The 71,371-nt window shown below is 45.2% G+C and overlaps 1 protein-coding gene across 3 annotated transcripts; it reads left to right on the forward strand.

The window, feature by feature from the left end:
• The first annotated feature begins 4,025 nt into the window (after window positions 1–4,025).
• Window positions 4,026–44,126, forward strand: C16H10orf143 (chromosome 16 C10orf143 homolog). 3 transcript variants are annotated; one of them, XR_009005703.1, is made up of 4 exons: window positions 4,026–4,155; window positions 30,942–31,115; window positions 31,196–31,276; window positions 43,646–44,126. XR_009005703.1 is itself a non-coding variant. In XM_057531319.1 (4 exons), the coding sequence occupies exons 1-4, from the start codon at window positions 4,060–4,062 to the stop codon at window positions 43,673–43,675; spliced, it is 363 nt and encodes a 120-aa protein (XP_057387302.1). In that variant the 5' UTR covers window positions 4,032–4,059; the 3' UTR covers window positions 43,676–44,113. The 3 variants fall into 3 exon arrangements, 2 of the variants coding, with proteins under 2 accessions (XP_057387302.1, XP_057387301.1); XM_057531319.1 differs by having other exon boundaries at window positions 4,032–4,155; window positions 31,214–31,276; window positions 43,646–44,113; XM_057531318.1 differs by lacking the exon at window positions 43,646–44,126 and adding an exon at window positions 32,538–32,903 and having other exon boundaries at window positions 4,032–4,155; window positions 31,214–31,276.
• The last annotated feature ends 27,245 nt before the right edge of the window (window positions 44,127–71,371 follow it).

A 71,371-nucleotide genomic window follows, 5' to 3' on the forward strand; every position in this document is an offset into this window, starting at 1 on the left:
AGAAGTCTCTCTCATTTGGTTCTGATTTGCATTTCCCTAATGATTAGTGATGTTGGGCATCTTTTCATGGCCATTTGTCTGTCATCTTTGGAGAAACATCTATTCCAGTCCTTTGTTTTTTAAACAAGTTGTTTGTTTTGTGTTGTTGAGTTGTAGGTGTTCTTTTTTTTAAATTAAAAAAAAATTTATTTATCTATTTTTGGCTGTGCTGGGTCTTCGCTGCTGCACACGGGCTTTCTCTAGCTGTGGCGAGTGGGGGCTATTCTTCATTGCGCTGCGTGGGCTTCTCATTGCGGTGGCTTCTTTTGCTGCAGAGCACAGGCTCTAGGCACGTGGGCGTCAGTAGTTGCGGTGCATGGGCTTAGTTGCTCCGCGGCATGTGGGATCTTCCCAGACCAGGGATCAAACCCGTGTCCCCTGCACTGGCAGGCAAATTCTTATCCACTGCGTCTCCAGGGAAGCCCCTGTAGGTGTTCTTTATGTGTTCTGGATGTTAACTCCTTATCAGATACATAATTTGCAAGTATTTACTCCATTTCTTGGGTTGCCTTTCACTGTGTTAATAGTGTCCTTTGATGCACAAAGGTTTTACATTTTTATATAGTTCAGTTTATCTAATTTTTCTTTTGTTGACTGTGTTTTTGGCATCATATGCAAGAATCCAATGTCATGAAGCTTTCTCCTGTTTTCTTCTGTTAATGTATTTAACATATTAGAATAACAAGTCCTTTAAACTATCACTTTATAGATATTTTGTATTATTTTTAAAGTCTTAAATTTTAAGATACTAAGAATTTAAATATACTAGGTAAATAACAGGAGAGGTTTAGTATACATCTTGTGGTTGGTACCCAAATGACTGATGTTTGGTAAATAGTGTGATAAGCTAAACTGCGTCCTTCTAAATATACCAATTGTGTTAAAGAAAAAAGTAATCATGACACTTGTTAAAGAATGATAAGGCAGACTTTATTCAGGGGGACCATTGTGACAGGTATAGGGACTACTGAAATGGGCTTTTGCAGGACTGGAGAGAGATTGGGCTCAACTCTAAATACAAGGGAAAGTGGGAATTTATAGCCAAGGAGCATGGCGGGGTGGGGGAGTGGGGTCAGGGGATAGAAAATTTCTACGAGGAAACATCAGGGGTAAGGGGAGATTCTAGCTAAACTGACCTAGCAGCATTCTTGCTGAAAGCAGGCCACCATGATCAGACAACCCCTGGGGGATGATGGAGGATGAGGAGCCCAATCAGACACCAAGGGTGATCAGATATCAAGGGTGGGGGCTTCTGGCTAAGCTGACTTGGCAAGATTCTTACTGAAACTGGAAAATGCAGGGATGAACACGGGAGCCCAAAGGTCAGAGCCTAGTTGATAAGAGATTTCAGAGGAACCTGAGTAGAGTTTGGTCAAGGAGACCATCTGTCACTACTTCAGGGACTAAGCGTTTGTACCCCCATTATCCAATGGTTGGCTCAAGCATCTGAAAAAGCAGCCCTAGGTGCAAAGAACAGTGAAATTGAAACTGGACAACAAAGCAGGTCATTTAATCTCAACTGCAAGACGCATACATGCAAAGTTTTTAAAGTAGAGGTAGTAATACAGGTCCGCAATAGTACTTTATTTTCAATTCTGAAATGCAAAAAGTTCTAAAACTTAGAGGTTTCCCCCTAAGTTTGGAGCAAACTCATTGGAACTAACATAAGACTATAGCCTTTATATATCCCACTTCAGGTTAATATTTGTGAATATTCACACATTTTTGCTGCAGAAATACTGTCTTTGATTATATGCTGTTTCAGACCCCACTGAAGGTGGTTCATGCAGTATGCATACGGCCCTTTAACACAGAATCCAAATAATTTTGAATTCCAAAACAACATCTGGGCCCAAGGTCCCCCGCCCCCATCTTTATTGAGCTATAACTGACATTTGTCGTGTAAGTTTACTGTGTACAATGTAATGATCTGATATATGTATATACTGCAAAATGATTACTACAATCAGGTAAGTTAACACATCCATCACCTCACATAGTTACATTTTGTGTGTGTGTGTGTGTTGTGTGAGAACTTTTAAAATCTACTCTCTGAGCATCTTTCAAATATATAAAGAAAACAGGATTGTTAAGTATAATCACCATGCTGTATATTACATGCCCATAACTTAATCACCTTGTAACTGGAAGGTCCCAAGGGTTTTTGATACAGGATTAACTAGTAGTCCTAGAAATACTAGTAGTAGGATTGGGTACTTAGTTTGTGTCAGGCATTGTTCTAAGCACTTTATATTTAATCCTCCCAATACCAGAAGAGTCATCATCTTTTATAAATGAGAAAACTGACGTAATTAGCTACTTAATTTGCTGAATATCCTGCAGAAAGTAGCCCAACTGAGTAGGGATTTATGCTTTTCACCACAACGGGTAAGGACAAGTCTTTGTGACAAAAGATGCCTACAACTGCAGCAAAATGGTAAATTTACAGTGACTCAAATAACAGAGACAAGACAAGACGTCTGGAGATTGGTGGTCAGCTGGTTTGGGGTTGGTTCAGAAGCTCACGTTGTTAGAGCCTGGATGCCTTCCGACTTTTCACTAAGTTTCCAACCAGCTGCCCTCATGGTGATAAGAAGGCTGCAGCAGCTCCAGGGAGCTTCCACTGGCAACAACAGCAGGAAAGAACTAAGCCCCCAACCATCCAGACCCTTTTTTAAACAGTAAGGAACATCTGTCCCAGAGCCAGCCATGCCCCTAACAGACCCACTAGCCAATCACTGTCAAAGGACTGGCTTATACCAATTTTAGTTAACCAGAAAGGATCTCGGGCTCGGCGCTTTGGTGCAGAAGCCGGCGGGGGCTCCGCGGTGGGGTGCGGGGGCCGGCCGAGCCTGAGCACGCTCCAGCCTGGACAGGTTGGCTGACTCCTGACCCTCGGCTCCCTGAGATGAGGGGAGTGCAGCTCGGCACAGCGCTGGGTCGGGGGCGCGATGCCCACGGTTTGGGGACTGCGCACAGAGGGAATCCCACCCCACGACGGCGCGGACAGCAAGGCCTCGGTTTCCCCTTCCGCACAGCCCAAAGGCCCCGGCAGCTCAGGCCTGCAGTCTCAGAGAAGCGGGGTGCTCCCGGGGCCTCCAGACGAGAGGTTACCGTGCACCGAGCAAACCCGGCAGGAGGCCACTGCGCGGCCGCGCAGCAGCCCGCGGTCCGCTCCCGCCCGGAAGTTGAAGCTGCATCCCCGAGACTATATCTCCCAGAGACGCCAGAGCTTCTCCGATGCTGATAAGGCCCGCTGCGCCTTCTATCAGCCAACCAGTCACAGGAAGACAGCCGCAGACGGGGCTCGGAGACCAATCACAAGAAAGGAGGCGGGCGCTCCTCCAGCGGGTCCAGGGTCTGTAGTCGAATCGTGGCGGAACCCTAAGAGTAGGTTCTTTGGAGCCCCACGGCCGACTCAGTGATCGGAGAAGTGACGGCCAGCCCTCTTCCCAAATCAATGACCTGAGGCAAACTTACCCTCGTCTCCTCAAGGCTCTGGCCTCCGCTACTCCTGCCTGCCGCCTGGGCCCGCCAGGTCTCAAGGGTTCCTTGCGGCGCCCCGCCCCCAGCCCCTCATTGGCTCCCTTGGGACACGTGGGCGAAGAGGGCGTGGTCGCGGCGGCGTGGGCCGGCAGCGGCACCTTGCAGCCTGTGGGGATGAGAGGCTGGGCGGACTCGGGCCTGGGCCCGTATGGACCCCCTGGCGCTGGGCCGGTGGCGACGGCGGAGGCCAGAGGAGCTGCAGGTTCTGGGGGACGCGGTGAGTCCCCCGGGGCCTGGGCCTTAGGAACGGGAAGGCGGCGGCTCTCAGCGGGCCCCCACTGGGCCTCGAGTCTCCTGGCGCCCTGCCTGGGAGGAGGCCCGGCGGGAGCGGGGCACGCTCACTTGCTGGGGCGGAGCGTAGTGGGCGGGGCCGCCCCTCAGGCCGCGCCTGCGCAGAGATGCGAACCCGGGCGCTCAGGAGCACTGGAGACGTAGGGTCACTCAGATGTGCGCGGGGCTCCCTGCAAGGTCTCGATGTCTAGGTCAGGGGGGTGTCCCGCGTTCTGCACGCCGCTGTTCCTAAGTCACGCCTCCACGTGCAGGCGCTGGGCTGGGTGGTATGGGTGCCGGGTGAGTAGACACGCCAGTCCTTTGCTGTGAGAGCAGGGTAAGAGGTGATCAGTAAGGGGGGGTCCAGGGCCTAATCAAGCTGGGGTGGGTTGGTAATCGGGTCTATGTGAGGCTTGAAGGGGAAACAGTGTGGGTAGGAAGCGCGTAGGCTTTTAGGGAACTGGAAGAAGTCCTGTGGGATTGGAGCAGGAGGGCAGGGCCTCTGAGCTGCGCTCTTGTCTAACACCTCTGCCTGCGAATTGCTGTTTCTCACTTCATCTCGTTTATTTCCTTCTAAGAGCAGCAAGGATCTGCCACCATACCGAGCTTCTTAATTGTTTGTCTGCTTCTTCTGGACCTACGGGCTCCATAAGCACGGGGTGTGCCTTCTGAGTTAACGCAGGCAACGTTTTTCTCAAACGTTTTGCCCAGCATAGCAGGAGTGACGAGCTTTCTACTCTGCAGCATGTTTCCTCACCACCCACTGCCTGACCACGAGCCAGTATCACTTATGTTCTGTCACAGTGGCGCCCCACTCCCTTGTGCCATATTGCAGGGCATAGGTTAAGCTTCTGTAACAGAGGGACTTCAAACCACATTGGCTCAAACCGGATGGAAGTTTGATTCTCCCGTACATTACAGTATGGAGGTGAGCCCAGGGCCATGGAACACAGAGCCGCTAAATATAAGTATGGGACTGGTGATACCCAGATCAAAGACATCCAGGGACCCAGTTTCCTTTTGTCCGTGGCTTCACCGCACCCTGGGTGTTGTCCTCCAGACAGTGGGAAGTAAATAGTGGAGTGACACGATCATCCTGACATTTAAAGAGCTAACTCTTTCCACAGAGCAGCTTTGTGGGAAATGAAAGGGATAGTGGTCAGAGGGGAGGCCAGGAATAAACAGATCATGAGAGGCGACAGAGGTTCAGACAGAGGGGAGTGAGATGGTGGCAGTACACAGACTTGGCTGTGTAATTTGGAGGAAGAACAGTCAGGTCTTGCTGGTGGAGTGGATGTGGAAGGAAACATCAAGGGAGGAGTCCAGGTGACTCCCAGCGTTGTGACTTGGACACCTGGATATGCAGTGGTGCTGTCATTGAGGAAAGATTGACGTGTGACCGCAGGAGAAGATGAGGAATTCCTGTTGGGCCACACTGAGTTGTGTGTCTTAGAGACATTTAGCAGAGGTGTGGCAGATACTGCCAGTCCTTGAGTGGCTACCACGTGGGTTATCAGTTTCACCACAACCCGTTATTATACCCGTATTACCAATGAGGAAACTCGGGTACAGAGAGGTTAATCAACTGGCCTAAGAGTACACAGCTAGCAAGTGGTGGCAGTAGGTCTTAAACCCCACTGTCTGCCTCCGGAGCCTGTGTTTTTTTTTGTTTGTTTTTTTAAAAAAATTTATTTATTATTATTATTTATTTTTGGCTGTGTTGGGTCTTCGTTTCTGTGCGAGGGCTTTCTCTAGTTGCGGCAAGCGGGGGCCACTCTTCATCGCGATGCGCACGCCTCTCACTATCGCAGCCTCTCTTGTTGCGGAGCACAGGCTCCAGACGCGCAGGCTCAGTAGTTGTGGCTCACGGGCCTAGTTGCTCCGCGACATGTGGGATCTCCCCAAACCAGGGCTCGAATCCGTGTCCCCTGCATTGGCAGGCAGAATCTCAACCACTGCGCCACCAGGGAAGCCCCAGAGCCTGTGTTCTTAACCACTGGGCTATACAGCTTCCCATGGGGGGCTTGTGGAACTAAAACATGAGACTTCAAAACGAAGTCCTAAATTGGCCGTAAAATGATGAAAAGTGTGATGCCATGGGCTGTCAGGGATGGGGAGCCGGAGGTCACTATTGATGAGAGAGAACAGGAAAGGCTTAATGGAAGAAACCTTGAGTGATCTTTCAGGTTGGAATTGCTGAAATTAAATTCCCAGGTTGAGGCTACAACACTTCCTGATTGTGACCAAAGAAGGATGAGGTGGTATCTTATTGCTGTGGTGTATATTGCCTCCTAATTTGATGAAGTTTTTGTTTATGTTGTATTGTGTCCCAGTCTTTGATATAATAATCCAGACTGAGTTCAATTAAGTAGCCAAGTTCTTGTCCCAATTTTTCCATTCTCTCTCACACACAAATCCCCCTTCAGAATTTGGTTACTCAGGAAGTGCAGCTCCTTTCCTACCTCTGTGACAGCCTAGTGGCCCTACACCCTGTGCGTTAAAACCAGCCGTGGAGTTAGGAGCTACAGCCACCAGGACCCATCTCTGGAATGAGTGAGTCTCATGAACCAGAGTCAGGTGCCTCTCCTATAATCTTTTATTTATTTATTTTTGGCTGTGTTGGGTCTTCGTTTCTGTGCGAGGGCTTTCTCTAGTCGCGGCAAGTTAGGGCCACTCTTCATCGCGGTGCGCGGGCCTCTCATTATTGTGGCCTCTCGTTGTGGAGCACAGGCTCCAGACGCGCAGGCTCAGTAGTTGTGGCTCACAGGCCCAGTTGCTCTGTGGCATGTGGGATCTTCCCAGACCAGGGCTCAAACCCATGTCCCCTGCATTGGCAGGCGGATTCTCAACCACTGCGCCACCAGGGAAGCCCTCTCCTGTAATCTTGTTAGTGTCCTGATCATGGTAAGGTTAGCTAATGTGGTAACACGTGTAGCAGTTAAATATCAGTAGTGTTTATCATTTCCGTTGGGTAGCTGTTTTTTGAGCATCTGTTGTGTATCAGGAACTGTCCTAGGCTCTGGAAGAAGAGACGTGAGGTTCTTGCTTAGGTTGACCCTGTGACTCGGGGCGTCCAGTGCCTGGCTCCTTTAAGTCCCTGCCCACCACACTCACCATTCCTTTAAGAATAGAAGTTTCTGGGCTTCCCTGGTGGCGCAGTGGTTGAGAATCTGCCTGCTAATGCAGGGGACACGGGTTCGAGCCCTGGTCTGGGAAGATCCCACATGCCGCGGAGCGGCTGGGCCCGTGAGCCACAATTGCTGAGCCTGCGCGTCTGGAGCCTGTGCCCCGCAACGGGAGGGGCCGCGATAGTGAAAGGCCCGCGCACCGCGATGAAGAGCGGTCCCCGCACCGCGATGAAGAGTGGCCCCCGCTTGCCGCAACTGGAGAAAGCCCTCGCACGAACCGAAGACCCAACACAGCCAAAAATAAAAATAAATAAATAAATAAATAAGAAAATCCTTTTGAAAAAAAAAAAAAAAAAAAAAAGAATAGAAGTTTCTGCCTAGAACACCTGAAGATTCATGTCTACTCAGCCTTTCATCTCCCTGAAGACTCTCCTTCCAAAAAAGCTCTGTGAAGAGCGAGTTCTCTAGGCAGAGCCTACCTGAGATGCCTGGGTTCACGTCGAATTGATATTTTTTTCTGGTTTCATCTGAGTTGATCCAAGATCCCTTTTTCCAGCTTTTGATTCCTAGGGATAAGTGGCCATTTCCTGTGTTGTAATTTCTTTCCATTCTTTGTCGATGTCCTTTAGAAATGAAATAGAAGAATATGTTAATTCATTGGCTATTACAGGGTTTTTTGCCTATCATTTTTCTTTCTTTTTATTTATTTTTTAACATTATTGGGGTATAACAAACTACAAGTATTTAAAGTGTACAATTTGGCTTTTTGGCTGTTATAAATAATGCTTTTATGAACATTCATGTTCAAGTTTTTGTATGGACATATTTTCATTTCTCTTGGGTATATACCTAGTGGTGGAATTTCTGGGTCATATGGTAACTCTCTAACCATTTGATTAACTGCTAAATTGTTTTCCAAAGTGGCTGCTGCATTTTACATTCCCACCGGCAGTGTATGAGGGTTTCAATTTCTCTGCATCATCACCAATACTTAATCTGCTTTCTAAATTGTAACCATTCTAAGTGGATGTGAAGTAATACCTCTTTGTAGTTTTGATTTGCATCTTCTTGATAACTAATGATGTTGAGCATCTTTTCATGTGCTTCTTTGGCTATTTGTATATCTTCTTTGGAGAAATGTCTGTCAGATCCTTTGCCCATTTTTAAATTGGGTTGTTGTCTTTTGATTATTAAGTTATAATAGTTCTTTGTATATTTTAATACCAGTCCCTTATTGGATACATGATTTTCAAAATTATTCTCCTATTTCATACCCCTGTTTTTTTCCTAAAAGTCATAGTTTTAGCTTTTACATTTAGAGCTACATTCCATTTCAAGTTAATTTTTATATATAGTGTGGGGTAAGGTTCCAACTTCATTCTTTTGCCTGTAGGTATTAAGCTGTCCAAGCACCATTTGTTGAAAAGACTATTCTTTCCCACCATTTAGTTGTCTTGGCACCTTTGCTGAAAACCAATCCACTGTAAATGTGAGGGTTTTTTCCTGGATTCTCAGTTCTGTTCCATTGATCAGTATGTCTGTCCTTATATCAGTACCATACTGTCTTGATTACTGTAGCTTTAGAGTAAGTTTTGAAACCTGGAAGTGAGCGTCCCCCAACTTTGTTCTTTTTCAGCATCGTTTTTGCTATTCTGGGTTCCTTGAATTTCCATAGGAATTTTAGGATCAGCTTGTCAATTTCTGCAAAGAAGTCAGTTGGAATTCTGATAGGGATTGTATTGAATCTATAGATTAATTTGAGGAATATTGCCATCTTAACAATATTAAGTCTCTGATCTGTGTACATGTGATGTCTTTCTAAGTTTCATTGATTTTTCTCTTGCTTTTCTATTTACTGTATCAATAATTTTCACTCTCATCTTCTTTATTTCCCTTTTTCTTCTCATGTTGGGTTCACTGGTTCTTTTGTTTCTTGTGACTGAAGGTGGATTCTGAGGTCACTGGGTGGAGGCCTTTCATGTTTTCTAACGTAGGCACCAAGTGCTATACATTTCTTCTTTAATGCATGTTATGTTTTATTTTTTATTTTTTCAGTTCAAAATGCTTTAGAATTTTCCAATTGATTTTTTCTTTGATGCATTTGTTATTTAGAAGTGTGTTATTTAGTTTCCAAATATTTGGGGATTTTCTAGAGATCTTTGTTACTGCTTTCTAGTTTAATTCCACTGTGGTCGAAGAACATACTTGGTGTGACTTGAATCCTTTGAAGTTTACTGACACTTTTTTCTTTTTCTAAAATTTAATTTAATTTAATTTTAAAATTTTATTGTAGTAAGAATGCTTAACATGAGATCTGTCCTCTTAACAAATCATAGGTATACAATCAGTTATTGTTGACTGTAGGTACAGTGTTGTACAGCAGGTCTCTGCTGATGAATAACTCTCCATTTCCTCCTCTCCACAGCCCCTGGTAGTTAGCATTCCAGTCTTCGTTTTGTGAATTTGACCATTTTAGATACCTCGTATAAATGGAATCATGCAGTACTCGTCTTTCATTATCTTGCTTATTTTGCTTAGCATAATGTCCTCAGTGCCCTTCCATGTTGTTGCATATTGTGAAATTTCCTTCTTTTTAAGGGCTGAATGGTATTCATTGTTTGAATATACCACATTTTCTCTATCCATTCATTTGAAATGGACATTTAGGTTGTTTCTACATCTTGGCCATTGTGCATAGTGCTGCAGTGAACATGGACATGCTAAATATCTCTTTGAGATGTTGATTTCAATTCTTTTTGATAAATGTCCAGAAGTAGGGTTGCCAGATCATATGGTATCTTTAATTTTTTTTGAGGAACCTCCATACTGTTTTTCCTATGAGATGACTTCTTTATGACTCAAAATATGGTTAGTCTTGGAAAATGTGTATTCTGCTGTTGAGTGAAGTGTTCTATAAATGTCAGTTAAGTCAAGTTGGTTGATAGTTTGGTGCATATCTTCTGTATCCTTAATTTTTTTCATGTCCTATAATATTTTTAATGTTCTAACAGTTTTTCTGAGATGATATTGAAACCTCTGAATATAATTGTAGATTTGTCTTTTCTCCTTGCACTTCTATAAGTTTTTGTTTCATGTACTGTGAAACTTATATGCATATACATTTATGAATTGTAGGTTGTCTTGATTAAATGACTCCTTTGTCATTATGAAATCACCTTTTATATCCCTGGTAACATTCTCCATTCTGAAATCTATTTTGTCTGATATTAGTGTAGCAACCTTAGCTTTCTTTGGATTAGTGTTAGCATTGTATATCTTATTTCACCTTTTTACTTTTAATCTATTTGTATCTTTGTATTAAAGTGAGTTTCTTGTAGACAGTCTATAATTCGGGTTTTTTTGTTATTCAGTCTGACAATCTCTGCCTTTTCATTAGAGTATTTAGTCTATTTACTTTTAATGTGACTGTTGATATAATTAGATTAAAGTCTATCATCTTGCTTTTTGTTTTTTTATTTGTTTTATTTACTTCTTTTTGGTTTAGTAAGATTTTTCTATGATTTCATGTTATTTCCTTTGTTGACTTATTAGCTGTAACTTTGTTTTTTGCTTTATGATTTAGAATGTGCATCTTCAAATTGTACAGTCTGTCATCAGGTGGTACCATACCACTGTACATGTAAGAATCTTACAATATACACTTCCATCCCTCTCCTCTCTGCTTTTGTGCTCTTGTTGTCCTACAGTTTACCTTGATATATGCTGTAAACCATACTATATTATTACTATTTCTGCTTAAACAGTCAGTCATCTTTTAAAGCAGTTTCAGTAACAATCGCAAAAACTTATTGTTTGCCCACAGAGTTACCATTTCCAGTGCACTTCATCCTTATGTGTAGATTCATATTTCCATCTGGTTTTATATTTTGGTTTTCTTCCTGAAGGAATTCCTTTAACATTTCTTATAGGACAAACCTACTGGTGATAAAAATTTTGACCTTTTGTATGTCTTTATTTCACCCTCATATTTGAAAGATATTTCTACCACATACGGAATTCTAAGTTGGTAGTTTTTTCTTTCAGTACTTTAAAGATGTTGCTCTGCTGTCTTCCTAATTGTTTGTTTCTAATGAGAAATTTGCCGTCATCCCATCTCTGTTCCTCAGAATGTAATATCTTTGGTCTTTGGGTCCTTTTAGTTTTCTCTTTATCAGTGGCTTCGAGCAATTTGTCCATGATGTTCTTTGGTATAATTGTCTCCATGTTTTTGTGTGTTTGGGGTTATTGAAATTCTTGGATCTATGGGTTTATAGTTTTCCTCAAACTTGGGACATTTTCAGCCATTACATCTTCAAATATTTTTTTCTGTTTCCCCTCTTCTCTCTTACTGGGACTCCAATTATACATCATTTAAGCTTCTTGAGGTTATACCACTGATGCTCTGTTCATTTTTTAAAACCTCTTTTCTTTATTTTCAGATAGTTTCTATTGCTGTGCCTTCAAGTTCACTAACCTTTTTTTCTGCAGTGTCTAATCTGCTGTTGATTACATCCATTACTTTTTTTTTTTTTAATCTCAGACATCGTAGATTTCAACTTATAACATTTGATTTGGATTTAAAATATCTTCCATATCTCTGTATAGCATTCCAAACATATAGAATACAGTCAAAATAACTTTCTAAATGTCCTTCTCTGCTAATTCTTACATCTGTGTCAATTTGGGGCCAGCTTTGATAGGTTGTTCTCTTCACTATGCATCATATTTGTCAGATATTGTGAATTTTACCATATGGGGTGCTGGATATTTTTAGATTCCTATAAACATGCTTGAACTTTGTTCTGGGTCACAGATAAGTTACTTGGAAAAAGTTTGAGCCTTTGGATCATGCTTTTAAGATTTGTTAGGTGAGACCAGAATAGGGCTTGATCTAGGGCTAATAATTCCCTATTCCTGAAGCAAGATCTGTGTACTCTGCCCTCTGTGTCATGAGTCATGAGGTTTTCCAGGTTTGGTGGCAGGGTCAGACAGTATTCCTAGCCATGTCTGAGCACCAGGCATTATTGTTTCTAATCCTTCCGTGTGGCTCTTTTCCTGCCCTTGCGTACTTTCTTTACACATGTATGCTGATCAGCACTCAGCTGTATGTGTGTGGATCATCCTGTTTCTCCCTCTAGGCCACTGTCTTTTCTCCAGGGCTCTGTCCTGTGAGCCCCCAACATGCTCAGCAATGTGTTATGAACTCAGGGAATCCCCCAGGCTCTGCCTCGGTTCCCCTTGCCAGGCTGCAGCCTGGAAACTCAAGGCAGTGAGGGAGGGCAGGTATAGGGCTCAGCCCGTTTGTGTCCCTCTCTCAGGGGTCACTGTTCTTTGTTACTTTTTGGTCAGTGTCTTGAAATCTGTTGTTTCATTTATTTTGTCCGTTTTTTGGTTGTTTTCATGCAGGAGGGTAAATCTGGGTCCCTGTTGCTCCATCTTGGCCTGAAGAGCTACTTGCATTATTGATTCAAAGTTTATAGAAAGAAGTTGCCACATACACACATATACTCAGTAAAGTTAAGTTTGAGGCACTCCTTAAACAGTGCAAGAATGTCAATTGTGAATGCTTTCTATTTGTTTTGACTTAGAATATTTTAAAGTTTGTGTAGGTTGTGCACTGCAGCAGCAAAGTCACTGCTGGCTAAAACCACTAACAATGTGAGTGTTTTCTGCACAGAATTTAGCTTGTCAGCCCTGGTGTGACTTTATTTAGCTGTGCTGTGTGGGTTCTTCTGCAGGTTGGAAGGTGTTCAGGTGCACATTCTGTTGGCAGACATGTTTTTCCTTCTGGGTACACCTGCACACAGGTCATGTCTTCAGTCCAGGGATGAACAAGCTTGAGCTTTGTGAGAGGGCAGGTAATTTTGAGTTGCAATCTGGAATGTTTTTGATGTAGCTGTTGAAATTTAGATGTGAGTAAATTGTAAAATTCCAATCTGCCATTTTCACCAATTCTTGGTATTATGAATAGCTGCCCCTAAATTAGAGGACTGAGGATATTTTATATCCACTCTTTCTCTGGATAACTTTTAGATCTACCTTTGCTAACACTTGAAAAGTTATCCAGTAAAGCTAGTAGTCCTTGTAGGCAAAACCACTTAGACATATTGACGGCTTTAACTCCATCCAAGTTATCCTATGGGGTTGAACTTACAAAGTGAGAAAATTCCGAGTTAAATTTGCTTGTTTCGTCCTGTAGGATGTAGGTTTTATAGCTCATCTGCTGAATGAGATCCCCACTGTGAAAATCTAATGAACAGGGACTTCCCTGGTGGCGCAGTGGTTAAGAATCTGCCTGCCAATGCAGGGGACATGGGTTTGAGCCCTGGTCCGGGAAGATCCCACATGCCACGGCGCAACTAAGCCCGTGCGCCACAACTACTAAGCCTGTGCTCTAGAGCCCACGAGCCACAACTACTGAGCCCATGTACCACAACTACTGAATCCCACGTGCCTAGAGCCCATGCTCTGCAACAAGAAAAGCCACTGCAATGAGAAGCCCGCACACTGCAACGAAGAATAGACCCCGCTCACCGCAACTAGAGAAAGCCCACGTGCAGCAACGAAGGCCCAACCCAGCCAAAAATAAATTAAAAAACAAAACAAAACAAAAAATCCTAATGAATAGTAGCTGATGATGTGGACCCCTGACAAAGCCCTTTTGCTTTGCCTTTCTGTGGCCACTCTTTTCATTCTAAATAATTGTAACCCACTCCTCAAGAAACAAGTTATTTATTTCTCTCACCTGTCTTTTAGTTTAGAAATCATCTGTTGAGCTACTTCGTATTGTCTGGTCTACTCAGTTTAATTGTATTCAGCTATCCTCCCATCTTGAGAAAGGAAATTTATCAATCATAATTCACCTTCAGTTATAACTCTAATACAAATACTCATACTGCTAGCTACACATAGCCTCAATCATTTCTAGTTTTCAGCAGATTTCTTTGTACATGACACAGAAAAGTCAGAATGAGGTTAGGTCAGTCAGGAGGTAGTTTTCCATGGTTTGGGCCCTTTTAGGTGTCTGTTGTGTTCAGCAGCGACCCATGGAGGACCATGACCTGGTGTCTGCTTCTCTAATTGCCAGGTGCCCAGAACCAAGCGAGGCACCCAGTAGGTGTTCAGGACCTACTCTGTGACTGCTTAATGTGGAAGAGCGTGTGTGTGTGTTTAACTGCAAAGAAATGAAGGGAGGATTACATTGATGCATAAAATTGTTGATATTTTCAAAGTATCATTTATTTAGGGAAAATTATAAATCAACTGAGTGCAGTGTGCCCCTTCAGGACCATGCCCGTGGCCCATGACTTCTTGGATTTCCCTTTTCCGCTTATCATCAAGACCACATTGATTAGTGTTTTTAAAAGTGTACAATGAAGTGATTTTTCGTCAATTTAGTTGTGCAACCATCACCACCCAGTTTTAGACTGTTTGCTTCACCTCAGAAAGAACTCTTGTGCCCGTTTGCAATCACTCCCGTTCCCACCCCCAGGTCCAGTCAAGTGCTGATCTACTTTCTGTTTCTCTAGATTTGCCTTTTCTGGACATTTCATGTAAACAGAATCATACAGTGTGTGGTTTTGCAGCTGACTTCTTTCACTTTCATAATGTTTTTTGAGGTTCATCCATGATGAAGCATGTATTAGTAGCTTGTTTTTTTATTGCTAAATAATATTCCATTGTATAGATATACCACATTTTGTTTATTCATCAGCAGATGGACATTGGGGCTGTTCTTCCTTTTTGGCTATTATGCATAGTGCTGAGAACTCAGAAGGGCCACATAGAGATCATTGTGTGGACATAACTTTTCATTTCTGCTAGATAGATGTCCCTGACTAGAATGGCTGGTTCCAATGGTAAATTTATGTTTAACTTCCTAGAAACTGCCAAACTGTTTCCCAAAGTGGCAGTAGCATTTTGCACCTCCACTGGCATCCTGTGAGTGTTCTGGTTTGTCCACATCCTCATGGTGTCTGTCGTTTTGATTATAGTTATCCTTGTAGGTGTGAAGTTAGGTATTCACAGCAATATAAATTTGCATTTCCCTAACGACGAACGATGTTGAAGATCTTTTTATGTGTTTATTAATCATTTATATCTTTCTTGGTGGATTGTCTATTCAGGCTTTTTGCCCATTAAAAAAAAAGCTTTATTTATGTATAATTTTAAATGGGTTCCCGGACCCAGTTCCAGTGTGTGTGTGTGTTGGGGGAGAGGCTTGCCCACAGCAGTTCTTGGACACCAGTAGGATGTCCAAGGATTCAGCTCAATCCTGACACTTAACTACCCAGGGACAGCATCAGATCCCACAGGTAAAGGGCTCAGTCCCCCAAGGCTGCCCTGCACTTCAGATGCCCGTTGAAAGCTCAGGTTGTTACCAACTGGCTATAAATCAGAGCTTCCCACGACACCCTCTTTAGATTCAATTAACTTCCTAAAACAGCTCACAGAACTCAGGAAGCCCGTTTACTCACTGGATTACCGATTTATTGTAAAAGGACATTGAAGGATACGAATCAACAGCCAGATGGAGAAACACATAGGACGAGTTCCTGAACAAAGGAGGTTCTGTCTTCCTGGAGCTTGGGGCCTGGCACACTGGTTGTGGAAGCGTCTGGTTGCCCATCCTGGAAGCTCTCCGAACCCCCTCCTTCTGGGTTTTGTGGCGGCTTTGCTATGTACGCATGATTGAACACTGCCTCTGCCCCTCTCCCCTCCCCGGAAATCAGGGGGTGGGACTGAAAGTTCCATCCATCTAGTTCTCTACCTTGTTCCTCAGGCAGCAAGTCCCCCCACCCCCCAGGTGCTTTTCAAAAGTCACTTCATTAGCATAAACCCAGTCGAGGTGGAAAGGGGCTTGTTATGAATAACGAGACACCCACTTCACCTTTATGGCTGTGAAGTGGTTTCAGGAATTGAGGACTAGAGACCACATATTATGACAGAGAACACTCACATTGCTCTAATCGCTTGGGAAATTCCAAGGGTTTGGGGAGCTGTGATCCAGGAACCACGGACAAAGGCCCAGGTATATCTGAAAAATACATTTTGGTCACCTGAATGACCATATATATATTTCTTATAAATCACAATATTGCGAATTTATATACCATTAAGTCCACTCTGTTAAAGTGCACGGATCCGTGGTTTTAGTGTACGTACAGGGTTGTGTAGACATCATCATAATCTAAGTTCAGAACATTTTCATCACCCCAAAAGAAACCTGGTACTCATTAGCAGCTACCCCTCCCCCAGCTCTGTCTCTTGATTTGCCTGCTCTGGCCAATTCATATACATGGAATCACGTAATATTTGGTCTCTTGTGACTGGCTTCTTTCACTTAGCGTAATAATGTTTTTAAGGTTCATCCATTTTGAAGCATATATCAGTATTTTATTCCATCTTGTTTCTAAATAATATTACATTGTATGGATAATATCACATTCTATTTAACCATTTCTGTTGATGGACATTCAGGTTGTTTGCACTTTTGGGATTTTATAAGTAATGCTGCTGTGAACATTCATGACCGAGTTTTTGTGTGGACATATGTTTTCATCTCTCTTGGGTGGGTACCTAGCTGTGGAATTGCTGGGTTGTCAGCTAACTCTGCGCTCAACATTTTGAGGAATCACCAAACTGCTTTGTAAAGCAGCTGCACCGTTTAAATTCCCACTAGCAACAAATGAGTATCCCATTTTCTCCACATCCTTGCCAACACTTGTTTGGATTATAACCATTCTAAGTGGGTGGGGAGTGGTATCCCATTGCGGTTTTGATTTGCCTTTTTCTAATGACTAATGATGTTGAACATCTTTTCATGTACTTATTGACCATATGTATATCTTTGTTGGCAGAATTACTATTCAAATCCTTTGCCCGTTTAAAAAATTGTGTTGTCTTCTTGTTGAGTTGAAAGACTTCTTTATATATTCTGGAGACAAGTCCTTTAACGTGTATATGGTATGTAAACAGTTTCTCCAAGAATGTGGCTTGTCTTTTTACTTTCTTAATGGTGTCTTTTGAAGCCCCAAAGTTTTCGACATTGATCAAATCCAGTTTATCAATTTGTTTCTTTTACGAGTCACGCTTTTGCTGTCATATCTAAAAAAATCTTTGCCTAACCAAAGATCACAGAGATTTTCTCCTATGTTCTCCTCTAAAAATTTAATACTTTTGGTTCTGACATTTAGCTCTCTGATCCATTTTGAGTTCATCTTTGTGTGTGGTGAATGATAGGGCCCTGTGTTCCTCTTTGTGCGTATGGATATAGAATTACACCAGCACCATTTCTTATGAAGACTCTTCCTTCTCCATTGAATAGTCTTGGCACTCTTGGCACAAAAGTTAGTTGACCATAAACAGAAGGGTTTATTCTGGACTCTCAATTCCATTCCATTGATCTGTTATGTGTATCCCTGTGCCATTACCACACTATCTTGATTACTATAGCTTTATATTAAATTTTGAAATATTTTTCATACATTATTGTAAAGTTTTTAGTGTTGCTTTAGTGTATGTTTCAGTCTTGTCTCCCCAGTTAGAATGAATGCACACTGAGCCCCAGCTCTGCCGTCTCAAATCACCAGGCAAGTTACCTGAGGTTTGTGGACTTCATAGAAATAAAATTCCCTATCCTTCCTACGTCGCAGAATTTTTGTTTGTTATTGATGCACGGACTTCCGTGGTGGCACAGTGGTTAAGAATCCGCCTGCCAATGCAGATAGAACCCTTCCTGGACCAGGGTTCTGTCCCACTTGCCGCGGAGCAACTAAGCCCGTGCGCCACTACTACTGAAGCCCATGCGCCTAGAGCCTGTGCTCCGCAACAAGAGAAGCCACAACAATGAGAAGCCCGCGCACCACAACGACCCGCTCGCTGCAACTAGAGAAAGCCCACATGCAGCAATGAAGACCCAAATGCAGCCAAAAAAACCCAAAAAAAACAGAACACATGCAGAAACACTCCAAGCTGTAGTTTTTTATCATTGCAGGGACGGTTACTAGGCTCCACCTGCGGTGAGTAGATTTTTACAATTTAGGGCTATAGTGTCCTTGGTAAACCATGCAAGCAGAATTAATCCTCAGTCTAGAGTGTGCATTTGTCTTTTAACTGGAAGTAAAGAGTAGTTTTTCTTCACTCTCCTCCACTGCCTTCCTCTAGAGAACCAGCTCTCAGTCCTGCCCGAGGCTTACCCTCGTTCATCTCCTCATGAGGAGGTGATGCATTCTCTTCGCCGAACTAGACTCGGTCCAGGGCGTGGATGCAGGCCCGTGCCCGGTAAGGTGAGGAGTCTTCTGGAAAGGGCAGCTGAGGGAAGCAAAGCGCAGCATCTCGATGTTACGGTCCACGTGGCTGAAGGCCTGGGATGCCCTGACAACATGGGGGTGAGAGTAGGGACCCTAGCTTCTGGTGTTTTCTGTAGTTTGCTCTGTGCCGCAGAAAGCAACCCCTCCCCAAGAGCACAAGGTCGTTTCCAAGTGTCACTGAGGGGGAAGCTCTGCTTGACGGAAACACGCTTTCTTTCTCAACGACAGTCTGTAGGCTTTATTAATCCTGTTCGTAAGCACTGACAGTTCTGTATCAGAGCTGATGGACGTCTGCATCAGCTATTTCAGCAAAAGTAAACTTTCTTTACTACGATAGAGTTAAAACTAACCTATAAAAAAAACTCAGCAAATTTTCTAATAACTAGAACTCAGTTAACCAGCATCACACATTTATAATACAAATGATCTCTAGAATAATCTCCATTAGTCAATAAAAATCCTTAAAATACCGTTGAAATGAAAGTTGAGATTATTGTGTGTGTGTGTGTAGAGAATTACCTTTAATTGCATTACCAGCTTCTAATGATTTACACTGGCGTTCTAACTTAAATATGCTTGACATATATTAGCATATGTATTATATATGCTTAACGTAAGGTTCTTAAGAGCGCGCCACTTTCCTGCTGCGCTGACTGAGGAGGATACACGCTGTGCTTCCGTCACGGCTCAGGGAAGTTGGCGCCTTTATCCTCCACCTCCTTCTCGAGCACGGAGTCGAGAAATGGGTTTCCAGAGGTGGCCGCGTGTCTGGCTTCAGTCCAGGGCAGAGGTGGCCCTCGACAGAGCCGGGCTGGGCGGTGCTCTGTGTGCTCCCTGTAGCTGGCTCACCCGCGTGTGCCTGGGCGCATCAGGAGAACAGCCCCCGTCTGGTTTCTACGAGCCAGGGCTGTGCACTCCGTTTCTGCCGGCTCGTGAAAGCTTTACCCCCACCTCCCGTTCACCCCACTCACCAAGCTCGCCAGGGCCCCATCACTTCCAGTAAAGGAAAGAGTCCCGGCAGCAAAGGCATGACCTAACTTCTCAACGGAGGGGAGCTTGTCTTTCCCAGACCTGCCAGCTGTGTGTCCCGTTGTTGTGGGAACATGATACATCTTTTATGTTTTAATGTATGCATCTTATCAAGTGTCTTCTCTTACTCAACCGTGTTCCTGTTTCAGCTCCTCTCTCGCGAGGTTGCTGTTCGGTAGATCTTCTCCAGTTATTAAGTAATGGGGTCTTTGTGTATACTCAGGATTTTAATTTTGTTTATACAGAGCAAGAGTCTTTTATTTGGATGGTACATCTTCATCTGCCTTTATGAAGGCTGACAGAGCCTCTAGCAGGGAGTGGAAGAGAGCAAGCCATGCAGCACAGGCATCCCGGAGTTAAATGCCTCTGCAGCGTTCGTCTTCCTCTGGTCCAGGCCAATCCACGATAACTGGAATATTTCCCGAGTAAATGGTACGGATCAGTATCGTATCCGGCCAGCTTTCAGCAATCCACAGTAAATGGCAGAAAACATGAACAATTTAAGCCACTCAGCTGGCTGAGGGCCACCAAGCAGGTGATCCCCACATTCCCTGGAGGAGCACAGCCCTCGCCGACCACCCCAGTGTCAGTGTGGCTTCCCCTTTCCCCTGCCCCGGGATTGGGGACCCAGCCCCGGCCACCTGAGCGCTGCGAGGAGTGTCAGCTTGTCGCCGGCTGTGGCCCCAGGTCTGCTGACTTACTGTGCCGGATGTTGTTCGACCCCAGAGAGGAAGAGTTTAGAGTGTAGCTCCAGAGTGTGTAGACTCCATCCAGAAAGTATGGCTTGTGGCCGCAGTCACCCACCCACGCCCCTTTGCTTTCCTTTTTGGCAAGCGGTGTTAGGAAGGAGCGAGGGAGACAATGATACTGCAGTTACCAGCCTGTGATGTTACTGACGGGAAAGTCGCAGCCTGTGTGTAAGATGGCACGGGCACACTTAGTATCTCCACTTCTTCCCTTTGCCCTGATGTTTATTCCGCCGTGCCGCCCAGCACACGGTGTCCTGGTTCCCCGACCAGGGATGGAACCCGCACCCCTGCCGTGCAAGCGCGGTGTGTTAATAACCGGACCGCCAGGGAAGCCCTGCGCAGATTATTGGATCTTGACAATAAACCCCTTTTACACATCATGCCTCTTTTTGCAGTGTAAAGATTGAGCAGATCCTGAGTAACCGGAGATCTAGGTCCTTGGTCTTCTCTTCTTCAACACTTTGATCGACTCAGGTGGGACACAGAAGGCGGCGTCATTTCCAATCACGAAGGCAATCCGCATGATTACGGCAGTATTTGGCAGTACTTTGATACACTAGAAAACAACATGGAAATCAAATTACACGTAACAAGGGGACGTAGCAGAGCCTGCAGTTGAATTTAAAGAAGAACAAGGACACTCAGTAGGCACCAGCAACGGGACGGTGCTTCCTGTGGAGGAGACGCGGAGCTGGGGGCGCCGGCCTCGCGTGGACCCGATGCCGTGGTCGCCGGGACCGCTCGGCTGGCGGGGGTTTCTTCCCCGCAGGCTCAGGGCCGAGCCGTGGAGGTGGGGACGCGGCTTTCCTCTGTGGGTGGCGACAGGGCATTGCAAGTGTTTTGCATGGTTTGTTTTAAGAGGGATCTTGACGGTTTAGGAACTCCAGGGCAGCGTGTCTAGGATGGGAAGATTGTGGAAAACCTCAGATACGGGATAGTGAAAGGCAGTAGGAAAGTTTGGCTGGAGACAATAGCCTCAAAAGTACCTGAGAGCTGTCTTCACACATCGGAAAGGATTTTTATCTTATACACCTGTCACTGTTTATTTTATGTTGCTCAAGAGGGAAAAATTAGAATTAGCGGGCTGTGGGAAGGCAATTTGGCTTGCATCCGTATTTCTAGAAGTGTGGCATACATGCCACAGCGGGTTCAAGAGACTTTGTTAGCTTCATTTTTAAAATTTTATTTCCGGATAGTTTCAGACTTACAGAAAGGTTGGGGGAAAAAAACACAAAAACCCAAATATAGAGGATTCATGAACACCCTTCACCTAAACAGCGTACCTAATCGTAGTACAATTAGCAAACCATGAAGTTCACGTTGGTGCAGGATGATTAACCAAATTACAGACCTTATTCCAGTTTCACCTGTTTTCCCACTAACATCCTTTTTCTGTTCCTGGATCTAATCCAGGACCCCACATTGCACTTACTCCTGGTGTTTGCTTAGACTCTTCCAGTCTATGAGGCTTCCTTAGTCTTTCCTGACCTTGGCACTTTTTTTTTTTTTTAGTAAATTTATTTATTTTTGGCTGTGTTGGGCCTTTGTTGCTGTGCGCAGGCTTTCTCTAGTTGTGGCGAGTGGGGCTACTCTTCCTTGCAGTGCGTGGGCTTCTCATTGCAGTGGCTTCTCTTGTTGTGGGACATGGGCTCTAGGCACATGGGCTTCAGTAGTTGTGGCACGTGGGCTCAGTAGTTGTGGCACGCAGGCTCAGTAGTTGTGGCTCACGGGCTCTAGAGCTCAGCCTCAGTAGTTGTGGTGCACGGGCTTAGTTGCTCCACAGCATGTGGGATCTTCCCGGACCAGGGCTTGAACCTGTGTCCTCTGCATTGGCAGGCGGGTTCTTAACCACTGTGCCACCAGGGAAGTCCCGACCTTGGCACTTTTAAGGAGCAGTGGTCAATTATTTTGCAGAAGAATGTCACTCAATTTGGGTTGTCCAGCATTTTCTGTCATGAGGTTGAGGCCGTGCATTTTTGGGCACGAATATCACAGAGGTGATGTTATGCTTTCTTAGCACGTCCCATCGGGGGTCCATGATGTCAGGATGTCTCATTACTGGTGATATTAACCTTTGTTCTATCTCTGGATGGAGGTGGTTTCATCCCCTGTAAAATTACTGGTTTTCTCTTCGTAATTAATACATACCTTGGGGGAGATACTTTGAGACTGTGCCGTATCCTACTTCTCCTTAAACCTTTGCCTACTGATTTAGCATCTATTAGTAAATCTTGCCTGAAATATTTTTCACTGTGGTATAATTTAATGATGATTTTGTCTTTCCCTCATTCATTTTACACTTATTAATTAGAATTCATCTGCAAGGAAGAACTATCCTTTCTCCCCCAGTTATTCAATTATTTATGTTTTGGTTAGCCTCACGGGTATTTATTCTGTGGATTACAACCCACTGCTATTGTTGTTTATTTTATCGCTTGAGCTCTTTCAGCTTTGGCCATTAGGAACTCCTTCAGGTTGGTGCTATTTTTTTTGATGTGCCCTTGTCCTTTAAAAAAACCCAACTCTTTCTTATTTTGGGTGCCAGAAAATGTTTAAGGCTCAGCTTATATTTTCCTTGCTCCATCCCTGAATCAGCCACTTTCCATGGAGCCCAGATTCCTTTAACGGGAGAATGATATTTAGAAACCAGTATCTAGGGGCTTAGGTGTAGTCTTGCTGCTAGGATGCCATTGTCCTCAGCAGACATAGCTAGGAAATGTATATGTTATATACATATTTATAATGTATACATTATAAAATACATATTTTATATGTGTGTGTAAATGTATATATATTTGTATTTACATATATATACACACATCTATGTATATTTCTGTATCTCTATCTGGATATGTATTAAAAACCGTGCATTCATACTAATAATTCCATTTCTAATCCAGCACCCCTGGGTTCATTGTAGCCTTCTCCCTTTCTTTATTTGTAATTTTTCTTCAATAGTAGAAACCTGGCTCTCATTATTGACAATATATTTACTTATTTATTCAATCCTAGTATGCCAATAAAGCTTCAAAACTGGTAACCCTGCGAGAAACAGATTTACTAACTAGAGTCAGTAATTGCATACAGTCTCTTTACTTTGAAGGAGGTACTTTTAAAGAGGTGGCCTCTTTGCTTTTCTCTTTATCCTTGATGTTCTGCAGTTGCATTGTGATATGTCTGGATATGGGTTCTTTTTCTGTCAGTCCTGCGTGGTGTTTGGTTGGATTTTCAAATCTAATTCATTTCATGCCTTGGTTCTGAAAAATTCTGTCATTAGTTCAAATATTACCCCACTATCATTTATTTATTTTAACCCTCCAAATCTGGAGGATGTATGTGTGTTGGATCTTCTCAATCTACCTTCATTCTCCTTTACTGGTTTTCATAGTTTTTTGTGTCTCTGACTCTGTGCTGTGGTCCAGGTAATTTTTTTGGTTCTGTCTCATAGTTGATTAGTTATTTTTCATCAGTGACTCACTGTTTAGTGATCTACTGAGTTTTTCCATAACTATACTTTTCATTTCCATAATTTCTAATGGGCTCTTTTTGTCTGTCATTAGCCTTTTAAGTTTCTAGCCAGAATAGTATTTTCCAGGCTTACTCAGGATGGTTCTGTCCTTCAGTGGCTATGTTATTCTTTTGTAATACAGTTCTGTTCATTTGTTATTGTTTGTGTTCCATTTGGGTCCCCTCTCCCTGACATGCTGGTTGATTTAAATTTCAAACTTATTATTTGGGCACATGAAATGTTACTACAGTTCTAAGACTCAGAGCTACCCAAGAACAAGCTCAGCAGGGTGGGGCTCCCGCCTCATCCCCAGTGCCAGCCCCCTTCTGGCCAGCCCTTTCCCACCCACTCTCTTCAGCTTCTGATATATCCTCCCAGTATTTCTTTTGCACAGATGAGCAGAGAGGTGTATAATGTCTTATATCCCCTTCTTTCTTACAGGCAGGATAGCAGATTATAGATATTCTTTTGCAGTTTGTCTTTTTACTTCACGATATATCATGGAAATCACTGCAAGCCAGGGACCCTCCTCCTTTTTACCGCTGCATGGCGCTCCACTGCCTGGAGAGTACCATGTTTGTCCAGCCACTCTCCATCTAGGTTGTTTCCAATACCTTGTGCTTTAACCAGTGCTGCCATGAATAACCCTGTGCAGTGTTTACTTTTCACACCGTTGTTGCTGTGCCTGGAGGGTAGATTCCTAGAGGTGTAGTTTCTGAGTTAAAAAGTGTGGACGGGCTTTGTTACATACATGCCAAATTTCCCTGCAGAGTTTGCATTCCCATCAGCAATGTGCCTGTTTCCTACAGCCTCACCAACAGAGGCTGCATCACACTTTAAAAATTTTGCCAGCCTGATGGATGACAGTGGTATCTTGATATTGTCTTAATTTTCACTTTTGTAAATATAAGTGAGTTTGAGCTTTTCCCATGTTTGGAGGCCATTTTTATAACTTTGTTCATCAGTTGTCTGTTCATGTCTTTTTTTCCCATTTTTCTCTTGGGTTTCTGGTTCTTTGTCCCTCAATTTTTATGAGAGTTTCATGTATTAGGGTTATTAGCTCTTCTCTTGTGGTGTGTGCTGCAAATATTTCCCTCCAACTTGTAGTTTCTCTTTACTTTGTTTAGGGTTTTGTTTTGTTTTGCCCTGCAGACATTTTTATTTTTATATAGTCAAATTTATCAAGTTTTGTTTTGTTCCTCTGGATTTTGAGTCATAGTTAGAAGGTCTTTCCCTACACCAAGGTTCAAGAAGCATCTATTCGCATTTTCTTCTAGGAATTATAGTTTCTTTTCTTTTTTACATTTAGCGCCCTAATCCATTTGAGGTTTATTTTTGTATATGGTATGAGATACAGATTGTATTTTATCTTTTTCCAAATGGCTGCCTGGTTGTCCCAGCACCATGTATTAAAGAGTCCATCTTAATCCCACTGGCTTGAGATGCCAGATTTTCATACACATTCAGGTTTCTTTCTGAACTTCTGTCCCATTGGTCTGTTTGTCTGTTTATCACCAGTACTACCCCCCCCCTTTTTCTCGTTGAAGTATAGTTGATTTACAATATCGTGTTAGTTTCAGGTGTACTTGTGAATTTTTTTTTTCAGATTGTATTCTTTTATAGGTTATTATAAGATATTGGGTATAATATCTTGTGCTATACAGTAAATCCTTGTTGCTTATCTATTTTAAGCACAGTAGTGTGTGTCTGTTAATCCAGTACTCCTACTTCCCCCCCGCCTTTGGTAATTTGTTTTCTATATCTGGTGGGTCTGTTTCTGTTTTGTATATAGATTCATTTGTAATATTTTTTTAGATTCCACATATAAGTGAGGTCATACAGTATCTGTCTTTCTCTGTCTGACTTACTTTACTAAGCATAATATTCTCTAGGTCCATCCGTGTTCCTACAAATGGCAATATTTTGATATTTTTATGGCTGAGTAATATTCCATTGTGCATATACACCACATCTTCTTACGTCAGTCGTCTGTTGATGGGCACTTGGGTTGCTTGCCATGTCTTGGCTATCATAAATGTGGTGCTGTGACCATTGAGGTGCGTGTATCTTCTTGAATTTGAGTTTTCATTTTTTCCAGATATATACCCATGAGTGGAGTTGCTGGGTCATAGGGTAGTTCTCTTTTTATTTTTTTAAGGTACCTCCATAATGTCTTCCATAGTGGCTGTACCAATTTACATTCCCACCAACAGTGTACAAGGGTTTCCTTTTCTCTACACCCCCTCCAGCATTTGTTATTTGTAGACTTTTTGATGATGGCCATTCTGTAACCCTACTGGGTAACATAATACCTCTAGGACAATGGTGAACCGAAGTGGAGACTTGGCATTCTTGCTTTGTTCCTGATCTTAGTGGAAATGCTTCTAGTCTCTTCCCAATAAATAAGATACTGGCTTTAGGATTAAGCTATGTATATTTTTTTCATGTTAAGAATATAACACTCAATTCCTATTTTCTTTAGTTTTTATAAATGGGTTTTAATTTTGTCACAGGATTTTTCAGCATCCGTGGAGATAATATTATTTTTTCCTTAGCTTTATTAATACAGTGAATGATATTAATGGATTTCCTAATACTGAACCCAACTTTTGTTTTTAGAAAAATATCCTACTTGTTCATGATATGTGATTGCTTAATGTGATATTTAATTCTATTTGTTAATATTTTATGTAATATTTTTGCATTGATATTCATGAGTGATACTGGTCTGCAGTTTTCTTTGTTCTGTTTATCTGATTTACCAGAGTTATACATGCTTCTTAAAAGGAGTTGGAAAGTTTCCTTCCTTCTTGGTGCTCTGGAATAATTTCTGTGTAGTGCACCGGAATGATCTGATCTTTGAAAGTTTAGTGGAATTCCCCTGTGGAACCGGCTGGTCCTGGTGCTTCTTGTGGGGTACTTGCTCATAACCCTTTCTGGTTTTTTTTCTACAGCAGTCATCTGTTTAAGCTTCCTATCTCTGATGGGGTCAGGTTTTGTCATCTGAATTTTCTTAGGAAGTTATCCATTTTGTCTACATTTTCAAATTCATTTGCATAGAGATCTGCAAAATAGTGTCTTACGATTTTTAAAATTTCTTGTGTTTCATTTTATTTCCCTTGTGTCATTTCTTATTTTCTGTATTTGTGCTTTCTCCCTTTTTTTTCTTGGTTAAGTTAGCCAGTGGATTGTCTGTTTTGTTAATTCCTCTCTCCCCACCCCCAAATCCCCAGGATTTAGATCTACTATTTTTCGATGGAAAAACCTCTACTTCATTAATCAGCTTTTCCCTCCATTATTTCCTTCCTTGTGTTTTCTTTTGGTTTACTGTGTTGTTCTTTTTCTAGTTTTTATGAGCTGAGATTTTATTAATTCATTAATTTTATTCTTTCATTTTTATTGGTAACATGTTAGTATAATGAATTTTTCTCTGATAACTGCTTTAAATCCATTGCATAGATTCTGATAGGTAGTGTTTTCCTTGTAATTATTTTTTTAATTCTGTGCTTTCAGGTTATATTTCCTCTTTCATCTGGGAGTCAATAATCAGGTTTTAAAATATCCAGGTGGATGTGCGTTTCTATTTTTTGTTTTTGTTAATAATGTATAGCTTTATTGCATTGTGATCAGAAAGTGTTGTTTTCAATATTTCTACCTCATGGAAATTATTGATGTTTCCTTTGTGACCTAATATATGATCAGTTGTTGTGAATGTGCTGTAGGTTCTTGAGAAGAATGTGATTCTGTGTTATCAGGGTATGAAGTTCAGTACATATCCATAAGATCTACCTTGATTGAGAACGCCATTTAGATCTTCTGTCTTCTTCTTACTTTCTGGAACCCTTGCTCTGCCTTGTCCTGAGGATGGTGTATTAAGTCTCCTATGATTAGCATGATTTTGTCTCCTTGTATCTCTGTATAGTCTTTGCTTCGTAAAGGTGGTGGTTATATTGTTTGGTGCATAGATGTTCATGAGCATTAAGTCTTCATTGTGAACTATGGCTTTTAGCATTAAATATGTCCTCTGTTGTATTTAATGCTTTGTGGCTTGAAATCTACTTGGTCTATTCCTTCTTTCTGTTTTCATTTGCCGGTATATGTTTGTCCATTCTTTTTATTTTTAGCCTTTCAAAATCATTTTATTTTAGGTGTGCCTCTTGTATACAGCATATAATTGGGTCTTGTTCTGTGAACCAAATTTAAAACCTTTCTTTAAAAATAGGTGAGTTAAGCTCATTAATATTTGACGTGACTGATTTATTTGCGTGCAACTCTATCATAATATTCCATAATTATGTATATTTTCTTATATTTGCTATTTCTTTATGCAATCTGTATTCTTTGCCTTTTTATTGAGATTTTTTATTTTGGATTTAGGAGAATTTGTATTTTCTAGTGATTACTTTTGTATTTAAACCTATTTTAATGTCCTTAGTAATCGGTTTTATCATTTAACTCTTTACTGTCTGATTTATCAATTTTTTCCCAGTATCGTTTAATATGCTCCTGTCACTTATACAATATTGGCCTATACACAGTCAGAATTTTTCCTCTTTCCCTCCCCCTTTGTTTCTCATATTTTAGTTGAATTATTTCTGCTTTGTCAGAGTATGTAATATTTGCACATTAGTCTTTTGACCTAATCCCACCTTTATTTTAAATTTAGTCTTAGATGTACATCTAAATACTTTCAAATGCTTACAAAAAATGCTTATGCTGGAATTTTCCCAGTCATCACTTGGTGAGATAAAGCTTACCTTCACATAGAATCCTCAGGAAGGGCTGATGGGTGTAGTATTCTCTAAATTCATCTATGTTGAAACTCTTTTTCTGTAATCTTGATATTTGAAGGACAGCTTGCTGGATTTAAAATTCTTATTTCATATTTTCTTTCATTGAGATTGAAAAGAATGTTTCTCCATTGTCGTCTTACTTGTATGTTGGTTTTGAAAAACCTGATGCCAGTCCAGTTCCTTTGCACTTTCATTGATCTGCATGCCCAGGGGCCTTGAGGATTTTATCTTTATCTTTGAAATCTCCTAGTTTTATTAGGATATATCTCAGCGTTGATCATTCTGGGATAATTTTCCCAGGTGCCCTGTGAGCCTTTTCATTTTAAGATTCAGTCATTTTTTTTGTTTTGGGCAAGTTTTCTTAGGTTACAGTTTTAAACATTAGCTTTGCTCCATTATTTTGCTTTCCTCTTTTCGGAACTCTGATTTATGAACGTTATTCCTTCTTTGTCTTCCATTTCCACTGCCTCCTTTCCTCCCTTTTTTTTTTTTTTTTCTTTATGTTCTTTTCCTTCTCTTGGTTGTGCTGCTGTCCTTCTTTGGTGCCTTTTATTAATTTTTACTTGAATTTAATCTCTTTAGTGCATTTTATAATTTATTCCTCATTTCTGAGATAATTGTGCTTTTTCCTTCCATTACTTTCCTGAACTCATTCAAGTCTCTCTTGGTTTCTCCCTGCTTTTGTCCCTTTCTGTTTTTACATTTTACATTTCTAATTCAAGGTGGTTTTTCTTATCCTCAAATGTTTGTTTGAGCGTTTAAGTATGTTTTTAGATTGTTTGAATTACAATCTTCTTTTGATTCCTGGTTGTTTTTCAGGAGGAATTTTTATGTTATTGGGTGTTTTGTAAAGATTGCTGGTCTAATGGCAGTTCTTCTGTTAATTTGGCTGAGTCCAGATGTAGCAGGTGTCTGTCTGTCTGTCTGTTTTGGTGATGGACAAGGGAGGGCATGAGGCTCCTGGTATTATGGTCCTCCTTGCTTGCAGGACCCTAACTTCCCCTCTTTCTCCTTCTCATTTTCACCACCCAGCACCCAAGGGGCACTCCCCCAACTCATTTGCCTGTTTCCCTCTCAGGAGCTGTGAGTTTGGAGGAGAGCCTCTTTAAGTGGCGTCTGTCTGTTTCCACGGTGTGGACTTTGGAGGCCCTGCCCCGAGTCTGTGCTCCGGGGCTCCGGCTGCCGTGTCTGGGTGGGCTTTCCGGGGGCAGATCACTCACACCCTCACTGGCGTCCCCACTCCGTCCAGCTCACAGCTTCTGCTTCTGCCCTTGCTCAGCATGGAGCCATGCTGGGGGTGTGGGCTGCAGTAGAGGGGACCCCGCACTGGGGTTTGGTGGCTTTTCATTCTCACTGGCCGTGTTCTCAGGTGTCAGTGTCCTCTGATCTCAGGTTGTGCCCAGGGCGTGGTTCAGTGCAGAAGTGACTGTGGCCTTTCTGTATTTCCCGGTGTTCAGGAAGAACTGTAGGCAGGGGGGTGACTGCCTCTGCCCTTGTCTCAGCCGCCTGGGTCCACACTTTATTGACCCCAGGACGTTGTTCTCAATGGTTTAAGGGGCTCAGGGGTCAGCATTCTCCATTTTCATCCTCAGGTATCTGTTTTAAGGCATGTTAGGGAAGAGTAAAACTAGCACTCTAAACCCATGATAGGCGGTTTCTATCAATACGTTAGATAAATCCATTAAGTAAAACAAGTCAATTTAGAAAACCATAAATAAATAATAGGACAGATAATGAACAGATTTGGCACCACTCATGACGATGGTTTGCCAGTGACCGAAGAGGGTGTGCGGGCCGCCCGGGTACTGGGGTGTTTTCTGACTCAGGTGGGAGCTGTCCACCAGCGGGGCCGCCCTCTGGCCCAGGGACCCAGGACGGAATGCTGGCGCTGGCAAGGGGTGGACCTCCTGACCCTCTGCAGCGGCCTCCTGACCCTCAGCTCTGTGTCACTGAAAACATCGTTACCCCGCAAAGTACACAGTCTTCGCACTTAGAGAGTGAACCGTTTTCCTTTAGCTTTGGAGGATTGCTTTTGTAATTCATCTTTAGTTCGTGGGGAAGCAAGAGCCAAATGCTGACTTTCCCAAAGGTTATCAGTTATGGGCTGTGTGTGCAACTTTTGAAATAAATAAAATTAGTTTACTCTTCAGTGTCAGTAAGACAAAGAATTATCCACATGTGAATTATTCATATTATATTAAGAAAGTATTTGCCTTGATACCAGGTAAAATGTATTGAAGCGTATAACTAGTTTCTTGAACAAAATTTATAGGTTTTGTACATTTTCAATATCAATAAACCAGTCACAATAGTTTATTACAAGAGTTTCGGCCAAAATTGTTTAAAATGACTTTTAAATCCGTAAAGCTAAGTAAATATCAGACAATGCTAGAAATAATGAGGTTAAGTGTAATTGATGGTGTTTAAAGTCATCTCCTCAAATGTCCTATAAACTTTCCCAGCTCCACAGGGGTCTGTCTTTGCAGCTGAGGTTCTCAGAAAGCAAATTCAATTAGAGTGTTGTGTGCTTTACGAGGCCATCTCAAGTGAGATTTTGTTTGTTGCAGAAACGGGCATGCAGGAGATTAGAAGCAGCGGCGCAGGAGTGGGGCTGCCCCCAGGTGAAGGTGCGCGTGCCCGCATCCTGGGGCAGCAAGGAGCCCGAGTCACCAGATGCCCAGCCCAGAGGCCACCTCCCTGCACCGAGGCCAGACGGTGGCCAGGGGCAACCAAGCGTGGGGGTAGGTTTCTGCTCCCACCAAACCGGCCTTTAAATGTCTAATGAAAGGTGTAAATAACCACTGTTCTGATTCACCTGCAGCTGTGATTTGTTAAATAGGTTCCTCAGGACGGTGGAAAGAGCTGGGCCCAGCCTTGCCCAAGATGCATTGCGGGGGAGTCTGTAAGTGCATTAACCTTCTTGCTGCGACATAAAAGCTAGACTTGGCCTTAAATATTAGATCCATAAAACAAAGTTCATAAAAACAGCAGTTACGTTTCTAAGGAATGAAGGATGTGAGTAAAAAGGTGCAGATAAGCTTTTCTTAGCATTCTACCCGGCTGCAAACTAATTTGTTTCCAGCTTCAGACTGGAAATAGAAATTGAATATACATTTTAAATTCTTTCTAAAACACAGGGTTCAGGGAAGGGAACAGGTCTCTGGATATGGTTAAAATAGAGGTTATTTGAGTACATCTTAGAGAGAAGTCCTAACCTCATTTACTTATCAAAATAGGAATCAACGTTGTTTTTTCTCTTTTCCCTCTTTAAGCTTTTCTTTCATGTTTGCATAAACTTCACACAAACCACAGATTTCAGAAGGAGAAACACAGTATTCACACCATTAATTCAAAGTAAAGGGAGGTCTTAACGTGACCAGAGTCAGAGTCTCAGTCTCCTGTGCTGGGCAGAAAATCGTAATGTGCGTTAGCATCATGATACCCTTGTTACTAATTCTGAACTTGTTCTAAAAACAAGTTAATAAGTTTGAAACCACTGTAATTCTTGGTTTTTGTTTTTTGTTTTTAATTTTAAATTTGCAGTCTTCATATTGCAGTAAGATAGAATTGTGTTTAATTTCCACATAGAAACCAGGAGTGTCTGTGTGTGTGTGTGTGTGTCTGTGTGAGTATTTTCAGGATTGCCCCCTAAAGATCTTTAGAGAAACACATTGCTGTTTTTGATAAGCAAAAGACTGAGTCAGTAAACTATAGTCTTCACGTGCTGCATTGCAGGCGACTGTTTTATAGTGAGAGGCAATGACTGTTTTAAACTGAGGCCTAGAACTGTGTCACTTATCACCCACTTGAACCTCTGACTCTGTGACGTCATCAGACAAATATGAAGACAAAGGTTGGTGGCAGACCTGCCCCAATGTGCTTCTCTACTTTTTGTCCTCTATCTTCCGGGAACTTTCCGCAGGTTATATTGTGTTTTGTGGTGTAATCCTGAACAATGGTGAAATCAAAGATACAGCAACTTGAACTTACTGTATTTCGGTTGATTCACTGTAACTGCCAAACATGCCCTGGATTTCGAGTAAATAATACGACCCCATTATGGGTAGATTGCATTAATGCTGGTGACTAACCAGGACCTTCCTTGTTCTTACCCCATTTCCATGGAATGTATCTTTCAAATCCCCCATCTGTTGGGCAAACAGTTGGAACGTAATGTGGATTCTTCATGCTCTGAGAGGTCGTCTTCTGGCACGAACGGCTTAAAGAAAAAAAAATTTGGCCCAAGCACCTGATTGGATCATTTAAGCTAATGTTCTGTTTGAACAACAGTACCTATTTGATTAGGGTTTTCCTTCCTTTGTAATTCCCCAAGCTTGCCTCTGTATGTTTCCTAGGAGATGAATCTGCGCACAGAAAACCTATATTGATATGTAAATATATCATTTTTTCGTTTATGCTCGATATTCTTTTCATCTAAATTTCAGAAACTGACTTTAAAAAATCAGTTTCCCTTTATTTGTAGTTATTCTCAATAAAATTTCACCCAAGCTTGGGTGATTTAATATTTACACCCACTACTTCTAAAAGTCTTATGTAAATAAAGATTGAAATGTGAATTTGAAAAGTCACACCTCTTGATATTTGAACAGACTATAGCTGCATATATCTTCTTTTTCTAATAATATGGCTAGTTTCTCTCTTAAGCTTTTAAAATAATAAGACACTATTTTTGTATTCTAGAACATCAAAAGGCTCAGTGTTAAATAAAAAGCAAATAGTATTTTTTAGAAATGCAAGATCCCAGGGAGAAGTGCTTAACGGTAAATCACCGATGGGCAGCAATTCCAAATTTCAGAAGACTTTATTAAACACACAGCTCCATTCACAAGTGTGCCCCCCACTTCACACGCAAGCCCGCCCCGTCCTGGCCCACAGTTCCCGTAGCTGACCCGGGATGGTGACCTTGGTTCAAAGAGACGCAGAGGTTATGTTGGGGAGTTTGTGTGGAATCCCTAACGGGAAACTTACCTGTGTCTCTCAGCTTGTTTGGTGCTTATGCCTGAAAACCTCCTTTGCATCCCAGTTCTCTGGTGTATTTCTGATCTCAGCGGGGTATCAGCTGACCCGATGGGTTCTGCTCTGGATTCTCACCTGGCTGTGTCTCAGCTGGCTGCCTGAGCTCCTGTTGTCTTTCTCCCGCGAAGCTTTTCCTGATTGCTCACGTACGCAAGGACGTTTTCTGCAGACCTTCTCAAGCCCATTTTCCAGGCGGCACGCGCGTCTCCTGGTTGCTCTGTCCCAGCTCGCCGTCGCGGGGTGACTGATTCAGTCGTTGCTGACGGTGTCGTGGGGTGATCACTGGCCCGCTTCAGCTCCTGGTACAGGTTATTACCTAGAAAGAGCCCCTCTCCACCCTGTCACCCTGCTCACGCCACGGACAACTGGGGTGACGCCATCCCCAACGGAGGCGGTGGGACGGGGTGTTATGTCATGGGAGGTGCCCACCCCCCACCCCGGGGCGGGCCGCCCTCGCTGCTGTGCACCGTGCAGGCTGCAAGGCCAGGAGCAGGGTGATGGTCGCCGTCTCTCGCAGGCTCCTTTCCTTCCACGAGTGGTCCCGAGGCCGGGCTGCGCCTTGCGGCCCGCTTCCTTCCTCGGTCAGCTCAGCCCGCCTGGCACAGGGGTCCGTGGCAGCCAAGTGTGCCGTGGAAATCACGCTCTTCTTGGAGATTCTACCCGTTAAATGAGACCTAGTGAGGCTGTGAGAGGTCTCCGTGATTAGGAAAGGAAGATGCGTGAAAGGGGGTGGGCATTATCAGGCAGGAAACTACAGGAAGAACAGAGTGAAGGTGTTTGCCGGGGGGAAGTGCTGTGTCCTCAGCACCCCGTTTTCTGAATGGTACCTGGCCACTGATGCTCTACAGCTCCTCAGGGAAGGGGCCACCTTCAGACTTTATTGGGTCCGTGTGACGGTCACTTGTCCGTTTTCTCTCAGCTCCGTTCACCATGCTCGTCTCCCCTGCATCTCCCAGGGCATGGCTCCCTCCCCCTGCCCCGCCCGAGGCAGCCTCTCAGCCCCTCCCTCCGCGGTCCCAGCTCCTGCTGGGTGGAGCCAGCCAGCTCCAGGGCTCTGCAGTCAAAACGTCTCCTCCCTTTGTCCTCCCAGCCTGCAGGAGGGTGGGGCTTCTACTGGGGGAATATTTGCCTCCCTTCCCCTGTGTGGCTTCTCTTTTCCTCCATCACTTGTGAAGTTGAATCCCACATCCCTCTGTATGAAATACCTAGATTGATTTCCCTTTTCTGACTGGACCCCACCTGGGCTAATCATCGAAGGAGTGGACAAATCCTCCTGAAAACAAAAGCCTTGCAGTTTTAAATGTAGGCCTGTGGGTCTTGGTTGCCCAGCAGGCTCAGCATTTAGGAGTGCCCACAGAGTAGAGAACCTGGGCGTTAAGTTGAAAAAGATAGGCCTTTTATATTGCACATCACTGGTACTCCTTTGCTTCCATTTATCTCGGGTTATTGGGTTTTTAACCCAGGCTGGTAGTGAATTGCCACATAAAAGCCAACATGCAAAACATGATGTTTTTGGTATTGTGGACCACCCCCCTGCTCCCAATCCCCAACAAATTGATTTTGGATAGCAGCCTGTTCGTCAGTGTTGAGGGCAAATACTAAGGGAGCAGCCTTAATAAGCTTCGATGTTACTCACTTTTTGACGTGGAAATCCTTTGCCGGACAGTGGTGTTGGGGGAGGGGAAGAAGAGAGGCGGGCAACGTGAGAGTAGGCGCGGGGGTGGGGGGTGGGGGGCACGTCCCAGCTGTTGTCTGGGCTCCGTTTTCCCTGTAGGGATGGCAGGAGGAGCCCAGGGATGATGATTCTGATTCTGAATGGATACATTTTTTTCCTTGTACTACTTCTTATCTCCAAATGGGTGACCTTTAAAATATTTTGCCTTATTTTATTTACCTATCTGTCTTATTAGCCACTGCTTCCTACATCTGTAGCATCTGTAAATACTGCACTGAAATGGAATGGACCCAGAAGCTGGTGTAAACAGGATTCTCTCTTTCTCCTGGGCCCGGGTGTCAGGCAGGAGCAAGGGCCAGGGATGAGAATGTAACACTGGGCTGTAGGTGAAGACAGATCTGTGTGCAGTGGGTTGCTCTTTGTGTCCTGTTTCAGCAACAGTTACTCCTCGTGAGTCCTTTACTCTTACGTCCTGAGAGAAGGAAACACAGTCATAGAGGGGTCAACAGGAATTTCATTGATCATTCTGTAGGAATCAAACTGCGCTCTGTGCATTTTCCCCAAGGTCTGTCAGGGACCCCAGAGGCCACCGGTCTAACCCTGTCACCTTACAGGTAAGGAAAATGAGGTCCACAGGGGTTAAGTGACTGGCCCACCATGCACCGTGGCTGATGGGGAGGTGGCGGCCCCAGGACCCACACCGCAGCCCTCTCCTCTTCCCGCTCTCCTGGCTGGTCCTGTGCTCATAGCCCATGTGGCAGCAGCACTCCCGGACTGTGCACAGTGACGACCTGCTCTAACCCCTCGGAGCAGCATGGCGCGAGGTGGAGGGTCTTCGCGGATGTCATTCCCAGACACAGTGAGAGCTTCTTGGTTGAGACGTAGGGCTGAATTATTCAAACGGTGGAAGAACAAGCCAGCCAAGAGGGGAGTTTGGCTGTGTCAGTGTAGCCAGACGTGAATCCCAAAATAGACGAGTTTGAATAGACCTGCTGACAGAATCTTTGGATATAACTTCTGATAGTAAATGCTTTCTCTGAATATGGGTGCCAGAAAAATAGTTAAAAATTTTTTAACTATGTTCTTGAGATCATTTCCAGGCTCTGAAGGAGCAGATAGCCTTCAGGTGACTAGAAGAACAAAACTAAACCTTCTTTCTCTAGGAATAAAATGTTATACTATGAGGAGACGGTGAAATGGATTTTTACAGAAAAGATAGTATTTTAAGAAAAATACAATTTAGATTTCCTACAAGCACGTTAGACTAAGCTAATGCAAATGTATCCCTTCCTGCTACAGATAAAAACATTAGATACATAGTTAATTATATAATAAGTGAAGAGAGAAGCAGAGCAGTGGATACAAACATATTCCTTTGTGGTGCTGTTAGGTCTTGGCCTTTGTTGGGTTTGGGCCTAGAATGGGCCCAGGGCATGGGGGCTAGAATGCTGATGTCCAGAGATAGATGAGACTTTGGCCAGTGGAGGTGTGGGAGCTAGAATTTGGACCCTTGCCTAAAGTTCTTTTCCTTGAAGATCTGCCTATACCATAAAAGGGGATTAGAAATTAAAATACCGGGCCATACGTGGGTGTGGGCTCCAAGTTTATTCTGTCTCAGTGCTACAAAAATCAAAAGTTAAAGCATGAACATAAAAATAGACACAGACTATTAAAGTCCTTAAAGCCTCGGCTAGTGGCAAAGTCAGAATCCGCCTGTAGGGATGCTTCCACCATCCAGAGCGTACAGGATTCAGAGGGAAAACAGCTGGCACTGTGCATGAGACCACAATAGAATGATATAAACTACGTAAACAAATCTACCGTGGTAGGGCTGGGGGTGGAGTAGCGGAGTGGCGTCAGGAACGCTTAACAAACAGGAGAATACAAACCTGTAAGAATCTGAATTAATAGAAGAACCTGAAGTTCACTATAAAGGTAAATATTTTAAGAATTTAAAAAATGATTTTAAAAGAAATAGAGCCATGATGCAGAAAAGGATGGTATGAAAAAGGAATTGGGAGGTTAAAAAAAAAAAGAACTTCTAAAAATGAATGATACAGTCATTGAAGTGAAAAAAAATTCTCAGGTTAGACACAGTTGAAGACAGAATTAGTGAACTAGGAGATTTATCTGGGGAAATCATCCAAAATACAGCAAGAGAGATAAAGAGATAAAAAGTGTGATTAGCAGTCAGAGGAAAGAGTGATAAGGTTCATTAGGAAATCCAGAAGGAAGGAATTTAGAATATGGGAGAGAAAAAGATAATGATAAGATCTGATTTGAAAAGAATAATGGCTGAGAATTTCCCAAAATTGAAAAAAGGCGTTTGTAGCCAAGTAGTTTTGAAGAAGAACAAGGTGAGAGAGATCACCAATCAGATGTCAAGATATATTGCAAAGCTATAGTAATTAAGACAGTGTTACTGGCATAGGGGTAGACAGATAGACAAGTGAATAAAATCGAGAGCTTTAGTTGACCAAGCAATGTAGCTCCAGTGCATATATGGCGGCCGGATATATTACAGACAACGTGTTACAAGTCAGCTGGGAATGACCAGTTACTCTATAAATTGTGCTAGGACAATTGGCTATCCACATATGAGGAAAAATAAAATTGGATCTCTACCCCACACAAAAATCAATTCTGGGAAGTGGGGGAAAGGTAAAGAACCTAAATGTGGAAAAAAAAAAAAAACCCAAAGAAACAAAGAAACCTTTAAAACTTTCAGTAGAAAGTATGGGAGAATATATTTATGACGTTGGGAAGATTTATAATAACTAATAAACCCAAAGGGAAAGGACTAACATATTTGACTACACACATAAGACGTTGCATATCAAAATTCCTCCTTCACTGTTTAAGAAGATACCGTAAAGCAGGGAAGACATTTGCAACACACAAAACAGAGAGTAGCAGATAAATGAGTGAAGTATACGAATTGGCAGTTCAGAGAAGAGGAAACCCAGTCAGCCAATAAATATTAAGTGGAGGTTCAACCTCTCTAATAATTAAGGGCATGCAATTAATTAAAGCACCAAAGTGGCAAAAATAAAAATGTCTGCTGATTTAAGTGTGGGTGAAGATGTGGACCTGAAGGGTCTGTCCACTTTATTGGAGTCAATATAACCTGGCACAGTGACTTGGAGAGCAGATGTCTAGTAAAGGTGATGGTGGGTGTCCCTGTGGCCTGGAAGTTTCAGTACTAGGTACATATTCAGAGTTGCCCAGGGAAATGTGTACCAAATAATTGTAGCGTTGTTTGCTTAGCAGAAAGCCAGAAACCACATAGACGTCCATCAATAGGAGAATGGATAAATGAATTGGCTATATTTATTCAGTGAAATATACACTACAGTGAGAATGGATGAACTTAAAAAAGGAAATTACAGAAGGATAGGTAGGAAATTACAGAAGAAAATGACACCATTTAGGTATAATTTGCAACATGTAAAACGTGGATACATATTAACTAAAAGAAGAAAAACATTCCTGAGAATGATAGACTGAGTTCAGCATGAGAAGGTTATTTCTACGGAGGGAGTGAGGGCTCAGGTATGGCGGGTGTTTCAGTTATATCTGTAATATTTTATCTCTTAAGCTATGTGATGGATCATGGGCGTTTGTTATACTGCTGTCTATCCTTTTTTGTGTTTCTGAGAAGTCCTGGTGAGTGTTGGACGTGACGTATGTGCACGTCCATCATGGTGAAACTGGAGAACATTAAAGACAGAATTCTGGAGAGCTGCTAGAGAGAAAGGACTGGTATCCATGAGGAAACAGTGATTTGAGTGACAACAGACCCCGCCATTAGTAACAGACACCAGAGACCTTGGAATAACGCTCTGAAATGCTAAGGGGACTGTCCTGTGTGAACACGTGGCTGTGCTAGGCTCAGAGCTAGAATGACCAGTGCAGTGGGAATTCTCTTCCCCCCATAGTAGTTCACTTGCCGAAACTGACTCCGGAAGAGAGAACGTAGACCAATCACAATGGAATAATTTGGGAATGTTCTCAAAAGCTACCATCCCAGATGGCTTTATAGGTTTAAAGAACTCCTACATGAAGGAACACATGGATGACTTGCATTAGAAAAATGACTACATTGTTTGGTCAAAGGAGGAGGAAAACAAAAACAAATGATCATCTTAATAGAGACAGAAACAGTGTTCAGTTACTTCAAATCACACTCATGATAAAACCAGAAATAGAAGGGTTTATCCTGGTAAGGTTTAAGGATCCTCACACTTAGTGGGCATTTCTGCTGATGAAGAGAAAAACACATTTGTTTGCTGTCATCACTTCTGCTTACCAGGGTTTCTAACTCAGACAATTAAACAAGGAAAAAGAAACAATGGCAACAAGAATTGGGAAGGAAAAAAGCTAAATTGTTATTTCCTGATGATATTATTATCTACATAGAAAATCCAAGAAAATCTACAGATCAACTACTAGAACTAATATTCAACAAGATTGTTGAATATAAGAAAAACATGCAAAAATAGGATGGATGAGTGGTTAAAGAAATTGTGCTATACATACAATGGAATATTATTCACCCATAAAAAGAAGGAAATCCTGCCATTTACAACAACATGGATGGACTTTGGGGCATTATGCTAAGTGAAATAAGTCAAACAGAAAAATACAAATATTGTATGATCTCTCTTATATGTGGAATCTTAAAAAAAAAAAAAAAAAAAACAAGCTCATAGATACAGAGAGAGAGCAGATTGGTGGTTGCCAGAAGTTGGGGAGAACTTGGTGAAGGGGGTCAAAAGGTAAAAAGAAAACAGCAACAAAAATCTTTTTTAAAAGCAGCAGCAGCGGCGCTGGGTAAGTGGGCTCTTTAAGGTCCTGAGGCTCCTTCCAGGGCAGCCTCTTAAGACGTCAGCGTCCCCTCCAAGGTGCCAGGATGTCCCTTCCTGAGCCCATGACAGTGAATTTGAGATAAAGCAAACTTATGTAAGAGAACAGCCTGTATGTGTTTTGGAGAGTCTGTCCTTAATGCCTGCTTTTGAAGTCCAGGAAAGCTGTGCCTACAGTTTTTTTTGGTCTTAAACTCAAGTCTTTTCCTAGAATATACATTCATCCTTATACCCTATTTCTTTATTTTTGGCTGCGTTGGGTGTTTGTTGCTGTGCGCAGGGTTTCTCTAGTTGTAGCGAGCGGGGGCTGCTCTTCGTTGAGGTGCGCGGGCTTCTCACTGTGGTGGCCTCTCTTGTTGCAGGGCACAGGCTCCAAGTGCGCGGGCTTCAGTAGTTGTGGCACGTGGGCTCAGGAGTTGTGGCTCGCGGGCTCAGGAATTGTGTGTGGGCTCAGGAGTTGTGGCTCACGGTCTCTAGAGCGCAGGCTCAGTAGTTGTGGCTCGTGGGCTCTAGAGCGCAGGCTCAGTAGTTGTGGCTTGCGGTCTCTAGAGCGTGGGCTCAGTAGTTGTGGCGTGCGGGCTCCAGGGTGCGGGCTCAGGAGTTGTGGCACGCAGGCCCCTTATACCCTATTTTTAAAGTTGCCTGTTTGTCTCGCAAGCTCAACAACAGCTCCTCTGCAAAGCTCTTGATCCTGCACATCTGGGGTGAGAGCGCTGCCCGTCGCACTGCCGTGGCTGGTGGAGCTGCGCCCTGCAGAAGCCTGGGTTCAGGCCTGCGTCTTCCTTCCCAGCGTGAGCACCTGACTCAGCCTCAGAGGAGTGGAGAAGGTTATGGGGTGTCATCTCACGCTAGTCCACCTCCCCCGACTTCAGTGCTACCCACTTATCCTTTCCCTGGTCTAAATGGATTGCTTCCCAAACTTGATCCCCTTAAAGATATTCAGTAGGAGACTGCTTATAAACATGGTGTGCCCATTGTTGTTCTGAGCTGCTCACTGGACGCTGTCGCTGGGTACCGATAAGTACTAAGCTTTGTTCGCGTCGGCCATGCCCGCCCCCTAGAAGGGTCCTAGCGGATTAGGCTGGGACACGTTCCATACACGGGAGCTACGGGACAATCTGGAACAGAGGCAAAACGTCACCGCAGGAATCGTCTTCTTTTCCTTGGTTTGTGCTCTGCTCTCCAGCACTACTTCAGACTTATACAGACAAATAATCCTTCCTAACAAGGTGGAAGGCCAGGTTCAAATATAGAATTCTTGAATTTCTCAGAGTGCCACGCCGGGACATGGTGGAATGAGGGAAAGCTGGCCCCTGGCCCACCCCCCTCCTCAGCTCAGGCCCTGTCCTACATGACAAGGGGCCTTGAGCATGTGCACATGGACACGTCTACCCCGTCCACGTTCCTGCTCCCACATCTCCACACCCCTCTCCAACAAGCACCCGCCCCGTGGGCATCTTTCAGGCTTGCAGCAATCACACTAGTGATGTGCTGTGGTCTCAGGAGAATGCACCTGCAGGAGAGGCTGGCCTAGCCAGGGGATAGGCTCTAGAAGGGGACAGGGCCTTTGGGTGGGAACATCCATGGAGAGGTACGGCCAGAGGGGTCCCTCTAAAGCATGAACCCCAATCAGGGGCTCAGTGCCCAGACATCCCCCATCAGACGTGCCTCCCGTGGCTGGTCCCTGCCACCAGGCGTGTCGGAGTCTGAGGACGTCAGACCTCACATCTGTATCAGGGACAGGACAGGTCCTCTGTGGGTGCCCCTGGGGGTCCGAGCTTTGAGAGGGGCTTTGAGAGGGACATTGACAAACTGGACTGTGGGGAGAAGAACATGGTGACGTGGGAACTTGAAGTCGGGTCAGGGAACAGAGATTGGTTGAAGGTTTAAATGAGAGGTTCCTACAGGTTCCTTTGTGTGGGAGATTCTAGATCTCGGTCCTCTTGTTGCTATGTCTCGCGCGTCCGGTTGTCCCAAGTCCTATTTGTTCTGCCTTCAGCATGGCTTCATATACACCGCATCCAACCAGGAGGGTGGGGATGGGGGCAGGAATGAGACATCTCAGTGAAGACGTTTTCAACAAAAAAAATTTTTTTGAGCCGCATGGTGGTGTTGACGACGGTGATGATGAAACTAATTAAAAAGCATTGCTCGTCTTCTCCCCGCCCCTGCCCCCAGCCCCAGTCTCTCTCCCGAGAGGCCCGTCTTCTCTGCAGCCTTGCCTGCTGACCTGTCCCCTCCTCTCCCTCTCCCGCGGCCCCTCTGCAGAGCCTCCACGCTCTGGCCTCTTCCCCACCTCCCCACCGGGGGCCCTGCTGCTCAGGGGCTCCTGACAAGAGTTTCCGGCCAGAGAAGTTCGGGAAATGCTGCATCCTTTCCCCACCTTTGGAGGTTTGATGTACATTAGACTGTTGGTCCCGAGAATCAAGTGAAGAGATGAGTTTGATTTTGCTCGGCCTGGTATCTCTAGAACATCCTTTTGTCAAGGGATGCCTGTTATACATGTGCTTCTGAGACTGTTTTGGGAAACACAGGCCCACTGAACAAATCCAGCCCCTGTATTCATCATGGTCTTCAGGACCTTTTGCAGCCTGGCCCAGCCTGACCTCCCCTGACCTTCCAGGCAGATCTCCCGTCCCTGTCTCTGTGCACCATGAACCCTGGCTTCAGTCACACAGGCAGCTGCTCCGGTGGTTCTGGAACACTCTGACCTGCTGTTCTCACTGCCTGGGGCGCCATCTCCCGTCCTGTAAGGTCGTGCTGTGCCTCTGTGGTCCACGGGGTGAAGCCTTCCCCACCCCTCGTCAGCTTCATCAGCCACAGCGTCCCGTTCCAGTCACCCCAGCGAGCCATCCGTGTGCAACGGGTGTTCACGAGCTTGGGTGCTGCTTCCCTTGCCGACCGCAAGTCCTCAGTCTCTCTTGTTGGGTCCCCGTGGCTCAGGGCAGCACCCGCCTTCCAGGAAACAGGATGCCATCGTGGGCCGGACTGCTCTGTCCCCCCATCGCCTGGCCCGCCACTCCCTTCCTGGCCTCAGCCAGCCCAGCGAGCCTTCTGCCACCAGGGCGCAGCCTTGGAGAGCAGGGGTGCCCTGCCAGCCTCTGCCCAGGGGCCACAGAGCCACACTGCTCTTTGCCGGGACAGTGGCAAGTGCGATAAAGGTCTTTGGATGCTGGACAAGACTCTCATTTCGTGGTGGCACAGGGTCTGGCCACGGGTCTGCCCCAGCCGTCAGGTGCTCCCAGTTACCTCTGCGGGCGAAGGTGAGGAGACAGGAGGTCTGCTCCCGGGGCGGGGAGGGCGGGGGCCCGGGTGGGGATCCTCCCGACGCTGGGTTACTTGCAGACCCTGGCCCCTGCTGCAGTGCTTTTGTGCTGAATCCATATTCCATATTTAGACATCGTTTTTTAAAACTATTTATGAATTTATAAATGATACTTTTATTCTTTTTTTTTTCCCTCTCATAGAACTGTGGGAGAGAAGAGAAGTAACATTTATTGAGAACATTCTGTGTACCAGGCACTGTAGGAAGTGCTTTAAATATCTTAGTTATAATATTTTATATATATTCTGTAAATATGTACTTACCGCAGAAATAAGTGTTAGCTCAGCTGTTTTAAATGCAGTGCTTTGTGTTGGTGAATGAAAAGCCAAGATAAATTAATTCCCATGACACGCTGTTTTATCATTGTAGGGACATTTTAACCATATGGAGAATTGGTAGAAGATGCAAGCTGAAAAAGGAAGATTCCAGTTGTGGTTTCGAACCCCCATGTGCCAGCGAATGTAAAGCTCTCCTGGGTGGATGTGTGTGCCCTCCTGTTCAAACAGCGCCTGGTACCCTCCCGTCAGGAAATGCCACCGTCCTCCGCTCCAGAGCCAGAAGAGCCTCCAAATGTTACTCCTCATGAAGCCTCCTTTCAAATGCATCTTGCTTGAGAAGAAGATCAATTGCATTATTTAAAAGTTTAAAAAATTCAGTATCAAACTTCCTGTGAGGTTTGAGAGCCCTATAGCTTACAGAGCCATATCCAGATGTAGCCCCACTTTATACTTTTCTATTGTTTTGTGGATGTATCCAGAGCTGCTTATGTACTCTTTTTTAATTAAAAGTCTTATTTTTATATTGAAAACTCTCTATAATCTTAAACTGAATTTCAGTAAATGTTAGTATCCAGTCTGTTCTGTGTGATTCCCCAACTGAACTTATGAGGCGCAGGACCACATTTATGTTAAAATGGGAATTTCTCACCTTCTCTTGGGTTTTCAGTGTATGGCCTGCCTGTGGAGACTGGCATTGTTCCCCTGGGTCTGCAGGCACCCTGAGATGCCCTTGTCACCTAGAGACGGGTCCCGGTGAAGCCAGTGGGTCGTAGGCTTGCTCTCGGGTCCTTTGCCCGGGCAGACGCAGCCCCGTGCTCACCGTGTTGCCCTGCGTTAGCCGTGTGGCCGTGTCCTCTGCCGGGGACCGGCCGCAGCATCCACGTCCCGAAGAGCCCGACCCGTAAACCATCGTGTGTAGTCACGGAGGCACCTCATACTGGAAAGACGGGGCAGAAGAAGACACGGGGCAGAAAGGAACTTAGTGCGACCGTCTGTGATATGGATTACCCACAGTCACTGGACGCGCTGCCAGGTTCAGGACAGAAAGCTGACTTTTCTGTCCCCAGCATCTTTGGAGTCACTAGACAGTTAACCCCGAGCAAGATCGCAGAGCTGTGACTTGTTGAGGAAACGCCAGTCAAGGCCGAGAGAGAAAGTATTGACATTTGTGGCCTTAAAAATACATCTTTAAAGAGCTTTAATTTGCTTCTGTCTTTTCCAAATGAGATACACATCTTAGTTTTTATGGAAAACGTGAAAATTCTTAGATGACAACATTTTGTTTTGTGTATAAGCTCTTCCTTTTCCCCCAAATTCATGGGGCGAGGAGGTGACCACATATTCACAGCTACGTGTTTTGGTAATTGAAGCAGCACAGCGGTCGCCCCAGCCCTTTACATGGACTGAAAGCTTTCCTGGCGGGGAAGAGCCCCTGTGCAGCACCCTGCCTGGCGCAGGACGGACGCCCTTGGGTAGCGTCGGGCGGACGTGGGGTCAGGGCTCACCTCCCCACGCTGCCACCAGCGTCTCGGCCGCAGTCCCTCTGTGAAAGGGTCTCGTGACCCATGGGCTGTCGTTAGCGTGAGACCCAGGGGTGAGACCGAGGCCTGGCCACTGCTCACGGTCCGTCCCCTGCCCTGCCACACGGCCCCTCTGAGGCCAGAGCAGGCGACCTTCTCTGGAAAAGCCACGTATGAGGAGGCCTCACAGTGTGGACGTGACAAGAGGGGTGAAGTGGAGCCGGCCAGCGTCCGGGAACCGGCAGTTTTATCCCGAATTCCTACGGTTCTTAGATGGTAAAGAGAAAATGCAGCGTGGAAGAGCTTATGGGGGCCCCTGGGAGGTGTGGCCTCAGCGTTCTCTGTCCCTGTAGAACAGGCCCGCAGTAGAGTGTGCTGGGTTGAGGCTTCCAGAGCCCCCCCTGTGCCCCTCAGAGCCCACCAGCGGGCCCTCTTGCCCAGCAGAGACCCCCTGGCGCTGTAGAGCCTGGCAGCATGTCCTGCAGCCCACCTTGCCCACCTGGCCTTTGACTTCACCCTGGCTCCGGAATCATCCCTTCTGTCCCGCCCAACCCGCCTCCTTTTGGGCCCTGCAGCCTGCAATGAATGAGGGAGATGACATTTGGGTAAAACTTTCTTAATTGGCTTTTTTATGATTATAAAAATAATACTTGTTCATGTAGAAGAAAATAGAGAAAGGAAAACAAAACCCCCTCACCCCGCATGGGCACCCTCAGCCTGCTGGCGGGCCGTCCTCCGGATGTGGACTTCTTTTTTATTTCTAACTGAATGTTACGTAGTGAACATGCTCCCACATCATTGTAGGAAAACGTTGTTTTAAAAGGTGGCACGGTACCCCACCTGGGGACAAGCAGGCCATCGTTTTGATGGCTCTGACACTAGCTGTGCCCTTCGGGGGGGAAGGGCTGGCTTTAAAGTCTGTAGGCAAGTGTGCGGGGAGCCTGTCTGTCTCTGCCGGGATGTTAGGGGATGTGACAGGCAGGAGGTAGGCCCACCGCCCGGAGACCCCGCACAGGGACCACCTCTCCCTGCCACACCAATTTGTCCACACAACAGGTACAAAAACAGACTAGCGACACGCAAAACCTGCACAGATTCCACGAAATGGGGTTTTGACACACCCATGACAAGCATGAAATGTATTATCCCTTTAAGGTGCTTCGTCTTTCTCTTCTTGTCAAAAGAGGAGGAACACTGAGGAAACAGACCAGGCACTTGTGTATGTGTAGTAAATATACATATACATGAATATACATCCATTAAATTTTCCATTTCTTCTTAATCATGATCTGTCATTGTTTGCTTTTTGTGTAGGGACAAAAATATCAACACATACCTTTTATCATTTTACCAAATAAGTTTATAATGGTTTCTAAACCTTGGAACAAATTACAAAACTCTCAGAAAATTCAAAAACATGGTAAATGGTTATCAAAGACTTACTAACATCACTTGAACTGTTTTGCCTGCTTTTAAAATATAGTTTATTTTCAAATTTATTTTTAACGCATTTCAAAATGATACCTCAAATTCATACTTAGTAAAGAAAAATTTTAATTGTAAATAAGTTGAAATGAAATATAAATATAAAAGTCAGGGGGCTTCCGTGGTGGCGCAGTGGTTAAGAATCTGCGCTCCCAATGCAGGGGACACAGGTTCGAACCCTGGTCCGGGAAGATCCCACATGCCATGGAGCAACTAAGCCCGTGCACCACAACTACTGAGCCCGTGAGCCACGACTGCTGAAGCCCACGTGCCTAGAGCCCGTGCTCTGAAACGAAGAGAAGCCACCGCAATGAGAAACCCGCGTGTCGCAAGGAAGAGTAGCCCCTGCTCACTGCAACTAGAGAGAAACGCGCGCAGCGACAAAGACCCAATGCAGCCAAAAATTAATAAATAAAATAAATTTATAAATAAATAAAAGTCAGGGACTTCCCTGGTGGTGCAGTGGATAAGACTGTGCGCCCCCAATGCAGGGGGCCCGGGTTCAATTCCTGGTTGGGGAACTAGATCCCACATGCATGCCACAACTAAGGAGCTGGCGAGCTGAAACTAAGGAGCCCAGGAGCTGCAACTAAGGACCCCGCCTGCTGCAACTAAGACCTGGTGCAACCAAATAAAGAAATAAAATAAATATATTTTTAAAAACTCATCTAGGGCTTCCCTGGTGGCGCAGTGGTTGAGAATCTGCCTGCCAATGCAGGGGACACGGGTTCGGGCCCTGGTCTGGGAAGATCCCACATGCCGCGGAGCGACTGGGCCCGTGAGCCACAATTGATGAGCCTGCGCGTCTGGAGCCTGTGCTCCGCAACAAGAGAGGCCGCGATAGTGAGAGGCCCGCGCACTGCGATGAAGAGTGGCCCCCACTTGCCGCAACTACAGAAAGCCCTCGCACAGAAACGAAGACCCAACACAGCCATAAATAAAATAAAATAAAATAAAAAATTAAAAAAAAAAAAACTCATCTATAATCCCTGCGCAAAGATAACTAATGTTCACATTTCAGCATGTATCCTTATAAAACTTTTTCTGTGTGGACACACACATCTGTAGGCCTGTACTTTTGATGTTAACATCATGTACATCTTCTCATGTCAGCAAGTGTGTATTAGGTTGTCATTCTAAAGGACAGCATCAGGAGTTCCCTGGTGGTTTAGTGGTTAGGATTCAGCACTTTCACTGCCGAGGGCCCAGGTTCAATCCCTGGTGGGGGAGCTGAGATCCCAAAAGCCGCGCGGCATGGCCAAAAAAAAAAAAAAAGACTGCATAGTATTTATTCCATTGACTGAAAATACACAGTGCGTTTGCCCACTCCCTGTCTAATGTGCATTTAGGTTCTTTGCATTCATTCATTCATTCATTCTTTCATCTACTTGCTATCACAAAAATTGCTGGATAAATATTCTTACACATACTTTTTTTTTTTTTTAATTTATCTTTGGCTGCATTGGGTCTTTGTTGCTGTGCGCGGGCTTTCTCTAGTTGCGGCGAGTGGGGGCTCCTCTTCGTTGCGGTGCGCAGGTTTCTCATTGCGGTGGCTTCTCTTGTTGTGGAGCATGGGCTCTAGGCGTGCGGGCTTCAGTAGTTGTGGCACATAGGCTCAGTAGTTGCGGCACGTGGGCTCAGTAGTTGTGGCTCGCGGGCTCTAGAGCGCAGGCTCAGTAGTTGTGGCGCACGGGCTTAGTTGCTCTGTGGCATATGGGATCTTCCTGGACCAGGGCTTGAAACCGTGTCCCCTGCATTGGCAGGTGGATTTGTAACCACTGTGCCACCAGGGACGTCCTACACATACATTTTTATAAAGTTTTTCAATTATATTCATAAGAGAAGATTCTAGAAGTTGCATTGCTAGGTCAGCGGGTACACTGGTTTTCTGTCCTCTGGAAAGATGGTCCCATGTCCCTTCCCTTTCACCAACACCAAATAGAACCCACTCTTATTTTTTCTTTTTAACTTAGCACGTCTTAAACACACACAAAAGTAGGCAGAAGAAATAGTACAAGGACCCCCTTTAGCCTTTGACCTGCTCCGACAAGGGTCACCATGGCCAGTCCTGCCCACCTCCTCTCCCCCTCCCTGTGCACTGGAAGCAGATCCCAGACATAATATTAGTTCAACTATAATTATTTCAGTCTGTCCTCCCAAACAGACAAAGTGAAAAGCATAACCACAATACAATTTTCAGCGCTCAAACAAAATTTACAATAATTCCTTATACTATGAAATCTCTCTCTAGTCTTTGGTCAAATTCCTACACGCCTCTTCGATTTCACAGGTGATTGTTTTTATTTTGTTTGGTTTTTCATGACTTGTTTGAGTTGGATGTAGGACGCAGAAAGAGTCCACGCACCTGACTGGCTGATCTGTCCTGAGTCTCTGACCACGGGTCCCCCACCTCCTGTCCCCCCTTGCAGTGTATTTTCAGGAAACTATTCATAGAGTTTGTGCTGAGATGTTGCTAATTGCATCTCCCGTGTTCTACCTACTCCTCTGACCTCTGTACTTGCTATAAATTGGTGTTGATCCAGAAGCTTGATCAGATTCAATTTTGATTTTTTGGCAAAAGGTCCTTTTTGATCCCTGCCAATCTGTTTGCACCAACTTCGTGGTTTTAATGCACGAGTCCTGCGTTGCGTTTCTGACATGTGTCATCGGCCACGTGGGTGTCCTTTCTGAATGTCCCATCTTTGGCCATTTTCCTGTTGGGGTGCATGTCATGGTCGTTTATTTTTAGGGGTTCTTTAAATAATAAGTCTGTTTTTCTCTCATCTGTTACATGTATTTTTTCCCCATTTACAATTTTTCACATTCTTTTCAGTGAGGTCTACAAAGTCCTTTGCTGGAAGTTTTTAGCTGTCATATCTGTTGGCCTCATTTTAGCCTGTTTCTCTTCTTGGAACCATTCGAGAAAGACCTTCCTTTCCCCAGGATTACATACATTATATGAACTGATATGTAAATTGTGCATCGACATTTTTCATGATTCTGGTTTCATTTTGAACACATAGAACTTTGCTTTAGCTACAAAGTTTGGGGACATAAAGGGTGATATATCTAACTTTGCTTTTCCCCAAATATTTTTTTAAGATTTTTTTTAAATTAATTAATTAATTTATTTATTTTTGGCTGTGTTGGGTCTTCGTTTCTGTGCGAGGGCTTTCTCTAGTTGCGGCAAGCGGGGGCCACTCTTCATCGCCGTGCACGGGCCTCTCACTATCGCGGCCTCTCTTGTTGCGGAGCACAGGCTGCAGACGCGCAGGCTCAGTAGTTGTGGCTCACGGGCCTACTTGCTCCGCGGCATGTGGGATCTTCCCAGACCAGGGCTCGAACCCGTGTCCCCTGCATTGGCAGGCAGATTCTCAACCACTGCGCCACCAGGGAAGCCCCCTTTTCCCCAAATATTAACCAGTTATCCTAACCACATCTTTCTGTACCGATTGTAAATCCCACTTCTATACGTGGGATTGCTTCTGTACTTCTTCTTCTGTTCTTTGATCTGTCTTTCTCATCTGGTGGCTGTAACACGACCCGTGTGTGTGTGATGTGTATGTGCGTGTGGGGGGGGGGCTTTTTGTTAAAATATAACACATGAGCAGAAAAGGGGAAAAAGGAGTGTCCAGGCCCAGCGCACGTGCTTGTGTGGACGGCTGCGTCGGCACCTCCCCCTGTTATTTGTCAGATGTTCCCGGCTTTCCTCACGTGCTCATTCTTCCAGATCAACTTCAGGATCGTTTTGTCAAATATCAAAAGTAAAAACCACGTAAAATATTTATTGGATTTGTGCTGAATTTACCGATTAGTTGTGGGATAAGCAGTGACTTTATGCTGTTGTGACTTGTCACCCGGAGACAGCACATTTTACTCTGATAATACTTCTTATGTGTGTAGCTAAAAGTTTCCTTCTTTCCCCTCATTTTTGGTTTTTGTTTTGTTAGTATCAGTCTTACACTTTAAGCTCAGTCCTAGATAATCTTTTTTCCATCACATTTTCTGATTATAACTGCTATACCAGATCATTTCCCGAAAATTTGCTGCTTAAAACTCAAACAGTTTTTTGGTGCATTTTTTCCCCAAAAGCAAAGGGAAAGAAGCTGCTCTTTAGAGAGTGAACAACACTGTGTGTCAGGTGTTTTACTAAATTATCATTTCTAACCCTCAAAAACCCTTTGGGGGAGAATTATCCTCACTGTACTAATAAGGATAGAGGATCAGTGAGGCCAGGTCACTTATCCACGGCCAGGCCGTGGGTCCAAACTGGGCTCCTTGGACCCCAGCATCTGCCCCTCCAGACCCGCCCGCTCTCCTCAAAGCGCTCCTGGATCCTGGGGGCGGGAGGGGCTGCTTAAAAGGCAGAGTCTCCAGGTCTGGGAGGGGGGGGGCTCCCAGGAGGGTGCCCCAGGAGGTGCCGTTGACCACACTCTGAGAACCGGTGTGTCCCCGAGTCACTTAGGATCCTGTGACATGGGGCCTTCGTGGAGGTGCAGGCAGTCTCCGGGCTCCAGTGTGGAAGGCGTTTCCGTTTTCCTGGAATAACCAGACAGCCTAGGAAGTCCCTAGTCTCGGTGTCCAGCACCTGAAGTGGTGACGTCTGAGGGGTCGGGGGCCCGGGGCTCCTGCCGCATCCTCACTCCAACCCAGCACCCCGGTTTCCTGCCTGTGAAATGGGAACCACAGTGCCCCCCTTGTAATAAGCTGCAGCGGGGCCGATGCGGTGATGTATTTGAGGTGCTGGAACGGGGTCCATTGGCGTGGGGCCTTTGAGCCACCCAGCCCAGTGCGCAGGGTCACAGGCAGCCTCGACAGAGGAGGTTAAATTGGGCTCTCTCTGCCCCGACACGAACCCTGTTGTGAAGCCCCCTCCCTTGCAATCAGAGCCACATGGCGAGTACCATCCCAGACCTCATCACCACGGCCCACGGCCCCTGAGCTCATGATAGTATTCTTGATTTTTGTGCTTATTTTAGAGAGCCTTTAGGAACTTCTGGCCCATCAGTTACTTACAAAATGTGTGCTTATTTAGTGAGGATTCCTGGGTGTCCGTCTCCCGTGATCACTGTCACTTCTGCAGCCCGGTGGGAAGGCAGGGCTGTCTAATGCAAACAGCAGGGCTCAGAGCGGGAGTGGGGACAGACCTTCTGTTGGCGAGGACGGAAAAGTTCTGGAGATGGATTGGGGGGGTGATGGTTGCACAACAATATGAATGTATCGAATGCCGATGCAATGTACACTTAAAAATGGTTAAAATGCTAAGTTCTTTGTCGTGTATTTTACCAGAATAAAAAATCAAATCAAGACTTACAATGACTCAGTCCTTCCCTTTCTTTTTTGTTGGCTGCACCACGGAGCCTGCGGGATTCTAGTTCCCCGACCAGGGATCAAAGCCGAGCCCCCCGCAGTGGAAGCGCGAGTCTTAACCACTGGACCGCCAGGGAAGTTCCACTGCTTCCCTTTCTTTTCCTTGCTTCCTGTAAGTCACTGACTGTGGACAACCCAAATCCAACCACTCATTTTCCACTTCTTCCTCCTCCTCCCGCGACTGGAAACCCTGGGATAACTCAGGAGCTCAGACAAGCCCCCCTGCCCTGGATTCTGTGGGAAAATAGTCACACAGAGCTGGGGATGACCCTTCAGTCCCCAGTTTGGGGACACAGCCCGGACAAGCGTTTGGACGGAGTCCATTCCTCTGGGCCACGCTCAGGTGTCCTGGAGCAGTTGCTGGCGCTGCTGGGCCTCCCGCTGTAATCACTGGAGGGCAGAGGCTGTGGACGGTGACACAGGGTGGCAACTGTCACTTAGTGCTGCAGGGGAGGGTCACAGACAGCGGCACCCGCATGGATCGTGACCTTTCCCTCCATTGCACGCAGGGACAGCCGAGCTGGGCAAGAAAAGAAAGGAGGATGATGAGAAAGAAGCCTCCTCTGTTTGAAGCTCGAGCTGTACAGTACATTTCTGCTCAGAGCCTTGCTCGGCCACCTGACATCTTTCGCCTGGGACCCACCTACCCCACAGCTTCTATGGAGTAGAAGTAACCATCTGTCTCAAGAACTCAGCAATAATCCCTCCAGATGACCTTCCAGTAGGGGCGGGTCAGCGTCAGCCTCAAAATGAGGTTCCTTAGTTTCCAGTCGCTCTGAGGACAAACAGCTTGGTGTGGGTCCAGGATGGCATGTCAGTTTGATCTACTGGGCCGGCTCCGAGCAGGTGGAAGGCTGGGTGGTCCAGTAAAGAGAGGCCACGTGCCTCCCATGGCCGGTGACAGTAACTGGTTCCCACGGTGGCTGAGGGGGACAATGCAGTGTGGGTTTGCGTCTCCTGGCTCTCATGGACTCATCTGGGGTTTCTGTCTGACCATCCGTTTCCTCCGCTGTATTTTGGGGCCTGCGTCTCCTTATAGAGTCATTGTGACACTTGTCAGCCACCTGAGCTGAAACGCCCGGTGTGCCTGTAGTGATGGCTCGGCGTGCGGTAACTGCTACCTCTGCACCCATGTGTGGTTCTCCAGGTACTCTCCTTGGTCTGCAAGAAGCACTCCCACTTCTTGACTCATGGTAAGGGTGAGAGCCAGAGGCTTTGGAGGCCTGGGGGCAGCCCTTCCTTCTGGAACGAGAGCCCAAGCCCTCCCAGTGGCCTGCTCAGGTCAGCAAGGGCTAATTGAGCTTTAACTAAATACATAGTGACTTTTTAGCCCCAATTCAGGACAAACAATATTCCTTTACGGACATCTAAATTTACTTAGGTGAAAATAATTACACTAATCCAAACTTAAATCACATTTAGTTATGACCTTTATTAAGAATAAAATTATATGGAAATATGTTAATATAAATGTTTCAGACATTACATGAAATTTCTAAAAATCTTAAAAAAAAAAGAATAAAATTATAAGATGTAACTGTCAACCACAAATGTATATGACATTTAAAGTGATCTTTTTGGTCGCTCTTCAGGTGAAGCCCACTTATTCATGTTTCAGGAAAGCCAGTTGAATGATGATCTAAATCTCTTAAAGTTTTCAAACATTCTTGACAAGCCTCTTCATAATTAATTTGAATTAGCAGAAGAAATTTAACCTCAGGGGTCATGAATGCTTTTTCCCATCCCTAAAAGTTGCCGATCATCAAAAATGTCCTTTGGTCATTTGTGTGTCATCTTTGGAGAAATGGCTATTCAAGTCCTTAGTCCCTTTTAAAAATGAATTATTTGGTTTTTTGCTGTTGAGTTATAGGAGTTTCTTACATATTTTAGAAATTAATCTTTTATCAGATATATGGTTTGCAAATGTTTTCTTCCATCCCATAGGTTGCCTTTTTACTTTGTTGATTGTTTTCTTTGCTGTGCAGAAGCTTTTTAGTCTGATGTAGTCCAGCTTGTCTATTTTTGCTTTTGTTGCCTATGCTTTTGGTGTTACATCATGTCATTGCTGAGATCAATGTTATGAAGCTTTTTCTCTACGTTTTCTTCTAGAAGTTTTACAGTTTCAGATCTTTAATCCATTTTGAGTTGATTTGTATGTATAGTATGAGATAAAGGTCCAATTTCATTATTTTGTGTGTGGATGTCCAGTTTTCCCAGCACCATCTGTAGAAGAGACTATCTTTTCCCCATTGTGTATTCTTGGCACACTTGTTGAAGATCACTTGACCATATATGCATGGATTTACTTCTGAGCCCTTTATTCTGTTCCATTGGTCTATATGTCCGTCTTTATACTGTTAACATATTTTATTGATTAGTATAGCTTTGCAGTATATTTTGAAATCAGGAAATATGATGCCTTCAACAGGCATATGAAGAGACACTCAACATCCCTAATCATTATAGAGATGCAAATCAAAACCACATTGAGACAACACCTCACTCCCGTTAGGATGGCTGTTGCCAAAAAAGCAAAAGATAAGTGTTCATGAAGATGTGGAGAAGTCGGAACCCTTGTCTACTCTTGGTAGGAATGCAAAATGGTGCAGCTGTTATGGAAAATAGTATCATGGAGGTTCATCAGAAAATTAAAAATAGAGCCACCAGATCCAGCAATTCCACTTCTGGGAATATAGCCAAAGGAATCGAAATCAGGATCTTGAAGTGATATTAGCACTCCCATGGTCATTGCAGCACTATTCACAATAGCCAAGATATGGAAACTATCTAAATGGCCGTTGACTGATAAATGGATAAAGAAAATGTGGTATATGCACACCATGGAATATTATTCAGCCTTTAAAGATAAGGAAATCCTACATTATGTGAAAACATGGATGAACCTGGAGGACATTATGCTAAGTGAAATAAGCCATTCAGAGAAGAATAAATATTGCATGATTCCACTTATGTGGGGAATCTAAAAGAGTCAGACTCATAGAAGCAAGGGACAGAACCATAGTTGCCAGGCTGGGGGGAGGGGCACACGGGGGGGGTGTTGCTGGGTGGGTGGAGTTTCAGATGTGCGGGGAGACAGTGCCTGTGTCAGCAACACTGTGTGTGTTGCATGCACACTTGAAAACCCAAGAGAGGCTGGATCCTGTGTTAAGTGTTCTTACCACAGTAAAATTAAGAAGACTGCAGTGGCACTTGGGAGGGAGGGCTGCACTTACTCTTGGACTTTGCACTTGGGTTCGGGTGCTGCTCCTCCCCTAGAGGGTCACCGCTGAAGGACCTCTCCTCCCCCTCCCCGTGGTCAGCAGTTTCTCCTCGACCAGAGCAGGAGGAGACTTTTCACAAAGCCTCTTTGTCCCTCCAGATGGTTCCACTTAGGCCGCAGTTTCACTGGCATCCGGGGTAATTGACAGATGCGCTCAAGACCCCGTGTCCGCAAGTCCAGGCTCTGGAGCAGCCCGCGCTGGCCGCTGTGCCCACCCGGACTGCAGAACATCCCACAGCCGGCCAGCTGTCCCTCCGCGGTCAAGTTCGATACCAGAACCCTGACACAGGTGGACACGGTCCAGTGAGGGCCCTACATGCTCTGGGCCCTATTCTGGGAAACGCCACCTCAGACACAGAGGCACAGAGGCTTGTCCCAGAAGATCTGACTCTGTCCCCAAAAACCATGTGAGCGACAGTGACGGGCCGAGCAGATTACAGAGGTCCTGCGGCAGCTCAGCTTTGTTTACATTCTCCCAAGCTCTGCGTCACTCTTAGGAAGTGTGGGTCTTAACAAAAAAGACGTATTGGCACAATTGGTATAAATGCGTAAGATGGTCCATTGTACCCTCAGTGTGGCATTCAGGTTTGGTGTTTCTTTGCTGCTTTTGTGAAATGAATTCACACGACTCTGTCTTATGTGAGGTAGAAAACGTCATGCAGATTTTCACATTTCTTTTAGAAATCTTATACGTTAAAGTCTTACTGTGATTACACCTTATTTTCTCTTCCAGCTTGCCTGGATTCTGTAGATTAGTGATGTTTGTATGTCATGGATGATGCCAGGTCCCTGTGCCATTGTCCCCCATCCAGGTGCGCTGGCTCGGCCGTCAGCTGCCGGCCCAGGGCGCCCCTCCATCCCTGTCTACTCGGCGCCCCTCCCAGAGCCCTGAGGGAGACTGGCCTTGGAGGGCAAGGGTGCAAGGTTTCCTCGGGCCCGAGTGGAGTCGAGGACGGTGCTTCTTCACTCGGCGGTGCCCCAGAGCTGGGCAGGGTTCCCTGGCACCCAGGCGGGTTCAGTGAGTGTTCACAGAGTCGATTGGAACCGATTTTTAATGAACTTAAGGAGCCCAGCCACCACCAGGCCAGCAGTGTGCTCAGCCAGCGGGGCTGGGAGGGCTGGGAGGGGCCCAGCGAGGACCCTCGGCTTCTGGTCCCGCTCCTGCAGCCTGCAGGGCTCCGGCCTCCCAGCTGAGTCCACCACCCGCTTCCCGTTCCAGACCCTGCCCTCAGCCCTACGTGTCTCCCCTGTTGCTGGTGATTCTCTCCTGGGTAGAAAAGCCACGCGTGTGCGCTGCAGGAAGGCTGAAAAGAGGACACGTGGCGATGAGGTGAAAATCACTCTTAGTGTATCACCGAGGGGCAGTCCCTTTCGAAATGTGACAGGATTTCCTCTTTCTCTGCTTTGATTCCCAACAATACGCAATAGAATATCTTTTTTTTTTTTTTTTTTTTTTTTTTTTTTTCCACACACACACACTGTATTTTATTTTTACAAGAGATAGATAGACTGACACCAAGCATTGTACATGGATGACCACAACAAAAGCAACAATGATTGCAATTACCAAACATGAAACACACTTATACTATGTCATAATATTGACATTCAGTCCAGTAATCCTCCACTGTAACAGCTCCTTTACTTTGCAGTGAAAATTGATTTGTATATTCTTTTCCTCTGAGTCCTTGTGGGATTTTTTTTTTTAATTCAGACAGAAAGTCACAAAAATTATACTCATCCTCATCAGTTCACTCAGTCCCATGTAATTAATTTCTTTTTTTTCATCTTGATCTTTTGTTAGCACTTTTATGAGTTCATCAGTTTTTCATTAGAGTTCTGAAAATGCTTATTCATTCAGTTCAGCAGTACAGTCAGTTACCAGAAACCTGTACTTATCAGAGTCTTTTCCATGAATTTCTTGAAGATGAAACTCTTTTATAGGAACATATTTGCAAAATCATCAGAGTACACCCAGAACTGTCTGTAAATGACAAAAGACTTAAAAATGACCATGGTTAAAGATTTGATGAAAGTTCATAATAATGCAGTTGACAAGAAAATTAGTTATTTCTGAGATATACATTTTAAAGTAATAACTAGGATTATTACTTATAACATTATACCAGAACATATAAGATTTTTAGACGTTTCCTGTAATGTCTGAAACATTTATATTAACATATTTCCATACATATTTCCATACAAATACAAATATAAGATTTTTAGAAATTTCATGTAATGTCTGAAACATTTATATTAACATATTTCCATACATATTTCCATACAAATACAAATATAAGATTTTTAGAAATTTCATGTAATGTCTGAAACATTTATATTAACATATTTCCATACATATTTCCATACAAATACAAATATAAGATTTTTAGAAATTTCATGTAATGTCTGAAACATTTATATTAACATATTTCCATACATATTTCCATACAAATACAAATATAAGATTTTTAGAAATTTCATGTAATGTCTGAAACATTTATATTAACATATTTCCATACATATTTCCATACAAATACAAATATAAGATTTTTAGAAATTTCATGTAATGTCTGAAACATTTATATTAACATATTTCCATACAAATAACCCAATGAAAGTTTAGTATTAGTTGTTTTGTTTGTTTTTTTATACTGCAGGTTCTTATTAGGCATCAGTTTTATACACATCAGTGTATACATGTCAATCCCAATCGCCCAATTCAGCACATCACCATCCCCACCTCATCGCAGTTTTCCCCCCTTGGTGTCCATATGTCCATTCTCTACATCTGTGTCTCAACTTCTGCCCTGCAAACTGGCTCATCTGTACCATTTTTCTACGTTCCACATACATGCATTAACATACGATATTTGTTTTTCTCTTTCTGACTTACTTCACTCTGTATGACAGTCTCTAGATCCATCCACTTCTCAACAAATGACTCAATTTCGTTCCTTTTTATGGCTGAATAATATTCCATCGTATATATGTACCACAACTTCTTTATCCATTCGTCTGTTGATGGGCATTTAGGTTGCTTCCATGACCTGGCTATTGTAAATAGTGCTGCAATGAACATTTGGGTGCACGTGTCTTTTTGAATTACGGTTTTCTCTGGGTATATGCCCAGTAGTGGGATTGCTGGGTCATATGGTAATTCTATTTTTAGTTTTTTAAGGAACCTCCATATTGTTCTCCATAGTGGCTGTATCAATTTACATTCCCACCAACAGTGCAAGAGGGTTCCCTTTTCTCCACACCCTCTCCAGCATTTGTTGTTTGTAGATTTTCTGATGATGCCCATTCTAACAGGAGTGAGGTGATACCTCATTGTAGTTTTGATTTGCATTTCTCTAATAATTAGTGATGTTGAGCATCTTTTCATGTGCTTCGTGGCCGTCTGTATGTCTTCTTTGGAGAAATGTCTATTTAGGTCTTCTGCCCATTTTTGGATTGGGGTGTTTGTTTCTTTGATATTGAGCTGAATGAGCTGTTTATATATTTTGGAGATTAATCCTTTGTCCGTTGATTCATTTGCAAATATTTTCTCCCATTCTGAGGGTTGTCTTTTTGTCTTGTTTATGGTTTCCTTTGCTGTGCAAAAGCTCTGAAGTTTCATTAGGTCCCACTTGTTTATTTTTGTTTTTATTTCCATTACTCTAGGAGGTGGATCGAAAAAGATCTTGCTGTGATTTATGTCAAAGAGTGTTCTTCCTATGTTTTCCTCTAAGAGTTTTATAGTGTCCAGTCTTATATTTAGGTCTCTAATCCATTTTGAGTTTATTTTTGTGTATGGTGTTAGGGAGTATTCTAATTTCATTCTTTTACATGTGGCTGTCCAGTTTTCCCAGCACCACTTATTGAAGAGACTGTCTTTTCTCCATTGTATATCTTTGCCTCCTTTGTCATAGATTAGTTGACCATAGGTGCGTGGGTTAATCTCTGGGCTTTCTATCTTGTTCCATTGATCTATGTTTCTGTTTTTGTGCCAGTACCATATTGTCTTGATTACTGTAGCTTTGTAGTATAGTCTGAAGTCAGGGAGTCTGATTCCTCCAGCTCCATTTTTTTGCCTCAAGACTGCTTTGGCTATTCGGGGTCTTTTGTGTCTCCATACAAATTTTAAGATGATTTGTTCTAGCTCCGTAAAAAATGCCATTGGTAATTTGATAGGGATTGCATTGAATCTGTAGATTGCTTTGGGTAGTATACTCATTTTCACAATGTTGATTCTTCCAATCCAAGAACATGGTATATCTCTCCATCTGTTGGTATCATCTTTAATTTCTTTCATCAGTGTCTTATAGTTTTCTGCATACAGGTCTTTTGTCTCCCTAGGTAGGTTTATTCCTAGGTATTTTATTCTTTTTGTTGCAATGGTAAATGGGAGTGTTTCCATAATTTCTCTTTCAGATTTTTCATCATTAGTGTATAGGAATGCAAGAGATTTCTGTGCATTAATTTTGTAACCTGCAACTTTACCATATTCATTAATTAGCTCTAGCAGTTTTCTGGTGGCAGTTTTAGGATTCTCTATGTATAGTATCATGTCATCCGCAAACAGTGACAGTTTTACTTCTTCTTTTCCAATTTGTATTCCTTTTATTTCTTTTTCTTCTCTGATTGCCGTGGCTAGGACTTCCAGAACTATGTTGAATAATAGTGGTGAGAGTGGACATCCTTGTCTCGTTCCTGATCTTAGAGGAAATGCTTTCAGTTTTTCACCATTGAGAATGATGTTTGCTGTGGGTTTGTCATATATGGCCTTTATTATGTTGAGGTAGGTTCCCTCTATGCCCACTTTCTGGAGAGTTTTTATCATAAATGGGTGTTGAATTTTGTCAAAAGCTTTTTCTGCATCTATTGAGATGATCATATGGTTTTTATTCTTCAATTTGTTAATATGGTGTATCACATTGATTGATTTGCGTATGTTGAAGAATCCTTGCATCCCTGGGATAAATCCCACTTGATCGTGGTGTATGATCCTTTTAATGTGTTGTTGGATTCTGTTTGCTAGTATTTTGTTGAGGATTTTTGCATCTATATTCATCAGTGATATTGGTCTGTAATTTTCTTTTTTTGTAGTGTCTTTGTCTGGTTTTGGTATCAGGGTGATGGTGGCCTCATAGAATGAGTTTGGGAGAGTTCCTTCCTCTGCAATTTTTTGGAAGAGTTTGAGAAGGATGGGTGTTAGCTCTTCTCTAAATGTTTGATAGAATTCACCTGTGAAGCCATCTGGTCCTGGACTTTTGTTTGTTGGAAGATTTTTAATCACAGTTTCAATTTCATTACTTGTGATTGGTCTGTTGATATTTTCTGTTTCTTCCTGATTCAGTCTTGGAAGGTTATACCTTTCTAAGAATTTGTCCATTTCTTCCAGGTTGTCCATTTTATTGGCATACAGTTGCTTGTAGTAGTCTCTTAGGATGTTTTGTATTTCTGCGGTGTCTGTTGTAACTTCTCCTTTTTCATTTCTGATTTTATTGATTTGAGTCCTCTCCCTCTTTTTCTTGATGAGTCTGGCTAATGGCTTATCAATTTTGTTTATCTTCTCAAAGAACCAACTTTTAGTTTTATTGATCTTTGCTATTGTTTTCTTTGTTTCTATTTCATTTATTTCTGCTCTGATCTTTATGATTTCTTTCCTTCTGCTAACTTTGGGTTTTGTTTGTTCTTCTTTCTCTAGTTTCTTTAGGTGTAAAGTTAGATTGTTTACTTGAGATTTTTCTTGTTTCTTTAGGTAGGCTTGTATAGCTATAAACTTCCCTCTTAGAACCGCTTTTGCTGCATCCCATAGGTTTTGGGTCGTCGTGTTTTCATTGTCATTTGTCTCTAGGTATTTTTTTATTTCCTGTTTGATTTCTTCAGTGATCTCTTGGTTATTTAGTAACGTATTGTTTAGCCTCCATGTGTTTGTCTTTTTTACGTTTTTTTCCCTGTAATTCATTTCTAATCTCATAGCGTTGTGGTCAGAAAAGATGCTTGATATGATTTCAATTTTCTTAAATTTACTGAGGCTTGATTTGTGACCCAAGATGTGATCTATCCTGGAGAATGTTCCGTGTGCACTTGAGAAGAACGTGTAATCTGCCGTTTTTGGATGGAATGTCCTATATATATCAATTAAATCTATCTGGTCTATTGTGTCATTTAAAGCTTCTGTTTCCTTATTTATTTTCATTTTGGATGATCTGTCCATTGGTGTAAGTGAGGTGTTAAAGTCCCCCACTATTATTGTGTTACTGTCGATTTCCTCTTTTATAGCTGTTAGCAGTTGCCTTATGTATTGAGGTGCTCCTATGTTGGGTGCATATATATTTATAATTGTTATATCTTCTTCTTGGATTGATCCCTGGATCATTATGTAGTGTCCTTCCTTGTCTCTTGTAACATTCTTTATTTTAAAGTCTATTTTATCTGATATGAGTATAGCTACTCCAGCTTTCTTTTGATTTCCATTTGCATGGAATATCTTTTTCCATCCCCTCACTTTCAGTCTGTATGTATCCCTAGGTCTGAAGTGGGTCTCTTGTAGACAGCATATATATGGGTCTTGTTTTTGTATCCATTCAGCCAGTCTATGTCTTTTGGTTGGGGCATTTAATCCATTCACGTTTAAGGTAATTATCGATATGTATGTTCCTATGACCATTTTCTTAATTGTTTTGGGTTTGTTTTTGTAGGTCCTTTTCTTCTCTTGTGTTTCCCACTTAGAGAAGTTCCTTTAGCATTTGTTGTAGAGCTGGTTTGGTGGTGCTGAATTCTCTTAGCTTTTGCTTGTCTGTAAAGCTTTTGATTTCTCCATCAAATCTAAATGAGATCCTTGCTGGGTAGAGTAATCTTGGTTGTAGGTTCTTCCCTTTCATCACTTTAAGTATTTCATGCCACTCCCTTCTGGCTTGCAGAGTTTCTGCTGAGAAATCAGCTGTTAACCTTATGGGGGTTCCCTTGTATGTTATTTGTCGTTTTTCCCTTGCTGCTTTCAATAATTTTTCTTTGTCTTTAATTTTTGCCACTTTGATTACTATGTGTCTCGGCGTGTTTCTCCTTGGGTTTATTCTGTATGGGACTCTCTGCGCTTCCTGGACTTGGGTGGCTATTTCCTTTCCCATGTTAGGGAAATTTTCGATTATAATCTCTTCAAATATTTTCTCTGGTCCTTTCTCTCTCTCTTCTCCTTCTGGGACCCCTATAATGCGAATGTTGTTGCGTTTAATGTTGTCCCAGAGGTCTCTTAGGCTGTCTTCATTTCTTTTTATTCTTTTTTCTTTAGTCTGTTCCGCAGCAGTGAATTCCACCATTCTGTCTTCCAGGTCACTTATCCGTTCTTCTGCCTCAGTTATTCTGCTATTGATTCCTTCTAGTGTAGTTTTCATTTCAGTTATTGTATTGGTCATCTCTGTTTGTTTGTTCTTTAATTCTTCTAGGTCTTTGTTAATCATTTCTTGCATCTTCTCAATCTTTGCCTCCATTCTTATTCCGAGGTCCTGGATCATCTTCACTATCATTATTCTGAATTCTTTTTCTGGAAGGTTGCCTATCTCCACTTCATTTAGTTGTTTTTCTGGGGTTTTTTCTTGTTCCTTCATCTGGTACATAGCCCTCTGCCTTTTCATCTTCTCTGTCTTTCTGTAACTGTGGTTTTTGGTCCACAGGCTGCAGGATTGTAGTTTTTCTTGCTTCTGTTGTCTGCCCTCTGGTGGTTGAGGCTATCTAAGAGGCTTGATGGGAGGCTCTGGTGGTGGGTAGAGATGACTGTTGCTGTGGCGGTCAGAGCTCAGTAAAACCTTAATCCACTTGACTGTTGATGGGTGGGGCTGGGTTCCCTCCCTGTTGCTGTGGCGATCAGAGCCCAGTAAAACCTTAATCCACTTGACTGTTGATGGGTGGGGCTGGGTTCCCTCCCTGTTGGTTGTTTTGCCTGAGGCAACCCAACACTGGAGCCTACCCGTGCTCTTTGGTGGGGTTAATGGCAGACTCTGGGAGGGCTCACGCCAAGGAGAACTTCCCAGGACCTCTGCTGCCAGTGTCCTTATCCCCACGGTGAAACAGAGCCACCACTCGCCTCTGCAGGAGACCCCCCAACACCAGCAGGTACGTCTGGTTCAGTCTCCCCCAGGGTCACTGCTCCTTCCCCTGGGTCCCGATGCACACATTACTTTGTGTGTGCCCTCCAAGAGTGGGGTCTCTGTTTCCCCCAGTCCTGTCACAGTCCTGCAATCAATTCCCACTAGACTTCAAAGTCTGATTCTCTAGGAATTCTTCCTCCCTTTGCCGGACCCCCAGGTTGGGAAGCCTGAGGTGGGGCTCAGAACCTTCACTCCAGTGGGTGGACTTCTGTGGTATAAGTGCTCGCCAGTCTGTGAGTCACCCACCCAGCAGTTATGGGATTTGATTTTACTCTGATTGCGCCCCTCCTACCGTCTCACTGTGGCTTCTCCTCTGTCCTTGGACGTGGGGTGTCCTCCTTGGTGAAGTCCAGGGTCTTTCTGTCAATGATTGTCCAGCAGCCAGTTGTGATTCTGGTGCTCTCGCAAGAGGGAGTGAGAGCACGTCCTTCTACTCCGCCATCTTGGTTAATCTCCCGCAATAGAATATCTTGAAGTTTTCATTTAACATTTTAAATATTTCCCCTGACTTTCTAACTCTAAATGAGAAGAACTCCAAGTCTAAAATCCCAGGCTCAGCCAGCAGAATGCTCTCCCTCCCAGGATTGGAAGTGGCACTTATTCCATGTGGCTTCAGGAAGAATTGTCACTTTGGCAGCAAACCCTACGAACAAAATGACCGTCAAGTTGGACACCACCTTGGTGGCCGCGAGTGAGCCGGGCCACCTCGGCAGCTTCCCAGCCCCCAAGTGGAGAGGCCTGGACCTGCCCCGTGCCTTGGAGAGTCGCTGTCCTGCCCGGATGACACGCTGTGCCCCGGAAGGCACCGTGTGGAGCTCGGATTCTAACACGAAGACCGAGCCCAGCGGAGGAAAGGGGACCCGCCCGAGCTGGACCTCCTCCCCGCCGGGTGGCATGGTCATCCTCCCCAGTCTCAGCGGTGGGAGTGTCCAAGCCCCGCCTGGCACCAGGATGCCTGCTCATCCCCCATCCCCTCGGCCGCGTGATTTCCCCAAGCGCTGGGATCAGACACGTGAAGGATGAGTGAGCGAGCCCAAGCCGGGCCTCGTGTCCGCCCTGGCCACCCTCGGGGACACACCTGGGACGGTGCTGAGGGCTGGAGCCCCCAGTCCCAGGGGCCTCACTGTACGTTCCAGAGCCTCTGCATTAGTAATAAAGCCTATTAAGAACATGTCTCCCCAGCTCTCCATTTCACTCGTGAGCTTCCTCTGTGATGCACAGCTTGTGTATGGTCTGTGAGAAAATTTGCTGAACTGCCGGGACCTGTGTAACCGTGGGGATAGTGGGTGGCCCTCAGGGCCCGAAGCCGACTGAGGTCCCTGCAGGCCTCACCTCCCCTGGGCCCCCTGGGTCTGGAACAGCAGCCAAACTCACTCACCCTAAGTCCTGAGTTGGGGGCCCACAACGCTGTCCCCAAGCCCCATGGTGGCCCCAGAAGTGGGCACTGGGGACCTAGTCTGTCCAGCCAAGCCATGGGCCACGTCAGTGACCGGGGTGGAGGAGGGTGCAGGGGGTGCTGGACCTGGGTGGGGAAAGGGGGTGCCTGCCCCCAATCGGCCTGCCCACCTGGCCAGTGGGAGGGGAGCCCAGAGAGCCAGGCTCCACCCTCAGGCTTAGCGGGTGGGACCGGGGCGGGGACGCAGCCAGACCAGCCTTTACTGCCCCGCTGTCCTACTTCTAGAGGGGGGCCGGGCAGGCCACTGCCAAGCACGTCTGTGACGAGCCACAGAGAAGGAGGTAGAAGACAGATTCGGCACCAAAGCAGAGGACAACTGCCCGGGAGCCAGGCCGCCGGATGTGAGCGTGAACTTTTTCTCTGGGCTTCTAGGGCACGGAGATGGTCTGCTGTATAGACTGCTGGCCCAAAGAAAGGAGGCACTCCTGTTCTTTAGGAGAAACTGCGTTATTTCCCTGGAGCTGATTGAGAAGGAACACTTCCAGTGGATCTTTATGTAAATGACATTGGCGGGAGGAGGGGAACATCCCTGAGTTGGGGCACCGGAGGGATGTGTTGAATCCAGAAACGTGAGGAAGCGTGTCTCCGGGGCAGGTTGGTGTGGCCTCAGTGTTGCCGATCTCAGCTGAGGCAGGGACAGGAGTTGGAGGAAGTGGGCTGTGCCCCTCCCCCGCTTGCCTCCCCCACCCCCTCCCAGCTTCCTGGGATCTGCTGGCTTTGTAACGGGGGAGGCTGGAAGCCTGGAGTGTGGGTGTGTCTGGGTTACTCACGGAAGGGAGATCCGGGCACTTGAGAAAGCCCTGCCGGCTGCAGAGCTGTGGGCGCTGCTGAGGCATTAAGGCAGCCCCTGGGAAGGGCAGGGCTGCTGGAGGCCCCGGGTCTCCCCCATTGTCCAGGCTGTTTCCCCGTCAGGCATCCAGCCTTGAACAGAGCCTCCAGTGTCCTGTGGCGACACTCAGGATGAGAGAGAATGAGCACATTACCTTTATTACACAGGCAGTAGCAAGACGCTAACGAGATAATGTTCGTGAGCGGTTCCGGTGTGCGGCCAGTACTTCTCCAGCGTGTTCTCTGATGGACGCTTGGTCCCCACGATGACGCACATCCCAGCTTCGTCCCCACTTTACAGATGAGAACGTCAAGTCCAGAGAAGCTGCAGAAGGTATGTGTGTGTCATCTGAGGTCCGTGGTGGGTTGAGTGGCTGCTCTTGGAGCCCACCTGGATATCAGCAGGAGTCTGGGTCACCCTCAAGGTGGTGATGTGACAAACCAGGTGACCCTTGTAGGTGGAAGACCCACCTGGATAAGAATGTGCGTGCCTTTCCTTGCAATTGAAAAGTTTTATTGCCTGTTGTTTAGAACGCAGAGGTGTACACACACACACCCCCCCCCTGAGATGTGATTCACACTGCCCACCGACCCACCAGGGAGAGGTAAGGGGACTCCCCGTGGGAGGCAGAACAGGCCCCACCCCGGGGAGATGTAATGACCCACATGGTGCGGAGGACATTTGATTAAATGAACCTCTCGTCCTTTGTTTAAGGCTCCTGACGGATTGGAGCAGGTTTAGCTGCCGGCGGCGGCCTCGCTGCCTGGGAAACACGCCCAGCCCATCGCAGGGGCGGCTGGCAGCAGGCGCCGTCCGTGACTTATAGGGAGGTGGCAGCTTTACATATTTCAAAGGAGCGTGGCCGGCTTCCTATCTGAAGTATGTTTCCCCAGAGAGACCACCACCATTTGATCTATTTTTGATTATAATGTAAAAATTAAAAATTAAATCAAATGGTAGTATAACTCCTTGGGGAAAACACACTTCGGTTATGAAGTATTCCCTACAGTAACCTTGAGACTCTTATGGCAGCACTGTCTCATTTGTAGGTGGTATCTTTATGTCACACGTAATTAAAATAAATTGCTGTGAGAACCACCAAACGCCTGCCTTTGGATGTATGGCCTGCAGGCTGGGCCCCTGGGGCAGGTCCTGGTCGGGGAGGTGCCAAGCAGAGGGGCAGACGGGGCTGCCCAGCCAGCACGGGACCCAAGGGTGCACACTCCGGCCCCTCCCCTGCCAAAGCCCCCGGTGCAGTCTCATCTGGCCCCCGTCAGATGAAGGATCACACCCTCTCTTCTCAAACAGCCTAAGCACAATTCATGGACCATCACCAAATAACGGATGCTGCCCCAGAAACCAAAGCAGGTGCAACTGGATTTCCTAGGAAAATGTGCTTTGCAGAATCTAATCTACAACTGATTGGTATCAAACGACTTTATCAGTCTGCCTGGGAATACGGGAGAGCATTTGATAGGTTTAGGGGACGGTCACCTCGCAAACGAGATGCCAGCGTTTGCCTCGGTGATCCCCGCTGCTGACGGACACGAGCCACGCCGCAGGCGGGATGTGACTTTCTGAGTCGCGACTTCATCTCCGTCCGTGTGGGTGTGACTGGACATGCCGTGGCTGCGTAATCAGACTTTCATGTCTGCATTCATTTTTTTGAAGCCTCTGCTTCGAATGAACATTCCCCAGAAGAGAAACGTTTCTGGAATAAAGGTCTTAACGCAGCTCGCAGCCATGCTCTGCCGTGGTTTCTACGTGAGCCATGCCGGGCCCGAAGGGCTGCAGAAATGCTGAGTCCCATGTCAGAGGGCACGAGGGCTGTCGCTGTTGTCGGCGCACACGGGGTGCGGGCTCGTGCCGTTTCACTTACCTACTAGTGTCAGACGCTTGACATGTGTAGATTTCCCTTTCTGTTCTCAAATGTTCTGGCAGCACAGCCTGGCTCGCTGGAAGCAAGTCACGATTGTCGGGATTTGGGAAGGCAGTCACGTGATGAGCATGGGCTGGGCGGGCTCCGTCTCACGTCTTCCTCCCTGATGCCCACTGATGCCTCCTCCTGGGGCATGTGTGTGCGAGTGTGTGTATGAATGTGCAGGTGTGCGCGCATGGGCGTGTGTGTACGTGTATGCGTGTGTGTGCATGTGTGTGTGTGTGTGGAGCCTATTAAAATTATACACAAAACTCCTGCAACTTTCATTTTCACTTGGCACTGTGTCCTGGGTGTCCTTCCCGTGAATATAACTCATCAGCACAGATCTGGCTCATTGTTTGAAGAGCCGTGTGTTATTACATTGAATATATGAACAATAATTCATGTTGCTGGTATCCTCTTTTTTTTTTTAAATTATATATATATTTATTTATTTATTTGGCTGTGTTGGGTCTTCGTTTCTGTGCGAGGGCTTTCTCCAGTTGTGGTGAGCGGGGGCCACTCCTCATCGCGGTGCGCGGGCCTCTCGCTATCGCGGCCTCTCTTGTTGTGGAGCACAAGCTCCAGACGCGCAGGCTCAGTAGTTGTGGCTCACGGGCCCAGTTGCTCCGCAGCATGTGGGATCTTCCCAGACCAGGGCTGGAACCCGTGTCCCCTGCATTGGGAGGCAGATTCTCAACCACTGCGCCACCAGGGAAGCCCAGCTGGTATCCTCTTGATAGACACTTGGGTTGCTCTTGAATTTATTCTACAGCCAAAAATGGTAAAACTTGTAAGTTTAAAAATGCTAGTCAAATCTGTTAGATATTTTACCATCAATTTGGCTAGAAGTTTTAAAAAGCATAACACTTGGTGCTGGTGAGGACGTTGGAAAATAGGCACTCAGTCACTGTTGGTAGCAATGAAGAGTGCTATAATCATTTTGGAAGACCATTTGGCAAAATCTTCTAATGTGTCAAATGCCCGTGCTCGTTGCTCAATTCGTCACCCTCCTAAGAATCGATTCTGTCCACAGATTTATGCCCAAAGCTGCGTTCTGAGCCTACGGAAGGGACCACTGTCTTCTTTCCCTTCTGGGGTCAAACGTCCTATGTGGGGACGGTGACACCTGTCAGGGCCCCTAGAGGTTTAGGTTTGTGGAAGCTGCCAGTACTCCAGATGTCTGGTCTCAGACACAGCGTCTCCCTGGCAAGATGTCAGACTGGGAGCCTTGTCTCCTTCAAAGCGGAACAGATCTCCCCGACTCTGCCCTCCGGTGGCGGGAAGGAAGCGATAGCGTTTTGGATGGTGCAGCACCCCGCATCCACCCTGGGAGGCCTCACAGAGGTCCGGGTGGGGCGTGGGTCCTGACCAGGATGCAAGCGTCCCCTTGCATGGTGGCTCGTGTCCAGGAATGGTGCCCTGGGCAAAGAGGCCGTGCAGTTTCCCCAAGCCCCCCATGGCCGTCAGGGCCCCCGCTCGCTGGGCCTCCAGCTCCACTCCTGCGGTCTCTTCTCCTCCTGCTCTTTTGAGTAAGGGGCTTTACCACGGGAGGCAGGCAGGGTGGGCCAGGCCAGGGGAGAATCACCGAGGACACTCATTGCTGCCTTATTTCCGGGGGAAATAAGGGGAAAGAATTTGAGGCCAGTACAGAATTGATATCCATGAACCAAATGGCCCACTTCCTGAGATGTTTTGCCAAAGGAGCCTTGACGTGGCCTTCGCCTTGGAGAGACCCAAATGCTCACGTGGTCCTTGCACCGCAGGGACAGGCAGATGCATGACACAGTCATGGTAGCTCTTTGTGGACGGCCTGGGACAGGCTACCTGGCACAGGGGTGCCTTTAGCCCAGAAGGGGTTGGGGACTCGGGGTGCACGGACCCGGGCATTCCCTTAAAGAGGCAGCCCCCAGACTCAGACTGGTCAAGCACCAGCTCCTCGTGTCCCCACCGATGTGTCCACTCGCACCCTCACCCACCCTGGAGCACCGTGACTGGCTGAGTTGTTGAGAGACTGGAGCCTCCAGGCCTCCTCCTGCTGACCGTGGAGCCGCTTGCCCGTACGAGCCAGTTTCTTATCCCGAGCTCTCCACCATCGATGCCGTGCGACTTGCTGCGTCTCTGAATGGATCATGCCCATTGGCTCCCTGGGGACAGCAAACTGATGGTAGCCTTCCTTAAAGGCATCCAAAGTGCCTTGGGGAAGGCCATGGACCCAAACAAAACAGTGCATGAAAAGCCTCGAGGTTTCCTAGAGGTGAAAGGCATCCTTATCATCCACGGTGTATGGATGAGGAAACAGGCCCGGGTTGTGAGCTGACTTCCAGGGTCACCCGTATGGGACAGAGCAGCATTGAGCTGGGTTTCTGGCTGCCAGGGTGACCAACTGTCCTGGTTTGTCCGCAACCGAGGGTTTCCTGGGACACAGGACTCTCAGTGTTAACAGGGATGTTCCAGGCAAACTGGCCCCAGTTGGTCACTCTATGCAACATCTCCCAAGCGCCTCCCTGGGTGCTCCCTGCCAGCTGGGACCCTGTCCCCATGCCCCGCTCCCGCCCTGAGCTCAGAGGCCCCCAGTTCAGCGCTTCTTTCTGGGCTGCCGTCTCTGCTTCCTCCCTTCGTTGAGGCCTGGCATGGAATAGCATACACAGTCGGTGCTCAATAGTTGTGCTCTGAGCCACACTGGACTGACTGTAGGCAGGGTCTACAGATAATAATCGGGGAAAGCCCAGTCCCAAGTTCAGGGGCTGGGCAGTCCAAGGCCACGGCAGGCATTGTTCTGCCAGGCTGGGGATGGGGAGGGCGCCCTCCAGGCAGCTGGACCCTGCTGTTCCATCCTTTAAGTTGAGCAACCTAATTAACAAAATAATCCCCCCAGATCATTTCCCTCCCAGGCTTCCTGTGTGTGTCCAGCGGCAAAGTCGGGAGGGGCAGTTACACAGGCTAAGGTGGACCTTAGCAGCGGCTGTGGGGACCACCCTGGTCAGGGCCGACACCTCGGCAGGAGCCGGCAGCCAGGGGACAAGATGCTCCCGGAGGACGCCAAGCACGAGGGAGCGGCCGCGACAGGAATCGCGGGCCAGGGGGCTTTTCTGCACCCGCCATTCTCTAATGAACATGTTTCTCTTCTGATGAATGACATGCCACTGAAGATGCATTCCTCGTAAACAAATGAGAAGTTCAGAACCAGAAACTTCAGTCTGTGGCGGGACCCCTGTCCCCCACTGGCAGGGACACCTCAGGGCCCAGGCCCCTCCTCTTTGCCTGGACCTGCTGGGAGCCGGCGCCGGTGTTTCTCCCTGTCACGAAAGAATTAAAGACAACATCTTGGGTGGGAAGCAATTGCGGAGGGTGGAAGTTTCTGGCTAGGCAAATAAACTGGATTCAAGTATATTACAGCCCTAATCTTTCCTGCCTCTCTCCAGACGCTCTCCGTACATGGAAAAATGAGAATGTATTCGCAGACAAAGCGTGACCTGAGGGAGAAGGCCGCCGGAATCTGGATTTTCAATAACATAAGACAATAAAGCTTAGACTTCTAACCTGCTGCAATATGGTCGAAGTATAAAGAGCTTAGCTGCTAATAAAAGGGAAGGGGTTTCCCCTCCTATCTGCAGATCCGGACCCCCCAGAAGGACACTTCACAAAGATCATAATGGGTTAGCCGGGATCACACAGACACGGGGCCCCTTGTTGACTGATTGTCTGACAGTTGTCACCTATGTGTCTGATATTACTAAGTCCCGTGTTGATTTCCTTGGGGTATTTTTGTCCCTTTAATTGCATATCTTCCTGTTGTGACCCTACACTGGGCAACATGTTGG

The sequence above is a fragment of the Balaenoptera acutorostrata genome, chromosome 16 (assembly GCF_949987535.1).
Source record: "Balaenoptera acutorostrata chromosome 16, mBalAcu1.1, whole genome shotgun sequence".
Taxonomy (NCBI): Eukaryota; Metazoa; Chordata; class Mammalia; order Artiodactyla; family Balaenopteridae; genus Balaenoptera; species Balaenoptera acutorostrata.

Excerpts from the sequence above, each read along its gene's own strand:
- C16H10orf143 (XM_057531318.1), top strand. The coding sequence starts at position 4,060 with ATGTCTAGGTCAGGGGGGTGTCCCGCGTTCTGCACGCCGCTGTTCCTA. Across the intron at positions 4,156-30,941 it reads CTGGGTGGTATGGGTGCCGG|AAACGGGCATGCAGGAGATT; the intron begins GTGAGTAGACAC and ends TGTTTGTTGCAG. Across the intron at positions 31,116-31,213 it reads AGGGGCAACCAAGCGTGGGG|GTTCCTCAGGACGGTGGAAA; the intron begins GTAGGTTTCTGC and ends TTTGTTAAATAG.